This window comes from Oncorhynchus tshawytscha, linkage group LG10, assembly GCF_018296145.1.
Source record: "Oncorhynchus tshawytscha isolate Ot180627B linkage group LG10, Otsh_v2.0, whole genome shotgun sequence".
In the NCBI taxonomy this organism is placed as follows: domain Eukaryota; kingdom Metazoa; phylum Chordata; class Actinopteri; order Salmoniformes; family Salmonidae; genus Oncorhynchus; species Oncorhynchus tshawytscha.
Window position 1 is genome coordinate 43803229 of NC_056438.1, and position 72089 is coordinate 43875317.

Here is a 72089-nt window from a genome sequence, read left to right on the forward strand (position 1 = left end):
GTCATTTCTGAACCTCAACACACTAAATAGAATGAAGCCTAATGCACCATTAGCATTTCTCAAACAAAGTATGGATCCAAGGAAGTAACATGAACTTTGCCACAATGGACAGCTTGCCGACCAGTGAGAATTTAACAGTTCTCCAATTTCTGTCTGCTGTGGCTTACAATGTCATACCTTAAATTGTACCCCTTGTCTAAATTGATGGAACAAATACAAACTTCCGTCTGCAATATTTCATGCTCAGAGTAACAATAATATATTCTGCTGTTTTTTTTATTTTTTAAACTGCATATACTAATATGAGAACAGAGCATTAGAGAATAAATAACCACCAACAATCTGCAAGATGCTTGCGTTGATTAAGGACAACACTTGAGTATGTTATAGCCACAGATACATCCTAAAATGTTGCAATACCTGACATTTCTTTTTACCACTATAAAAAGTGGTCACCCTTTACCTTTGCCAGCCTTGCCTACAGTAATGTTGTACGTTGGCTCTCCTCCTTGACTCTTTGTCCTGATGTCCATTGTCCAGTCCCCTTCACTATGGAGGCTGTCTCTGATGACAGAGCACTTCTTTGAACCCAAGGCCATGCCGTTGGTGAAGAAGCTAGTCCTGTCCTTTCCAATGAGGACATCAATCTCTTGAGGCTGAAAAACAGTGGTAGTACACAAAGTTCATGCAGACATGTTACCTTTAGAAATGACATGTGCCACTAAAAGCTTCTATGGAATGGGGTGCTCATCTGGGTTTAAGTCATATTTTAAAAGGTGACGGTTTCTCCCGAAAAAGAGCACAACAGAAGTATTCTAATGCACAAGTGATCTTTTATTAATTTAAGAAAACTGCAAACCTCAACCTGTCTTAGTCAAATCTTGATTTTATTGGTGGTTGTGGTACCACTTATTAATAAAAGCACCCATTAGATTTTTTTACACCACCCTGGTCCTTTCATAAACACACAGCTGTAGTAATCACAGGTGTGTTCACCCTCATTGACGTTTAAAACGAGGGAGGAAGATTTGTTTTTCTTCACGAGCATGTCCATATTTCATGGCTCCCAGTCATATTCTAGTCATTCAGTTCAATGTCCTTTCATATACACACAGCTGTAGTAATCAAAACAGGTGTTTTGCACTGTGCATGTTTGCTTATGGTTTCAGTACTAAAATTGATTGTTAATTTATACAGTTTGAAGGGAAGTTGTCATAATTACTGTATGAATGAACCATTAGGTTTTGTATTGAAGTCAATTTTGAACCAGTGTTTTAATTATTAAAAACAGTGTTTTAATTATTTGGTGACATGAGAATATATTTTGTATAGTTTTAACGTTATGTTTTACTCTGAAATTCACTGATGGTCCTCCCCTTCTTGCTCTAGGGAGCCTCTGTTTTTAACAAATGACGAATTACCAGTTGGTTTGATTACACCTGAGGAATAATGTTCAAGTAGTACAGCATTTAGCTAATCTGATGTCAAAATGCAATAACTGGTTGCAAACTTATCTAGGTAGTTAGCAAGTTTACCCATTGTGGATGACATGGGGAGCAGCCATCTTGGTCCTGATTTGAGCAAAACGTTTAAGCATTCTTTCAGCTTAGAAAATAGCTAGCTACCAATTACATTTACTTATCCAGACAGTTAGATATTATAAAAAGTCGAAACGTATGCACAAATATTGGCTAGCGTCTCCAATTCGAAACATTAGGTAGCAAACTTGGCTATTAGCCAAATAACTTTACTACTAGTAGTAAGCAACTAACGTTAGCTAGCGGCCTCAACTGTTTATTCGTGTATACTAACGTTAGCTAACGTTGGCAAGACAAGTCTTAATTTACTACCTAACGAACTAACGATAGTTGGCTATTGGCTAAGCTAGCCTAGTAACGTTAGTGGGTCGAATATGGCTCTGACGTTAGCTAGCTTCAGACAACGACAATCATTCATTGTCTAACGTCGGCAAGCAGACTGCTAGTACATAACGCTACCTAACATTGATAGCAGCCAGCAAATATTGCATAATTGGCATTTGAGTAGTTGCCTGGTTATATTCACATCAGTTCAATATTATTGGCCAACAAATCACAGTGTACCAATTTGACGTTAGCAATAGCAAACTAGCTTGCTGACTTATCGACTTTGCTGGCCAAAAGGGGATATGCGGTGAAGCTAGCTAACGGTAGCTAGCTACTGTACTAGTTAACTGGCTAACATTAGGTAGCAAGCTCATTCTTTGCTAGGTCCGGCGAGGTTGTGATTATCCCTGGCAGCATTCATTCTGATTCAGACAAATATCCACTAGTGGCATTCATTGTTTATTTATTTATATATAAAAATTGGTTTCCCTTTCATTTCTTACCGTTATGTTGCTAAAAGTACCACCGGCATGTGCTGCCCAAACGTATTTGGCGTCAGTATACCCAACAATGGCGGAATCCTGACAGCTGCCGTCGGCCATCAGGTTATCCACGTAGCTTTGCCAAGACATTTTTGAATTTGTTAAAAATATACAGCTTCCTATTCACTCAAATATGTCGTTTCTAGGACAAGACCTTCACAGCCAATGTTGCACTGCTTACGGGTCAATTTAGTGTCTCCAACTATAGCTACCCCCACTTCAACGTTAACACACGTCTTGGCTCGGGCAGGAAAGAAAGCCAATGTAATCATGCAGCGCCTTGAGCGTAGTCAGTATCAGATCCCTCCGCACAATGTGCTCACTGGCACTATATACTTAAAGGGGCAAAATAATTTTAAAACATGTCCTCACGGTTTTGCATCGCTTTGGATTATAGTACTTATGTGATTTGTGTAATATTCTTCTCGAAACTATATTGTGAGATAAATTGAGAAATGAATAGACAGGGTGAGTGTCTGTGGAACATTACTGCAGTAAAGCAACACCTTTCACGATTTGAGGACCTCTGTATCTAGCCTTTTGGGGGCTCGTAGAAAGATGTTTTTAATTTCCTGCAATTCTACAAATTTTGCCATGGGGCATATAGAAATGTTGCAATTTTAAAGCAAGTTTTCTGCAATTGTATACATTTTACCATGGGGAGGAGATAACCATTTGAGTTACAGCTCATTTCCTGCAATCATACCCATTTTGGAATGACTTAAGGAGGAGAAAGGAGAAAGAGACAGAAGAGGTATCATAGATGGAGATCAGGGTGCCTTGTGAGGATCTGCTGACGAGTGGCTAATCTGCTTTTGCCATCGGTCCTATTGGCCAATGTGCAATCGCTGGACAATAATTTGGATGAACTAAAAGCATTTATATCCTACCAACGGAACATTAAAAACTGTAATATCTTATGTTTCACCGAGTCATGGCTGAACGAAGACATGAATAACATACAGCTGGTGGGTTATACACTGTATCTGCAGAATCGAACAGCAGCCTCTGGTAAGACAAAGGGTGGGGGTCTATGTATATTTGTAAACAACAGCTGGTGCATGATATCTAAGGAAGTCTCTAGGTTTTGCTTGCCTGAGGTAGAGTATCTCCCGAGTGGTGCAGCAGTCTAAGGCATTGCATGTCACTACAGTCCCTGGTTCGAATCCAGACTGTATCACATGCAGCTGTGATTGGGAGTCCCATAGGGTGGCGCACAATTGGCCCAGCGTCGTCCGGGAAGGCCGTCATTGTAAATAAGAATTTGTTCTGAACTGACTTGCCTGGTTAATTTTTTTTTAATCATCCCATGATAAACTGTAGACAAAACTATATACTTTTTCTTAAAACTGCATTGTTGGTTAAGGGCTTGAAAGTAAACGTTTCACTGTAGGCTCTACACGTGTTGTATCCGGCGCATGTGACAAGTAACATTTGATTTAATATGATATCTGAGTGAAAATGACTAATACAGCCAATGTTGGCCCCCTGGAGGTAAGGGACCCTGCATCCCAGGTCGGGATTTGTCCATGCCCATGATTAATACAGGTTTAGATGGCTGGCTAGACTAACTACTTGTCACACCCTGATCTCTTTCACCTGTCTTTGTGATTGTCTCTACCCTCCTCCAGGTGTCGCCCATCTTCCCCATTATTCCCTGTGTATTTATACCTGTGTTCTCTGATTGTCTCTTGCCAGTTTGTCATGTCAACCAGAGTTTTTTTGTCTCAGCACCTGCTTTTCCCAGTCTCTCTTTTTTTTTACTCTTGCCTGTTCTGACTCAACCTGCCTACCTGCCCCTGAGCCTGCCTGCACCTTTGCCCCACATCTGGATTAATGACCTCTGCCTACTCTGAGCCTGTCTGCCATCCAGTAGTACCATTCCCCCACCTCTGGTTTACTGACCCCTGCCTGATTTGACCTGTCTAGTGCCTACCCCTGTTGGATTATTATACCATTGTTACATTTAAGTTCTGGGTCTTACCTGCATACCTGAATAAATCACTGACAGTGTCACCAGAAAAGCACCATCACACCTCCTCCATGCTTCATGGTGGGAGCCACGCATGCGCAGATCACCTACTCTGCGTTGTTGGATGTCATTACAGCCTAAATTACATTATTTTTATCATCGCTATGCAAACAAGGCTGATTTCCAATTTCGCTGTTTAAGCATGTCACGTTGGTATGAATGACTCGGGAGACAGGCACAGGAATGCGTAATACGGTTTTTTATTAAGCCCAAATTACGGTGTGCCGTGTAAAGGCATGGGGATGAAGACCAAACAAACACGTAACAAAACACAGGGTAGAAACCCAAAACAAAACAGCGAGGAGTACCTCGAATAAATAATACACTCGCACAATGATTAACCCACGGTACGAGACCTACAAACATGACTCAGTTACACCAGCTCTGTCAGGAGGAATGGGCCAAAATTCACAGAACTTATTGTGGTAAGCTTGTGGAAGGCTTCCCAAAACATTTGACCCAAGTTAAACAATTGAAAGGCAATGCTACCAAATTCTAATTTAGTGTATATACACTTCTGACCCACTAGGAATGTGATGAAATAAATAAAAGCTGAAATAAATCATTCTCTCTACTATTATTTTGACATTTCATGTTTTTAAAATAAAGTGGTGATCCTATCTTACCTAAGGCAGGGAATGTTTACGAGGATTAAATGTCAGGAATTGTGAAAAACTGAGTTTAAATGCATTTGGCTAAGGTGTATGTAAACGTCCGACTTCAACTGTATATACAAATAGTAATCAGTGGGAATAGGGTGCGCAATGAAAATGTCAGAGGGATCCATGACCAAGCAAACACTTATGCCTGGAACCGACCCTGCCTATATTGCACAGTTGCTTTTTGCTACATTGTGTCACAATCGGATGGCACACCTGTATAAGATCTATAGAGAAGTGTGTACACATGTCATGAGGAACTTTAGCTTTTGATTGTTGAACCAGATAACATGATTTAACCAAATATGTTTGGTATCCATTAGTGGGAGTTAGAGGTTAGTTGCAGAACCTTTTCGACCCACCTTACCTTGGCGATACTATCTTCATTCTCGATTCTGCCAAACATGTGTTTTCTAAAATGTCTGTGTCCAGTTTCAGGTGGTGCGTTTGAATTTATAAATTGATCTGTTATTAAGATGGTTTTTTTTTGCTCCATGAAGTTATCCAACAATGTGTACGCCGCCATCTTGTCTATTGTCTATTTCTTCTCTCATTGATTAAGACAGGTGGGTCTAACCCATAGTGCCCCATGTTATGATGAAATACCTGTCTCGATCAATGAGAGAAGATTTGAAGTAGACAAGATGGTGGTGTACACATTGTTGGATTACATGGAACAAAACATTTATTTATTTTAATAACGGAGCATTTTCTAATTTCAAATGCACCACTGTGCTTTGGTGTATTCTGTTTCTTTTTATATAAAAAAACTCCCTAGTCCTTGCTGATGACAAGCATACCCATAACATTATGCAGTCATAAACATGAAAATATGAGTGGTACTCAGTGATGTGTTGTGTCGGATGTGCCCCAAACATAACGCTTTATATTAATTTTTTGCAGTATTAATTAAGTGCCTTGTTGCAAATAGGATAAATGTTTTGGAGTATTTTTATTCTGTACATGCTTCCTTCCTTTCACTCTGTCATTTAGGTGAGTATTGAAGAGTAACTACAATGTTGTTGATCCATCCTCAGTTTTCTCATTTCACAACCATTCAACGCTGTAACTGTTTTGAAATCACCATTGGCCTCAGTTTCGTTCCTCTGCGGCAACTGAGTTAAAAAGGACGCCTGTATCTTTGTAGTGACTGGGTGTATTGATAAACCATCCAAAGTCTAATTAATAACTTCACCATGCTCAAAGGGATATTCAGCATCAACATTTTATTTTACCAATTTGTGTCCTTCTTTGCAAGGCAATGAAAAACCTCCCTGGTCTTTATGGTTGAATCTGTGCTTGAAATAGACAATTGTATGTTTGGGGTACAGATATGGGTAGTCATAAAAAAAAAAATGTTAACCACTATTATTGAACACAGAATGAGTCCATGCAACTTATTATGTGATTTGTTAAGCACATTTTTATTCCTGAATTTATTTAGGCTTGCCATGACAAAGGGGTTGAAAACTTATTGACTTTTCAGTATTAATTTTTTTAAATATATATATTTTACCCAACTTATTGACATTTCAGTATTTAAAAAATTTTTAATATACATTTTACCCACTTTTTCTCCCCAATTTCGATCTTGTCTCATCGCTGCAACTCCCCAACGGGCTCGGGAGACGAAGGTCATGTCATGCGTCCTCCTTAACACCTGCCCACTTAACCCAGAAGCCAGCCAACACCAATGTGTCAGAGGAAACACCGTTCAACTGACGACTGAGGTCAGCCTACAGGCGCCCGGCCGCCACAAGGAGACGCTAGAGCATGATGATCCAAGTAAAGCACCCCGACTAAACCCTCCCCTAACCTGCCAATTGTGCGCCGGCTCTGTAGTGACGCCTCTAGCCTTTGACCGCTGCGCCACTTGGGAGGCCCAGACATTTCAGCTTTTAATTTTTATGAATTTTCTACAAACGAAATTCCACTACTCAATTTTAAATTGAGGCTGTAACACAACAAAATGTGGAAAAGTTAAGGGGTGTGAATACATTTTGAAGGCACTGTAGTCCTTAGTGATGTGGATACCGTGGGACTTGAAGCTCTCAACCTGCTCCTGTACAGCCCTGTTGATGTGAAGCTGATTGTGAAATCCACAATCAGCTCCTTTGTCTTGCTGACGTTGAGGGAGAGGTTGTTCTCCTAGCACCACACTTTTAGGTCTCTGAACTTCTCCCTATAGGCTGTCTCATCGGTGATCAGGCCTACCACCGTTGTTGGAGTCGTGCACGTCCACACAGTCCTGAGTGAACAGGGATTACTAGAGGGGACTAAGCACACACCACTGAGGGGGGACTAAGCAAACACCACACGCCCCTGTGTTGAAAGTAAGCGTGGAGGATGTGTTGTTGCCTACCCTCACCACTTAGGGGCGGCCCGTCAGGAAGTCCACGATCCAGTTGCAGAGGGAGTTGTTCAGTCCCTGGGTCCTTAGATTATTGATGCGCTTGGAGGGCACTATGGTGTTGAACGCTGAGCTTTAGTCAATGAACATCATTCTCACATAGGTATTCCTTTTGTCCAGGTGGGAAAGGGCAGTGTGGAGTGTAATAGAGATTGCATCATCTGTGGATCTGTTTGGGTGGTTTGCTAATTGGAGTGGGTCCAGGGTGTCTGGGAAGATGGTGTTGATGTGAGCCATGACCAGCCTTTCAAAGCATTTCATGGCTACAGATGTAAGTGCTACAGTACATGGCAGTAGTAATTTAGACAGGTTACCTTAGCGTTCTTGGGCACAGGAACTATGGTGGTTGAACATGGTTGAACATGTCAGTGAAGACTGGTCAGCGCATGCTCCAAGTACGTGTCCTGGCAATCTGTCTGGCCCTGCGGCCTTGTGAATGTTAATCTGTTTAAAGGTGTTACTCACATCGGCTGTGGAGATCGTGATCACACAGTCATCCGGAACAGCTGGTGCTCTCATGCATGGTTCAGCATTGCTTGCCTCGAAGCAACCATAGTACGCATTTGGCTCGTCTGGTAGGCTTGCATCAATGGGCAGTTCATGGCTGGTTTTCCCTTTGTATTCTGTGATCGTTTGCAAGACCTGCCACATCTGACGAGTATCAGAGCCGGTGTAGTAGGATTTGATCTTAGTTCTGTATTGACGCTTTGCCTGTTTGATGGCTCGTCAGAGGGCATAGCGGGAGTTCTTATAAGCGTCCGGATTAGTGTCCTGATCCTTGAATGCGGCAGCTCCAGTTTTTAGTGCAGATTTTCCTTGTAATCCATGGCTTCTGGTTGGGATATGTATGTACGGTAACTGTGGGGATGAATTCGTCGATGCACTTATTAATGAAGCCAGTGACTGATGTGGTAAACTCCTCAATGCCATTGGAAGAATCACAGAATATATTCCAGTCTGTGCTTGCAAAACGGTCCTGTAATTTAGCATCCGCTTCATCGAACCACTTCCATATTGAGCTGGTACTGGGTACTTCCAAGTTTTTCTTGTAACCAGGAATCAGGAGGATAGAGTTATGGTCAAATTTGCCAAATGGAGGGCAAGGGAGAGCTTTGTATGCGTCTCTGTCTATGGAATAAAGGTGATTTAGAGTTTTTTGCCTGTTGTTCCACAGCTCATTGAGTTTGGTTTTAGTGCCAGCATCGGTTTGTGGTGGTAAGTAAAACAGCTACGAAAAATACAGATGAAAACTCTCTTGGTAAATAGTATTGTCTACAGTTTATCATGAGGTATTGTAACTCAGGTGAGCAGAACCTAGAGACATCCTTAATATTAGAGATTGTGCACTATATGTTGTTATTAACATAGAGACACACAACACACCCCTGACTTTGCCTGACGCTGCCATGCTGTCCTGCCGATGTATAGAAAAAAAGCTAGATTTATATTTTCCATGTCCTTGTTCAGCCACGGCTCAGAGAAACATAGGATATTACAGTTCTTCAGATCTAGTTGATAGGATAGTCATGAATGGAGCTCGTCCATTTTATTCTCAAGTGATTGCACGTTCGCCAATAGAACCAAGGGTGGTAGATGTGCGTTATCAACTCGCCGACTTAGTTTCGTCAGTTATTCTGCACCCTCTATAACGCTGCCTCTTTCTTCTTCAAGTGTTGCAGATTTGGGCCTGGTCCAGGATGAGCAGAATGTCAATCGACTCAGACTCATTGAAGTAGAAATCCTCATCCAAATTGAGATTAGTGATCACTGTTCTGATGTCCAGAAGTTATTTTCAGTTATAGGAATGATGGAGGAAACATTATGTACAAGAACAGTTAAGATCAGTGCAAAAAAAACACAAAATAGGGCAAAAAAAACACAAAATAGCACAAAAAAAACACAAAATAGCACAATTGGTCAGCAATCCATAAAACGGCTGCTATTCCCTCCAGCGCCATTATATTATTATGTTTTGACTTTGTGGCTGTGTTATTTAATGTAAAGGGGGTCAAGTGGCCAATGTAGATATCGTAATTTCCTGGTTGCTTAAATTCTACACGCTTTATGTGACAAAACAATCACTGAATAGTGTATAGAATCATTGTACAATCTAAATCGCTATGAAATATATTTTTAATAACAAAAATATATTTTTTACAGCTGTTTGAAGCTGGTGGACCTAAACCGAAGGTAAAAGGCTCAGCGAGTCTCCAAATGTTATATGGAAATAGGATGCGGGGAGGGGGAGATTTGTTATGAATGCATCCTAGTGCTGTTGCAATTCATTTAAATGTCACTTATTTCAAGTTGCATCATTGAAAGATATGGTTTCTCAAGGCCTTCCCACACTGTTCATCAGATTATTAACAATTATTACATGTCACACTAGTATGACCAAATCAACATATACGTATATATATATTTTTTTTTTAAAGATATCCAATTGGTAGTTGTCCCATCGCTGCAACTCCCGTACGATCTTGGGAGAGGTGAAGGTCAAGAGTTATGCGTCCCCTGAAACACGATCCTGCCAAGCCGCACTGCTTCTTGACACACTGCTTGCTTAACCCAGAAGCCAGCCCCACCAATTTGTCAAACTCCATCCAACTGGCAATCGAAGTCATTTTGCAGGCGCCCAGCCCGGCACAAGGAGTCGCTAGAGCGCGATGGGACAAGGTAATCCCGGCTGGCCAAACCCTTTCCTAACCCAGATAACGCTGGGCCAATTTTGCGCCGCCTCATGGGTCTTCCGGTCATGGCCGGCTGTGACACAGCCTGGGATCGAACCCAGGACTGTAGTGACTCCTCGATGCAGTGCCTTACACCGCTGCACCACTCGGGAGGCCCGTAAATTAAAATCTTGATTGTTTACGATTTGCTTCAATTCTGTCTGTGTAACTGTTGTGAAATGGCTAGCTAGTTAGCTGTGCGCGCTAGTATCATTTCATTCGGGGTGTCATTCACTCTGAGACCTTGAAGTAGTTGTTTCCCTTGCTCTGCAAAGGCTATGACTTTTGTGGAGCGATAGGTAACGATCAAGAGGCTTTGTGAGAGGCAGTTGTTGATGTGTTCAGAGGGTCCCTGGTTTGAGCCCAGGTTGGACAAAGATAGGGATAGAAGTAACACTGTTACTTGCCCAGGATCACTTAGTTGGGCTCTGCCCAGCTGCTGGGGTTGCTGCGGAGAAGGAGGTCAAAGGGCGGTGAGTGTAACTGGTGTGAAATGGCTAGCTATTTAGCTGTGTGCGCTGACGTCATTGCTCTGAGACCTTGAAGTAGTTGTTACCCTTGCTCTGCAAGGGTTCCAGCTTTTGTGGAGCAATAAGTAACAATGCTTCGTGGGAGGCAGTTGTTGATGTGTGCAGAGGATCCCTGGTTCAAACCCAGGTTAGGGCAAGGAGAAGGATAGAAGCAAAACTGTTACATCGGCACATTCTGCTTTTGGCTTGCAAGGCTACATCAACTGGACATATCAAGCATGGCATCGAAAGAACAACAACATGCTGTTGCTGTGATGTTGGCGGTGTTTTGTCTCCAGAAACCAGCATGTCGTCATTGCCGGCCATGTTCCTATTGGTCAGTCACTGGGATCAGCTCGTAACACCAGCCACACTACACGATAAAGGATAAATAGAAGTTTGTCAGAGCCTACGATCACACGTAGTGGTACTCGTCAGACCTAGACCCTGTCACACTGACCGAGCCAAGACTTCCGACAATCGTATACGACCTAAGAATTCGCCCACGATGTGGAAATGTTATCTGGGACGGCAAAATCGTGGCTTAAGACGTCTAAAATCGTACAGTCTGTGTGGGCCTTTAAGTGTGAACTGTAATTTTTATTTAGCCTATACCAAAATTGAATACAAAACTGTACGCCACAATGAAAAGCATACACCTTTTTTTTATTCTCTGTATTATACAACATAATAGTCCCTCTTCCCTTTTTCAAGTGAACTGGAGAGACGCTTCCTGCATTCCTTTTGGTGTGGTGGTAAAGGTCTGCAGTGAGACCTCTGTCTAACCACACCACATTACTTTGCAAGATACCATATGGAAATGCAAGACAAACACAATGAGGAGAAGGAGGAGCATAAAACAAGTAATTTTCATAGTATGTTTTATGGACCGGCATATAATTATTTGGTGGGTATAGTAGTTCTGCATTTTGTTTGTCAAATGGTCCAATTTAGGTACCTTAGCAGTCGCCTCACTATAAAATATGTCAGAGACCAGGACAGAAATGAGAATGACAATCTTTTTTAAAACGAACAGGTTTGGGGGTCAATTCTGAATTGAGTTGCGAATTACTCTTAAATTCCAATTAAATTCTTGAATTTCAATTGAATTTCAATTAAAGGAAGTAGAATTGAATTTAATGAAATTCAAATGGGTTAATTATTCTTCACATCACCATAGAAATATTTATTTTGACATCATTAGAGCTTCAAAGCTACCGGTAATTTACGAAAAGTTACAAGAATCTTAGGTAATTAACATGTAATCTATGGCAATCTATTGTATCTTTGGTAATTTATACCTGAATAACTTTCATATATAGTATTAATTACATATGTGTCCACAATGTCCATGAGTTTCTAGTGGATAGATGATATGGATAAAGAGAAAATAGCCTAATTAATTGAAAAAGCATAGAATCAACAATGGCATTATTTTCAATTAACTCTGCAACTCTTCCGACTATTGACTTTTTTTCAAAACTGCCACCAGTTTAGGGCCAAAACATTTGCCAGAAGACATATTGACATAGTAAATGAATAAAAGTGTGTAAAAAAAAAAAGAAAAAAGATATTTCATACTAAAACCCTCATATTAAACACCAATGGTATTCAAGTTTATTGTTTATATTTAGGATAATGTTTTACAGCTTTGTCATTAAATTTTGTATTTAAAAACTATCGTATTTGATTATTTTATATGATAATCTAAAGTCCCCCCCAAAATTTGAACGTTACCAAAATTCTGGTAGTTTCCTGGCAAACTTCGAAAGTTTCCAGTAATATACCCTCCCTTTGCAACCCTTTTACCAATACCATGTAGCGTAAGGTTGAAAAAAACGAGTTTAAATAATTACAAACAACTCATGTTGTGGGTTGTTTATAGTAATTAATAATTATCTTAATGTTTTTTCATGTCAGAAATAAATTTAAAAAATCCCAGAATGCATCAGATCAAACACTGCAGCATTGAGATCCTTTTAAATGACTTATTGTAATTCCTAATTCTATGCACTTCCGTATGGAAAGGAACAGCAAACAAAGACATTACATGACAAGGAAAAAGACTGTTTGACAGATGAGTTATAATCAAAGTAATATGTGTAATGTTACAGTGCCTTCAGAAAGTATTCACACCCCTTAACTTTTATAGCTTGAATTTAAAATTGATTAAATTGAGATTTTTCCCCCACTGACCCAGTCACAATAACCCATAATGTGAAAGTGGAATTATGTTTTTAGACATTTTTACAAATTGTAAAAAAAATGTAAAGCTGTAATTTCTTGAGTCAATAAGTATTTAACCCCTTTGTTATAGCAAGCCTACATTCAGGGGTAGAAATGTGATTATAAAGTCACATAATAACTTGCATGGACTTACTGTGTGCAATAATAGTGTTTAACATGATTTTTGACTACCCCGTCCCTGTACCCCAGCCATACAATTATCTGTAAGGTACCTCTGTCGAGCAGTGAATGTCAAACACACATTCAACCACAAAGACCAGGGAGGTTTTCCAATGCCTCGCAAAGGGCACCTATTGGTAAATGGGTAAAAAATATAAAAAAGCAGACAATGAATATCCCTTTGAGCAAGGTGATGGTATTTATTACACTTTGGATGGTGTATCAATACATCCAGTCACTACAAAGATACAGGCATCCTTCCTAACTCAGTTGGCAGAGAGGAAGGAAACCGCTCAGAGATTTCACCATGAGGCCAATGGTTACTTTATAATAGTTCTAGAGTTTAATGGCTGTGATAGGAGAAAACTGAGGATGGATCAACAACATTGTAGCTACTCCACAATACTAACCTAATTGACAGAGGGAAAAGAAGGAAACCTGTACAGAATAAAAGTATTCCAAAACATACATCCTGTTTGCAACAAGGCACTAAAGTAATACTGCAAGAAAATGTGGCAAAGCAATTATATTTTTGTCCTGAATAGAAAGTGCTATGTTTGGGGCAAATTCAATACAACACACTACACACCTACCTGCAAGTTCCCGGGCATTTCTGGGGAGAATGGCCCTAGCCCTCACCCTCCGATCCAACAGGTCCCAGGCGTGCTCAATGGGATTGAGATCCGGGCTCTTCGCTGGCCATGGCAGAACACTAACATTCCTGTCTTGCAGGGAATCACGCACAGAACGAGCAGTATGGCTGGTGGCATTGTCATGCTGGAGGGTCATGTCAGGATGAGCCTGCAGGAAGTGTACCACATGAGGGAGGAGGATGTCTTCCCTGTAACGCACAGCGTTGAGATTGCTTGCAATGGCAACAAGCTCAGTCTGATGATGCTGTGACACACCACCCCAGACTATGACGGACCCTCCACCTCCAAATCGATCCTGCTCCAGAGTACAGGCCTCGGTGCAACGCTCATTCCTTCGACGATAAACGCGAATCCGACCATCACCCCTGGTGAGACAACCGCTACTCGTCAGTGAAGAGCACTTTTTGCCAGTCCTGTCTGGTCCAGCAACGGTGGGTTTGTGCCCATAGGCGACGTTGTTGCCGGTGATGTCTGGCGAGGACCTGCCTTACAACAGGCCTACAAGCCCTCGGTCCAGCCTCTCTCAGCCTATTGTGGACAGTCTGAGAACTGATGGAGGGATTGTGCGTTCCTGGTGTAACTCGGGCAGTTGTTGTTGCCATCCAGTACCTGTCACGCAGGTGTTATGTTCGGAGGTACAGATCCTGTGCAGGTGTTGTTACATGTGGTATGCCACTGCAAGGATGATCAGCTGTCCGTCCTGTCTCCTTGTAGTGCTGTCTTAGGCGTCTCACAGTACGGACATTGCAATATATTTCCCTGGACACATCTGCAGTCCTCATGTCTCCTTGCATCATGCCTAAGGCACGTTCACGCAGATGAGCAGGGACCCTGGGCATCTTTATTTTGGTGTTTTTCAGAGTCAGTAGAAAGGCCTCTTTAGTGTCCTAAGTTTTCATAACTGTGACCTTAATTGCCTACCGTCTGTAAGCTGTTCGTGTCTTAACGACCTTTCCACAGGTGCATGTTCATTAATTGTTTATGGTTCATTGAACAAGCATGGGAAACAGTGTTTAAACCCTTTACAATGAAGATCTGTGAAGTTATTTGGATTTTTACGAATGATTTTGAAAGACAAGGTCCTGAAAAGGGGACTTTTCTTTTTTGGCTGAGTTTATGTAAAATCTATGCAAACCTTTAAAATGCCCAAGTATACAAAACATGACACGTTTCTAGGACAATTGTAAAGAACATTCCCTTTGTGCAATATGGATGTAAATTGGGATTTGTGTATATAACTAAACTGCTAAATCCATCATATACATATTCTAAACCACATATTCCCTTTGATATGTAATGCTTTTATGTTCCTCTGGTGACAGAGAACACATTATCTATCTATGTAACTACCCAATGCAACACCAGAAATGTGTCAGCGATGTTACGCAGACTATGCAGGGTTACGCAGTGTTTTCTTTTTCAAATATGAGAACTGAATCATGAGTTTTTCAGTGGAGGCTGTTCATTAAGTGCCTAAAATGCTTTGATATAGCACTATGACCAATTTGTAAAGGATACGAGTTCAACCAAGTCTGGTGATCAGAGAATTGTAGTCATAAGACGTTGCATATTGCTGCTATGGCCCAAAGCAAAGAAAGTTACCATGAGCTAATTCAGCAAATAAGCATCTACAGATATACAATATTACAGCCCACCTGGAAAATTAGATCTCATGATGACATTAGAGCAGAAATAAATGAAAGTACATAATTTTGAAGAAGCTGGATAGGACCAATCCCATAATCTCAAACTACTAAAAGAAAAATCATCATGATGTGCTTTGAATGCCCCTCTATATTAAGGCAGTAAAACTATGAACAATGTCAAACCTAAATATATTTAGGCACAGGTTCTAACTTGCTAGATCCTAATGCAAACTACACTACATTACCAAAGGTATGTGGACACCTGCTCATTGAACATCTCATTACAAAATCATGGGCAATAATATGGAGTTGGTCCCCCCTTTGCTGCTTTAACAGTGTAACTAAGGAGCCTAGCCCAAAACACACAAAAAGCCCCATTAAAAACAACCATTATTACTCCTCCACCAAACTTCACACTTGGCACAATGCATTCGGGCAGGTAGTGTTCTCCTGGCATCCGCCAAACCCATATTAGTCCATCGGACTGCCAGATGGTAAAGCGTGATTCATCACGCCAGAGAACGATTTTCCTTTGCTCCAGATTCCAATGGCGGCTAGCTATACATCATTCCAGCCTACATTTGGCATCGCACATGGTGATCTTAGGCTTTTGTGCACTTGCAGTTGACCGGGTCAGCTCTAGCAGGGCAGAGATTTGATGGACTGACTTGTTGGAAAGGTAGCATTCTATGACGGTGCCATGTTGAAAGTCACTGAGCTCTTCAGTAAGGGCATTCTACTGCCAATGTTTGTCTATGGAGATTGCATGGCTGTTTTCTCGATTTTATACACCTGTCCGCAACAGTGTGGCTGAAATAGCCGAATCCACTAATTTGAAGGGGTGTCCACATACTTTTGCATATTTAGTGTGTTTTCGAGGGATTCACAGCCATCTATAGTTCATTGAACTGACTGAATACGTTAAGATTTGTATACATTGGCCACCAGGGGTCCAAAGATACAAAGACCACCAGGGGTCCATGGCAGAGTTTTAGTTTGGATTGTTCCTGCTCCCTTCAATAGTGTTCTTCACCAATCCCTTGATGGGAACGGATAGTAAGGGGTGCAGTCTCCCTTTCAAATAATAAAAGTGGTCGAAAAATAAACAAGACAAATAGTCTAAAAGTGTAGTAAATATATATATATCGTAAATATGGTTTTGCGTTCGCTTCCCACGATGCAGTGCAATTGTACGTAACCAAATATTTTCTATTATATTGACAAGACAGTCGAGTGACTGCTCTAACAATGGAAATACATGTCCATGAAGATGGAAGGCAGGCGAAAAGAAAGATATCTTGTGGGACCATTCTAGCTAATAAGAGGGCAAATACGCGTGTGAACAACAGTCACAATTCCGATATAAAGTTGTTTTTTCTAAGTTGCTGAAATCCCATGTGCGTCTACGTATATAAGTGCGTTCGTGACAATCAAACAATTGACCAAATTCGACACTTGTCATTGACTTCCTTACAACAATTTCTCATTGGTTGTCTTATTTTCGTGGACAGATTTTGGGCGGAGTAAACCCTCTCGCTTTGCCTCTTCCTCTCTGATATAACTGGCTAGCCATCTTCTTGACAAGAGTAAGGTAGGCGCTGTTTGGAATGTCAGTTCCATGAAGTGGGAAATAGTGACAGTGTATTCTTGGAAATGTGTTTCAATGACCTTTTAAACATGTGTTAGTATTGAATAATTTTAAATTCGCAAGTCAAGAGGGGAGAGTAGACTTGATCCGCATGATGTCTTACGTACTTGTCCCAACGTAGAGGAGTGTTGCAGCTAGCAAGCTAGCCAGCCAACGTTAGCACTTTGAGTGGAGTGGAGGGGTACGGGCCCGCCTCAGACTAAAGTAGCTCCTGCAGCTGGGGAGCTCTCTCTGCGACAGCGGCCATCTGACAACTACGGAGTCGGGACATTACTTACTGGGCAGGCCGGTTCTGACGGATCAAAGCTTTGGATCAGTTATTTAATTGCTAGCTAATTCTATTGGCAAACGCCGCATTGCTTGAATTGAGAGGGTCGGTCTTCAATGTTATGAACTCGTAAAATGCAACAGGAGAGGAGGTAGGATGACATACTCGTCTTGTTAATAGAATCACTGAAATCGATGCAAATACGCTGTTTCAGATAGCCATTTGTCAGCTGATACTAGCCCACTCGCGTTTGACGCAGGATATTTAGACTGGAGTTGTAAACGCAGGCTCTCAAAATGTCTAAAATGCCGGCTAAAAAGAAGAGCTGTTTTCAGATCACAAGTGTGACACAGGCTCAGGTGGCGGCCAGCAGTGCCACGGATGATACAGAGAGCCTGGACGACCCAGACGAATCACGGACTGAAGACGTGTCTTCGGAAATATTCGACATGTCCCGGGCTGACTACGAGCCGGAGGTATGTGATCGAAGTTCATCTGAGGAAACCCTAAACCATGTAGGGGAGCAAGAGGCACCTGGCGTTATACCTCAAGTTGGGCAGCTACCTGCAATGTCGGGTCCCCCAAATGAGGGTTTTGCTATACGAAAGGTGGGAGTGGCAGGCTCTCATGTTAGCCAGCAAACTCTGGGAACTGGTTCCTCAAGCTGCCTCCCTACTATCTCTCAGTCCAGGCTCGTGCAACAGCCTGCCCCAGTGACCAGTGGGGTGGCTACCAATGTGTCAGTGAGCACATCCCAGCCAGTAGTGACTAGTTCAACCCCTACTTCTACGATGTCGACAACAAGTTGCAGTTCACGATTCAGGGTCATCAAACTTGATCATGGTACTGGAGAGCCCTTCAGAAGGGGCCGATGGACTTGCACAGAATTCTATGAGAAAGACTCGGAGGGTAACACAGTGGTTAACAGGACTGCGGATAACATTAGGCATGCCAATGCGTTGGACCCCAGCGCCGACAGGGACAGCGGGCTGGGGTTGACAGGTGGTTCGGTGGTCGCACCGGCGACTCTCTCAGGCCAGGGCCTAGACTCTATAGTGGATGCTGCTGCACTTAGTGCCTCGCACATTCACCCAGTGGACACACTACTACTGCTGCAGCAGCAGCAGCAGCAGCAGCTCCACCACCAAAACTACAACATGGGGCAGCCTGGAACAGCCTCAGCCAACGCTTTCCCCACCAACAAACCCGTGGCTGTCTCAGTTCAGCAGCCAGCGCTGGGCACTATCCAACCCGCTGCCCCCCAGAACCTCCTTGTGGGGTTCAACTGCCTGCCTCAAACTGGCATCCACATACAGAAATCTCATAGCGTGCCCCCGGCAGCCCAGACCCAGCCGCTGGCTTACCCTCTCCAGCAGCAGCAACCCATTCTACAGAATCTTCCACTGGGACACCATCTATCCAACCAACCCCCAGGCCTGCCCCAGAACCAGGTGGACTACTACCAACACCACCAACCTGTCATGGAGGCAGTGGTGTCAGCTGGCCAGACCCTTTCCATGACCAGCCTCTCCGTGGGACAACCTATGGGTCAGGGCCCATCGCCGGTCATGACTCCCGCCGATGGGGTGCCGATGCAGGGCCAGGTAGGGGAGTTGGCAGCAGCGGAGGGAGGAGTCCCTTTACCCCTTAGTCAGCCAGCTCCAGGCTTGATGGGTGCAGGTATTGGAGGTGTTGGGGCCTCCATGCTGCTGGGCAGAGCCTCTACTCTGCAGCAGCCTGTGGGTCAGTATGCCCCCACAGGGATGCCTCAGCCCCTCGGGCTCCACTCCATGCACCCCAGTGCCCAAAACGTGCCTACCGCCGTCGTAGCCGTGACCACCAGCATCGCCGGCATGCCCACCACTGTGTCCAGTGCCTCCAACACTGCTGCAGCAGTCCCTGCCACCATGTCAAATCTGACTGCCTTCTTGTTGCCCGGGCAACAGGCCCGCAATGGCGGGGGGGTGCAGGACCTCTTGGCTGCTGGGTTTGACCAGGTGGAGGAGGGCAGTAGGAAGGTGGAGGGCCTCGCGGCGGCCCAGCCTCCCGCCATCGCTGAGAAAAACCTGATGAAGACCCCAGAGGGCCTGCATCAGGCTGACAACCCCTCTGTGAACAGCCTGTTTGGAATACCCATACAAATGGACTGGGACGAGGACAGGTAAGGCCCCACCACCATCGTTCACTCTGTTACAGTTCACCATAGAATGGAATAGCCTAGCTAGAAAGTCAACTAAATGCTGTCAGGCCACATACTATGGACTCTCCGGGGCAGAGCCATTCAGACACATGACTGGCCTAGCCTAAAATTGCCAAAGACTCCAGTCACCCAAACCATAGACTGTTCACTCTTTTACCGTCCGGCAAATGGACCAACAGGCTTTGAGACAGCTTCTACCCCCAAGCCATAAGACTGCTAAATAGTCAATTAATGTTACCCAAACTATCTGTACTGACTCTCCATCTTGCACTGCCTTTATGGACAGTCACTAGACTATGTATACACACTCGCACACACTACATTGACACTCCCACACAAAACCTGCACGCATTCAAATACACTACATACACCCACACACTCATACCGACAACACAAATGCACACATTACACACACTCACGCACTTTCATTTGCTGCTGCTACTCTGTTCTTTATTTTAGTCTTATCTATCCTGATGCCTAGTCACTTTACCTTGCCTTCATATCTGTCTCTAATACTTTACCTCTGCACATTGATCTGGTACTCCCTGTATACATATCCATTCTTGTGCATTTAATTGTATTCCTCGTGTCACTATTTTATTTTAATTGTTTTTAAACCGCGTCGCTGGGAAGGGCTCGTAGGCAAGCATTTGTACTACACCTGTTGTTAAAAATAAAATGTGATTTTATTAGCTATAGCGAAACAATAGCTCAATCTCCTTGGTTGAGGTATAAATAATTTTGGTACCGTTTCTCTCTGTATGCAGTACAATTGGCAGGTTTTTATATCAGTGTTGAATAACAACATTGCAGCTGTGGAGTGGTTTTATAAAGTGCAGGGGGTGTGGGAACTTTAAGTGTGTGTGTTCACATGGGGGAGCATCTGTTTGAAATTGTGGCAGCCAGCTCCCTGGACACAGTGCATTCGGAAAGTATTCAGACCCTTTGACTTTTTCCACAGTTTGTTACTTTACAGCCTTATTCAAAAATGTATTTTCATTTTTTCCCTCAATCAACACACAATACCCTATAATGACAAAGCGAAAAATAGTTTTTTTAACCGAAGTATTCAGACCTTTTACTTTGCTCACCTTTGGCAGCGATTACAGCCTCAAGTCTACTTGGGCATGACACTACAAGCTTGGTACACCTGTATTTGGTGAGTTTCTCCCATTCTTCTCTGCAGATCTTCTCAAGTTCTGTCAGGTTGGATGGGGACCGTCGCTGCACAGCGATCTTCACGTTTCTCCAAAGATGTTCAATCGGGTTCAAGTCCGGGCTCTGGCTGGACCACTCAAGGACTTTCAGAGACTTGTCCCGAATCCCCTCCTGCGTTGTCTTGGCTGTGTGCTTAGGTTTATTGTCCTGTTGGAAGGTGAACCTTCGCACAAGTCTGAGGTCCTGAACTCTCTGGAGCAGGTTTTCATCAAGGGTCTCTCAGTACTTTGCTCTGTTCATCTTTCCCTCGGTCCAGACTAGTCTCACTGCCGCTGAAAAACATTCCCACAGCATGATGTTGCCACCACCATGCTTCACCGTAGGGATGGTGCCATGTTTTATCCCCAGACGTGACACTTGGCATTAAGGCCAAATAATTCAATCTTGGTTTCATCAGACCAGAGAGTGTTGTTTCTCATGGTCAGAGTCCTTTGGGGGTCTTTTGGCAAACCCCAAGTGAGCTGTCATGTGCCTTTTTTACTGAGGAGTGGCTTCCGCCTGGCCACTCTACCATAAAGGCCTGATGGGTGGAGGGCTGCAGAGATAGTTGTTCTTCTGGAAGGTTCTCCCATCTCCACAGAGGAACTCTGGAGCTCTGTCAGAGTGACCATCGGGTTCTTGGTCACCTCCCTGACCAAGACCCTTCTCCCCCAATTTCTCTCTAGCTACAATGGTATCTTCAACCTAGCATCTCTTTTAGCTAGCTAGCTAGGTTGACTTGCTATAAAGTTTGAGAAACAAGTTGAGGAAGAAGTAATTAAACAACCTTCTTATTATCACCTAAAACTATATTTGGCATGAATGAGAAATTCATATTTTCTAATCTCCTAAAATACATGCGATCTCTGACGAGAGACCGGCTCTCCTTCCATCTTGCATTACAAACACTTGTCCGTTCAGTAGTGGGATAAGACTTCATGAAGCTGACGTAAGGCATAATGAAATATGTCACGATGTACATGGGTCAATTTTAGAGTTAAGAAATCAGCATTTTCAAAGTGCAGACCATCAAATCGGCATTTTTTTTAAACCCTTTTTGACCTGAATTTTTACATTTAACGTAAAGAGTGACTTTTTTTTTTTTGTCTGATCAGGGGCCTGCAACTAGGACTGACTCCTGATTTTCCCTCCCCCTTCTTTTTTTAATATTTTTTTTTTACCAACTGGTCAATTGGGTAGTCGATAGGCTGTTGGTCGACCTAGATTTCGCTAGTTGAGCAGTCACAAAAAAAATTGCGGTGCACACGATACCTGTCTGATTCGCACCTGTCTGAGTAGACTAATACATTGCGGAGGCTGTGGGGATGTCATTTTTGTGCTACTGAAGTTGTATGTTTATATTATGTTAGAACAATGGTGCAACTAATAAAAATATAATTTTATATCGTGCTTTCTCCTGCCTTTAGAGCGGTCGCTGTCCATGGTTCTGAAATGCCAGTGCGCTGTTGAATTGGTGCCTTTTCTATGTTGCTATGTGCATAATAGCGAAGTTAACCAGTATTTTGGTGTTGAGAACAATGCGGAGGAGGCGGCAGTAGAATTAGGAGACAGGAAAACAGCCCTTGCCTTAATTGTCGAAGAAAAGTGAGGAGAGGGATAAACCCCAACTTAATTAGGTCTAATCAATAGCCTAACTGTTAAATGTGCCTGACTTTAAGTCATCCATATACAGTTCCAGTCCAAAGTTTGGACACACCTACTCATTCAAGGGTTTTTCTTTATTTTTACTATTTTCTACATTGTAGAATAATAGTGAAGACATCTAAACTATGAAATAACATATATTGAATCATGTAGTAACAAAAAAGAGATGATTGAAAGTAGCCACCCTTTGCCTTGATGGCAGCTTTGCACACTCTTGGCATTCTCTCAAGCAGCTTCATGAGGAATGCTTTTACAACAGTCTTGGAAGGAGTTCCCACAAATGCTAAGCGCTTGTCTGTTTTTCCTTCACTCTGCGGTCCAACTCATCCCAAACCATCTCAATTGGGTTGAGGTCGGTGGATTGTTGGAGGCCAGGTCATCTGATGCAGCACTCTATCACTCTCCTTTTTGGTCAAATAGCCCTTACCAGCCTGGATGTGTGTTGGGTCATTGCCCTGTTGAAAAACAAATGATAGTCCCAATGAGCGCAAACCAGATGGGATGGCATACCACTGTAGAATGCTGTGGTAGCCATGCTGATTAAGTGTGCCTTCAATTCTAAATAAATCACTGACGGTGTTACCAGCAAAGCACCCTCACACCACCAACCAAAAATCTCACATTTTTGGTTGGTGTGTCTAATGTCCATTGCTTGTGTTTCATGGACAAGCAAGTCTCTTCTTATTGGTGTCCTGTAGTAGTGGTTTCTTTGCAATTTGACCATGAAGGCCTGATTCACGCAGTCTCTGAACAGTTGATGTTGCGATGTCTGTTAATTGAGCTCTGTGAAGCATTTTTTTGGGCTGCAATTTCTGAAGCTGGTAACTTTTTAATGAACTTATCCTCTGCAGCAGAAGTAACTCTGGGTCTTCCTTTCCTTTGGCGGTCCTCATGAGTCAGTTTCATCATAGCACTTGATGATTTTTGCGACTGCACTTTAAGAAACTTCCAAAGTTCCTGAAATGTTAAGAATTGACTGCCCTTCATGTCGTGAAGTAATGATGGACTTTTAACAAGGCACACCTGTAAATTGAAATGCTTTCGAGGTGACTACCTCATGAAGGTGGTTGAGAGAATGCCAAGAGTGTGCAAAGCTGTTATCAAGGGAAAGGGTGGCTACTTTGAAGAATCTCAAATATTATCATATCATTATTAAAAATGGCGTTGTCGTTAGTAGGGTCAGTATAGTAGCCTTGTATAACCACCACCGAGCTGTAGGCCTTAAGAGTGCATCCTGTTTAGTTGTTTAGTCTTAATACCGTAACTTACTTAGGCCTAAATGTCATATATACATACATACATACATACATACATACATACATACATACATACATACATTAGGCTACTGTATCAATATTATCACACAATACAAGTCATTCATGGTTTGAAATGTAATAAAGCATTTTACTTTTAAAATGAAATTATGAAGGGACCCTTGAATAATTAGCATGTTGGCAATTGCATTAACATATGCATGCTACTGTTTTTAGGCTGTAATAAAGGCTTTACAACGCAAATTGTTCAACTCTGGTAGTTTTACATTGTTCCAAACGGTCCCCAATTTTTTAAATATATTTTTTAAATAAAATTGTGTAATCTAACCTGTTTTGCACACAGCACTTGCTCCTTACCTTCCTCCTTTTTCTTTATCTCTAGTAGTTTCCACAAGTAAATCAAATGTATTCCACACATCTTACTTCCCATTTCCCTCCTGCACCCAGTAAATATTTCCCCGTTTTACTGAGTTTCTTTTTCACGTCCTCCGCATCCATTTTGCTGTCATGTGATGGGAGAGCAAGGGTTGAGGGAATAGGGAATGTTATTTTCTAAACAAAATTAGGGATTTTGGTAACAACTCCTCAGTCAGAAATGGCTTTAATTAAGTTGCAGCTTCAATAACACGGACTGCACGATAAACACTGATGTTCTGCAGTGGTTGCTGCAGCAGGGATGAGAGAGCGAGACAACCGGTGCACACGGGTTTAAAAAAATAAATAATTCACAGCGCAGGAAGTCCGACGCCGGCCAGACACAATCAAATCAATTGTGGTCAGACTCCCTCTAGTTATTTGTCTTAGATTAAATATTTAACAGTGCGCTTAAATGCTTTAAGCATCAGACAAGCTCAGTCCATATAGTGGATTTTATTTAAACACGTAGGGTGTGTCTACATATAGAAAAATGTTGGCCAATCAATTGGTTGAAAAACAGACTACTTTTGGTCACCAATATTTTTTTATATTTTTTTGGTCGGACAGCTTACATGCACCGACCGTATTCCTTCACAGAAAATGCATTAGTGCACCCCATTCGGCAGATAATAGCTTCATTTTCATCAGATGACAACAGAAGTGCAACGCTATTTGGCTGGTCTTTTTATTTCTTTTGATCATGGAAGGAATGCAGCCAGCTACATTTCACAATGTTTTGCTTGAAGTTAAACTGGTGTTTTACCTGAGAAACGTAGCTACACATCAGTCAGTGCTGTCTACTTATGAAAATGAATTCTCATCCGAGTGTAGAAGTGCAACTGAGCAGAAAATGAGTCTGATGCCAAGCAGAAATTACAATAAGAAGCATTTTAGATCTGCATTGACAAAACGCAGCAAGATATTTCTTAAGCATTTTGTAATCAATTTTTTTGTGGAATTCTGCATTAATGTGACCCTTTGCTTGTATATTGCCACATTTCATGTCATCAGAATTTGTATTTATTGTGGATCACCATTAGCTTAAGTTAGATATACACTACATGAGCAAAAATGTGTGGACACCTGCTTGTTGAACATCTCATTTGAAAATCATGGCCATTTTATTATAGTTGGTCCCCCTTTGCTGCTATAACAGCCTCCACTCTTCTGGTAAGGCTTTGAGACTTGCTTCCATTCAGCTATGAGCATTAGTGAGGTCAGGCACTGATGTTGGGCGATTAGGCCTGGCTCGCAGTCGGCACTCCAATTCATCCTAAAGGTGTTCGATGGGATTGAGGTCAGGGCTCTGTGCAGGCCAGTCAAGTTCTTTCACACTGATCTTGACAAACCATTTATGTATGGACCTTGTTTTGTGCATGGGGGCATACTGAAACATGAAAGGGTGTTCCTCAAACTGTTGCCACAAAGTTGGAAGCACAGAATAGTTTAGAATGTCATTGTATGCTGTAGGATTTCCCATTACTGGAACTAAGGGGCGTACCTCGAACCATGAAAAACAGCCACAGACCATTATACCTCCTCCACCAAACTTTACAGTTGGCACTATGTATTCAGGCAGGTGGCTTACTCACGTCAAACGCCGATTCGTCCGTCTACTGCCAGATGGTGAAGCATCACTCCAGAGAACGCATTTCCACTGCGCCGATGGCGGCGAGCTTTACACCACTCCAGCAGACGCTTGGCATTGAGCATGGGGATCTTAGGCTTGTGTGCGGCTGCTCGGCCATGGAAACCCATTTCATGAAGCTCCCGACACAGTTCTTGTGCTGACGTTGCTTCCAGAGGCAGTTTCAACTCGGTAGTGAGTGTTGCAACCGAGGACTTTGTGGCCGAGCCGTTGTTGCTCCTAGACATTTCCACTTCAAAATAACGGCGATAACAGTTGACCAGCGCAGATATAGCAGGGGAAAAATTTACAAATTTGGCTGTGCTCGATTTTATACACCATTCAGCAACGTGTGTGGCTGAAATAGCCGAATCCACTCATTTGAATGGGTGTCGACTTTCATAAGCAACAAAAATATAAACACAACTTGATGTGTTGGTTTCATGAGGTGAAATAAAAGATCCCAGACATTTTCCATATGCACAAAAAGCTTATTTCTCTCATGTGCACAAATTTGTTTATATCCCTGTTGGTGAGCATTTCTCCATTGCCAAGATAATCCATCCACCTGGCAGTTGTGGGCAAGTCAAGAAGCTGATTTAACAGCATGATCATTACACAGGTGCAACTTGTTCTGGGAACAAAGGCCATTCTAAAATATGCAGTTTTGTCACAACACCATGCCAGAGATGTCTCAAGTTCTGAGGGAGCGTGCAATTGGCATGCTGACTGCAGGAATGTCCACCAGAGCTGTAGCTAGATAAGTCCATTTCTCTACCATAAGCTGCCTCCAATGTTGTTTTTAGATAATTTGGTAGTGCTGCCAACCGGCCTCAACCGCAGACCACATGTTTGGAATCGTGTGGTCGAGCACTTTGCTGATGTTAACATTGTGAACAGAGTGCCCCATGGTGGCGGTGGGGTTATGATATGGGGAGGCATAAGCCATGGACAATGAACACAATTGCCTTTTATTGATGGCAATTTGAATGCATAGAGACACCGTGATGAGATTCTGAGGCCCATTGTTGTGCCATTCATCACCTCATTTCAGCATGATAATGCACGGCCACATGTTGCAATTCCTGGAAGCTGAAAATGTCCCAGTTCTTCCATGGCCTGCATACTCACCAGACATGTCATCCGTTGAGCATGTTTGGGATGCTCTGGATCGACGTATGACCTCGTGTTCCACTTCCCTCCAATATCCAGCAACTTCGCACAGCCATTGAAAAGGAGTGGGATGACATTCCACAGGCCACAATCAATAGCCTGATCAACTCTATGCTTAGGAGAGGTGTCATGCTGCATGAGGCAAATGGTTAGATAATCATTCGATCATTTGTTTTGGTACTGTCCATATGAAGATTGTTTTTGGTTGTAGGTCCAGGAATGGCTGAAGAATTGCAACATTTACGTGGCTCTAACTCTGCAGTTGGCACTGCTGGGTGATTTTTGAAAAGTCATAGACAATCGATCAATAACATTTTGCTAAAAGTATTATATTTTCTTTAATTTACAATCTATAGAAACTGAGAATTGGAAAGGTTCAGAACTTTTGTGTAACATCACAACACAGTTAAACTGGATGGTCTTTAGAAATGGATGGGAGGGGTAGAGGGAAGGATAGGAGTAAAAACAAACAAGATTGTTTGTAAAATGTATTTAGTAAGTATAAGCTAGAGGTAAAAGCCTACTGCTGCTGTTCATCAGTTTACTCCAATTAGGGGAGGGGTATTAGGGTTAGTGGAAAATAAAGGAAAATATATCTTAAGATTGTGTATAGTGCCTTCGGAAAGTATTCAGACCCCTTTTTCCATATTTTGTTACGTTACAGCCTTATTCTAAAATGGTTTAAATAAAAATCCTCAGCAATCTACACACAATACCACACAATGACAAAGTGAAACTAGGTTTTTAGAAACTTTTGCAAATTGATAAAAAAATATTTACCTTATTGACAAGTATTCAGACCCTTTGCTATGCGTCCTGTTTCCATTGATCATCCTTGATGTTTCTACAACTGGATTGGAGTCCACCTGTGATAAATGCATAACCCAAAATGATGTTCCAAAAACAGGTTTTAGGCATTTTTGCAAATTTGTATTAAATGAAGAACTATAACATTTACATAAGTATTCAGACCCATTACTCAGTACTTTGTTAAAGCACCCTTTGGCAGAGATTACAGCCTTGAGTTGTCTTGTGTATGACGCTACAAGCTTAGCACAACTGTTTTTGAGGAGTTCCTCCGGTTTTTCTCTGCAGTACCTCTCAAGCTTTATCAGGATGGAGAGTGTCACTGCACAGCTTTTTTTCAGGTATCTCCAGAGATGTTCAAGCCCAGGCTCTGGCTCGGCCACTCAAGGACATTCAGAGACTTGTCCTGAAGCCACTCCTGCCTTGTCTTGGCTGTTTTTATTAGGGTTGTTGTCCTGTTGCAAGGTCAACCACGGTTTGAGGTCCTGAGCAGTCTGGAGCAGATTTCCATGGTTTCTAAACCTGTTTTTGCTTTGTCATTATGGGGTATTGTGTGTAGATAAACATTTATTGAATACATTTTAGAGTGAGGCTGTAATGTAACAGTGAAAAAAGGGAAGGGGTCTAAATACTGTATGTTTTGATGGAGGCTACAATCCATCTGCAATATTAAAGCTGATCAACTTTGGGACTGTGAAGAGGCCTGGTGGCATGTCTTGTGGGGTATGCATGTGTTTTTGAGCTGTGGGCTAATAGTTTAAACAGACAGCTCGGTACATTCACCATGTCAATACTTCTCACAAATTATAAGTAGTGATGAAATCAATCTCATGTATATTGAGCCAGGAGAGAAACATATTATTGTTAGCTCTCATGTACATTTAAGGGCCAGCCATGCTGCCCTTTTCTGGGCCAATTGCAATTTTCCTAAGTCCCTCTTGGTGGCATCTGATAACACGACAGGACAGTAGTCCAGGTGTGACAACTAGAGCAGGTAGGAAAGCAGAGCAGAACTTTATTATGGACAGACCTTTCCCCATCTTAGCTACTGTTGCATCAATATGTTTGACCATGACAGTTTACAATCCACGGTTACTCCAAGGAGTTCAGTCTCTTAAACTTGCACAATTTCTACATTATTCATTACAATATTTACAGTAGATACAGGTTTTACTCAGAGCCAGTGGTAGGTCATTAGTAAAGATTTTAAAAAATGGGCCTAGACTGCTGCCCTGGGGAATGCCTGACTCTAACTGGATTATGTTGGAGAGGATTCCATTAATTCCTGTGGTAGGTTGACTGATATCCCTAGTCGGTTGACTGATTAATGTTACAGTTTTAAAGCTTTTTCCTGAGTGGACAGCTTGATGAAAGCCAGTTAATATTTGGTCACCTGTTGATATCAAGAATTTCACACACATCCTGATACTGACTGTTGGCACTTGGTCTATAGCAGCTTCCCACAAGAATGGGCTTTAGGTGGGGCAAGTGAACCTGTAGCCATATTACTTCAACAGCATTTGGCATGAAATCCTCAAAGCATTACAGGAATATGACTCTGAACATAAACAGCAACTCCTCCACCATTGGCATTCCTGTTTCTTCTGAAGATGTTGAAACCATGTATTGCTACCACTATCATCAAAGGTATTATCTAAGTGAGTTTCAGAGGTTTCAGAGAGAGTCAGTATATGAATGTTATCTTCTAGCAAGTTATCGATTTCATGAACCTTGTTTCCTAGGCTACATGTTAATGTGGGCTATTTTTAGCACTTGTTTTTATTGCTTTACTGGGAGGCTTATCAGAAGTAGACATGACACTGATATTTATGTTTGAGCTGATAGTGTAGGGTGAACTGCACCTAGTGGACTTCCAACTAGGTCAAACGGCCTCAGTGGTAATAGTATAACTCAGGCTCATGATTACTGCATAGAATAGCTGTAGGATGGTCCAAGGCATTCAGGGGAGTTGGAGGGACACAAATGAGGTTATTTACATTATGACTGCCGACACCCCTGGGACAATGTCACTGATAAGTCATTGTCTCGATGCAGCCTTTAAATGCTAGGACAGGAGCCAAAATGATTTGGATGGACTCTGTCATTCCTGTAAAGCATCTTCTGTTTCCAAAAGGTGTCAAAGTTAACTTTTTATAGATATGCCAACAGAGCTACAGTAGTCTTTTAGCCAGATGTGTAATGCCAGTGGCCTGCTGAGTCTTTCACAGCCGCGTCCCAGCGACGGTGCCGGGCCTGAAATAATTGATCACTTTTTTTTGGACAGCCTTGTATTGTCCTGTACTCATGCTCCAGTATAGCAAAGGGTTTTTGTCCCGGGAATCTAGCTGCCTGATGATATTCATGTAGTAGGACCCCCCCCCCCCCCCCCCTTAGGACAATGTTCTGGGAAGATGGGCCAGGAGTTGGTGCAATGCTTCTAGAAGGGGTTGCTGCCGGGTGTTTTCTCCCTGTCCAGAGACATTAGACATTGAAGTTGTTAGGTCCAATCCTACATCCTGATATTACAAAGAGTTCCCCCAAAATACAAAATTACATATTGGTTTCCTTACCCTGTAAACAGTCTATGGACAAGATATGACCGCAATCCATGTGTTGGTTTTGTTGTCCACTGTTTCATTTGTGGCACAAATTAAACGCAAGTCGATGGTACCTACAGTATGTTGGCATTTTCACGCTTCATGTCCAAATCATCCTGAAGTATCACATTTAATTGTGGAACTCTGTTTCTTCTAGCTGTGGATATGACTCTCAAATGCTAATTATAGGTACCATTGACTTGCATTGAATTTGTGCCACAAATGCTAAAAAGTTAGCATTTGAAACAGTGGCCAGGTAAACAACCAAAGCATAGGTTGGTGTTATACCTTGTTCATAAACTGCTTACATGTCATGGGAGGGGGAGAATTGATACTGTATAGTCATTGTTAGGATGGGATTGGCGTAGGGTGGGGGAGGGTGAGTCTCTTTTGGATTCCTCATGTCTTGTTGTTAGAAAGAAAGTTTGGTCCAAATCGTATGTTCGGTACTACATTTATTGAATATTATAAGAATCCTATGAATTAAAATGGCCAATTTTTTGGGGGGGGGGTGCAATCAATTAGCTTAATTTCTCAGAGATCAAATTGTTTCAACAAAATAATGTTGTAGTAATGCTTACCGGTTTCTAACTACAGAAACGCTTTCAGAACCATCTCAGATGGTGGGTGTCATGGCTTGCTGAAATGACATGGAACAACTCTAGTCTGACAAGTTACAGATACTAAACCTTGACTGAAAACAGTCCTTTAGTGTAGATATGCAGTTTAGACTAACGTTACACAGAATCTTAGTGCATATGTTAATCTACAGATTTGGTTGAGAGGTGTCGCTCACACTTCCTTTTCATACGCTAAAACTTTCAGTTCCTGAGCTGAGCGCTTGCCTGAGTTGGCAAGCGTGAGAGGAAATGGTAAAATGGCTTGAATCTGTTGGTGATTTCCATATACAGGTTTTAGAGACAAATATAGACCCGGCATCCTATGCAGCAGCGCAGGCATTTTGCGTTCGGTCACATATGGCCTTGAGGCCTAGTTTAGCCCTTTTTTACAAGCATACTTTTTAAAAAAAGTTTTATTTCACCTTTTATTTAACCAGGTAGGCCAGTTGAGAATAACTTCTCATTTACAACTGCGACCTGAACAAGATAAAGCGAAGCAGTGCGACCAAAAACAACACTGAGTTCCACAAACAAACGTACAGTCAATAACACAATAGAAAAATGTGTGCAAATGTAGAAGAGTAGGGAGGTTAGGCAATAAATAGGCCATAGAGGTGAAATAATTACAATTTAGCATTAACACTGGAGTGATAGATGTGCAGATGATGTGCAAGTCGAGATACTGGGGTGCAAAAGAGCAAGAGGGTAAGTAATAATATGGGGATGAGGTAGTTGGGTGTGTTATTTACAGATTGGCTGTGACTTGCCTTATAAGCTTTTTCAGAAAGTTGTTTAGTGTGTTTTTACAGCACATCCTTTTGCCGTTTGAAGGCTCTGGTTCTGCCCTTTGTTGATTCATGAGCCTAACTTGCTTTTTAAAGTTATTTAGTAGTGCGTTTGAATCGGCCACTTATTTAGTAGTGCGTTTGAATATAGGCCACTCAGTTTTTCAGTTTTGCGATTTCTAAGTTGCTGTGTTTAAAACTGCAATGATTCACGCCTTGCAACAAAGTAACTGCCTATATCTTCTTTTAGCTGTTGTGAGTGAAGCAAGCAGCTGCTTGTCCCAGGCTCATGAGAATTAAAACTCTCTCTCCAAATGATTCGAGTGGGGGTCTCATGATAGGGTTGCTGCTATCAGGCAGCGAAGTGGTCTTTCCACCGTGCCGCCATTCTACAGATAAGGCCCCGTCAACGTGGTGTGTCGGACGTCAGTCACTACACTATATCTGCCATATATTTCTCTCACTCTCTCTCTATCTGCCTGAAACATAATCGAAATTCGTCATTGTCACCCACCTCCCCTTGTCCGGAATCAAAACCGCACTGGCTGTCGAGACCTGCCTAACTTTGCGTCTGTTCCACCTCTGTGTCTTTCGTGCCATTGGGAACGTCCTCTGTTGCAGTGTCTAGAGCCAGGCCCCTTGACTGACTGCCCGGCATAGAAAGGCAAGGCAAACTGGCAGTTGTGACTGAGGTATTCCCAGAACTCTAGGAAGCCACAGAGTGAGTGGAGATCCACGGAGTCATATTTGATATAATGGTCCCAGATGAGTGTGTAGGGTAGTGATAGGCCTAGTACATAGCTCGTATCTCCCTTGGTAACATTTGGGTCTATAACATCCAGGCCTAACCAATTGTAGGTTTCCCATTCTCACAATATAGTTAGCAAATGTCATCAACGGTGTTGGTACAATTAGGTGTCTGACTTGTTGCTGTCGCAGTGACTACATCTGTTAATGCCTTACACGGAACCCAAACCGTGGGGTAGTAGGGGGGGTGTAGTAGAAGTGAAGGAGTGATTGACACTGAAATGTGCCAGTATGTGTTGGTGACAAGGAGGTGGGTGGGGATTCACTTTTTGAATAGAACAGTCGTGTTAAGGGAAGTCTTATGTATTTCCTGTGTGTCTCTGTGACAACAATCGGCCTAGGGTATCCTGCTGTTTCCTGTTTTGCTCACCAGAGAGTGAGGAGGGGTATGATCACATTCTTGACCATGGTTTCCGTTATGTAAATGACTGGACATTTGAGAAATTTACTGGACCTGTATGCTTTGGGTGCGTAACTTGATTTGGGTGTCTACCCACAGTGCTCAGAATAACAGAAATCACACGTAGATTATGGTAATTCATTTTAACAGTACATTGTAACTCGAGGATGCAACGATGTGTGTCCTCTCCGAATGACTTTGCAAACTGTGAAGATGTTAGATCAACTGTTCACATTTTACTTTTCCTCGGCCAACAAGAAGATTAACGAACAGCAAAATCACTAGCCTATGTGTTATAGGTTGGACACTATATAAACTATGTCAATCTACTATCCCCCCAATAGTACAAAAATAGTACACCTATTCTATTGGTCAGGTGGTTGAGAAAAATGGCCTATTCCAAATGGACTCTGGGACAGTTGTGGGACAATAGATCCCAAATTCATACAACCAGTATGCCTAGGCTACGTATATATTTTTTTTTTTTTTAAAGCAATGATGCTGATGTAACAGCTCAGAACATTTAGCTTACAATTTTGATGCTTTACAAAAATATACACTGGACATGAAACAATTTCAAAGATTTTACAGAGGTTCAAATAAGGAAATCAGTCAATTGAAGTGAATTCATTATGCTGTTATCTATGGATTTCACATTACTGGGACCTGGAACACGCTGTCGTACTCGTTGATCCAGAGCACCCCAAACATGTCTGAGTATACAGGCCTTTGAAGAACTGGGACATTTTCAGCTTCCATGAAGCTGAAAATCTTTGATGGCCGTGCATTATCATGCTGAAACATGAGGTGATGGCGGCGGATGAATAGCACGACAATGGGCATCACGATTTTGTCACGGGATGTCTCTGCATTTAAATTGCCATTGATTTAAAATGCAATTGTTTGTTTTTTGCAACTTATGCCTGCCCGTAACAGCCCCACCATGGGGCACTCTGTTCACAACATTGACATCAGCAAACCGCATGCCCATACAACGTCATACAGGGATTCATCCATGAAGCGCACACCTCTCCAGCATGCCAGTGGCCATTGAAGGTGAGCATTTGCCCACTGAAGATGGTTATGACACCGAACTGCAGTCAGGTCATAACCCTGGTGAGGAGGACGAACACGCAGATACGCTTCCCTGAGACGGTTTCTGTCAGTTTGTGCAGAAATTCTTTGGTTGTTCAAGCCCACAGTTGCATCAGCTGTCCAGGTGGCTGGTTTCGGACGATCCCGCAGGTGAAGAAGCGTGGAAGTCCTGGCCTGGAGTGTTTGTTCGTGGTCTGCGGTTTTGGTTTGAAGTACTGCCAAATTCTCTAAAATGACATTGGAGTTGGTTTATAGTAGAGAAATAAAAATGTAATTCTCTGGCAACAGCTCTGGGTACATTACTGTAAATGAGTAGCAATGTACAGGTAACTGACAAAATATAGGAAACAGTTAGGTAAATGATGGATGCTAAGTATATTGAAAGCAGGTGCTTCCACACCGGTGTGACTCCTGAGTTAATTAAGCAATTAACATCCCATCATGCAGAAGGCCATGAATAAAAATACCCAGTTGCCCTTTTATTTTTGCTACCATGGCTAGAAGAAGAGATCTCAGTGACTTAAAAAAAGGAGGGTCTCAGGAGCATATGGGGTTTAAAGTGTGTGTGCGTGTCTGTCACCAGATCTCGACCCAGTTAAACACTTATGGGAGATTCTGGAGCGGTGCCTGGGACAGCGTTTTCCACCACCATCAAACAAACACCAAATGATGGAATTTCTCCAGACACTTGTAGAATCTTGCCTGTCTCGGCGCACTGACGCTGTTCTGGCAGCTTGTAGTGGCCCAACGCCCTATCGAGAAACTTTATGTAGGCGTTTCCTTAATTTTGGCAGTTACCTGTACATGAAGGCATAAGTCTACATCCAGCTCCATACGCTTTACTTTGTTACCATTCAGCAGGCAAGGGGGCTCTTTTGGCTAAAACAGGTGAACAGAATTAGCCTACCACCGGTAATCTTTTGCACTGCTTTGAACTCCCTTTAACTGCTTGTGGTTTGTGTTTTAAGTCCCATCTGCCTTTTTTAATGCTATTCTAAAGAAAGGTGTATTGTTCTCCGCGGACCCACTCTGCCTTTCCCCGTCTTTAGGTTCTTCCTCAGTTATCAACTCTGCTCCAGGTACAGAGGCCCTCCATTGTTTGAAGAGGAAGGCATGTCAGCGCTTCGCTACCAATAATAGACTGGTTAAACAGTTCCTTCATGGGGAAGTACTGTTACTGTACGAAGTATTGTTACTGTACGTCAGTGCTATTTATGCACAGTATTTAGGTGAGCAGTGTTTAAGTGATCGTGTAACTGCCAACATAATGGAAACACTTGAGTAAATGAGGAACACAAAGTACAGTTGAAGTTGGAAGTTTACATACACCTTAGCCAAATACATTTAAACTCAGTCTTTCACAATTCCTGACATTTAATCCTAGCAAAAATTCCCTGTCTTAGGTCAGTTAGGATTACCACTTTATTTTGAGAATGTGAAATTTCAGAATAATAGTAGTGATTTATTTCAGCTTTTATTTCTTTCATCACATTCCCAGTGGGTCAGAAGTTTACATACACTCAGTAAGTATTTGGTAGCAATGCCTTTAAATTGTTTAACTTGGGTCAAACATTTCAGGTAGCCTTCCACAAGCTTCCCAGAATAAGTTGGGTGACAGAGCTGGTGTAATAGAGTCGGGTTTGTAGGCCTCCTTGCTCGCACATGGTTTTCAGTTCTGCCCACATTTTCTATAGGATTGAGGTCAGGGCTTTGTGATGGCACTCCAATACCTTGACTTTGTTGTCCTTAAGCCATTTTGCTGCAATTTTGGAAGTATGCTTGGGGTCATTGTCCATTTGGAAGACCCATTTGCGATCAAGCTTTAACTTCATGACTGATGTCTTGAGATGTTGCTTCAATATATCCACGTAATTTTCCAGCCATCTATTTTGGGACGTGCACCAGTCCCTCCTACAGCAAAGCACCCCCACAACATGATGCTGCCACCCCCATGCTTCACAGTTGGGGTGGTGTACTTCGGCTTGCAAGCCTCATCAGACCAGAGGACATTTCTCCAAAAAGAACTATCTTTGTCCCCATGTGCAGTTGCAAACCATAGTCTGGCTTTTTTCTATGGCGGTTTTGGAGCAGTGGCAAGTCTTCCTTGCTGAGCGTCTTTTCAGGTTATGTCGATATAGGACTCGTTTTACTGTGGATATAAACACTTTTTTTGTATCGGTTTCCTCCAGCACCTTCACAAGGTATTTTGCTGCTGTTCTGGGATTGATTTGCACTTTTCGCACCAAAGTATGTTCATCTCTTGGAGACCGAACATTTCTCCTTCTTGAGTGGTATGACGGCTATTGGTCTCATGGTGTTTATACTTGTGTATTATTGTTTGTACAGATGAACGTGGTACCTTCAGTGTTTGGAAATTGCTCCCAAGGATGAACCAAACTTGTGGAGGTCTACAATTTATTTCTTAGGTCTTGGCTGATTTTATTTTGATTTTCCCATGATGTCAAGCAGAGGCACTGAGTTTGAAGGTAGGCCTTGAAATACATCTACAGGTCCACGTCCAATTGACTCAAATTATGTCAATTAGCCTATCAGAAGCTTCTAAAGCCATGACATTTTCTGGAATTTTCCAAGCTGTTTAAAGGCACAGTCAACTTAGTGTATGTAAACGTCTGACCCACTGGAATTGTGGTGCAGTGAATTATAAGTGAAATAATCTCTGTAAACAATTGTTGGAAAAATTACTTGTCATGCACAAAGTAGATGTCCTAACCGACTTGCCAAAACTATAGTTTGTTGACAAGACATTTGTGGAGTGGTTGAAAAATGAGTTTTAATGACTCCAACCTAAGTGTATGCAAACTTCCGACTTCAACTGTAGTGTGTTTGTGTGGCCATATGTAGTGGGAGTGTAAGTACTGTATATGTGTGTGCGCCGAGTCCAGTGCAAAATAAGGCCAATGCGGGTAGTCATTATTTAGCAGTCATGTTTTGCATTCTTATGGCTTGGGGGTAGAAGCTGTTCAGGGTGCTGTTGGTTCCAGTCTTGCAGTACTGGTACCGCTTGCTGTGCTGTAGCAGAGAGGGCAGTCTATGGCTAGGGTGGCTGGAGTCTTCTAAAAATGTTGTGGGCAGTCCTCTGATACCGCCTGGTATAGTCACAATATCAAACAATTACTCCGATCAGAATTGGATCAGGCAGGGCAGTGCATGGTTGACATTGATTAACCTGTTGTAACACCCCATTCCGGGTCCTGGAGCGTAATCATCAACTGACCCTAATTAGCATGATGCAATGCAACGCACATAAATATTACTAGAAAATATTCCTATCCATGAAATCACAAGTGAAATATATTGAAACACAGCTTAGCCTTTTGTTAATCACCCTGTCGTCTCAGATTTTCAAAATATGCTTTACAGCCAAAGTAAGACAAGCATTTGTGTAAGTTTATCGATAGCCTAGCATAGCATTATGTCCAGCTAGCAGCAGGTAACTTGGTCACAAATCAGAAAAGCAATCAAATTAAATCATTTACCTTTGAGCTTCTGATGTTTTCACTCACGAGACTCCCAGTTAGATAGCAAATGTTCCTTTTTTCCAAAAATATTATTTTTGTAGGCGAAATAGCTCCATTTGTTCTTCACGTTTGGCTGAGAAATCGACCGGAAATTGCGGTCACCACAACGGCAAAAAATATTCCAAATGACCTCCATAATATCGACAGAAACATGGCAAACGTTGTTTAATCAATCCTCAAGGTGTTTTTCAAATATCTATTCGATAATATATCCATCGGGACAATTGGTTTTTCAGTAGGAGCGAAAGGAAAAATGGCTACCTCTGTATTTTACGTAAGAATCACTCAGAGCCATCAGGTGACCACTTACACAATGTAGCCGCTTACGCTTATTCTTCAACATAAAGTCGGACAATTACGTCTCAATGCTGTAGACACCTTGGGGAATACGTAGAAAAAGTAATCTGGTTGATAGCCCATTCACTGCTCAATAGGGACGCATCGGAACGCAGAGCTTTCAAAACATGAATCACTTTCGGATTGGATTTTTCTCAGGCTTTCGCCAGCAATATCAGTTCTGTTATACTCAGACAATATTTTTACAGTTTTGGAAACTTTAGAGTCTTTTCTATCCTAAGTTGTCAATTATATGCATATTCTAGCATCTTGTCTTGACAAAATATCCCATTTTACTTTTGGAACGTTATTTTTCCAAAAATGAAAATACTGCCCCCTTGTTACAAGAGGTTAAATTGCCTATATTCCTATTTGCTGTAGCCTATTTCAATAGATGTTTTATTTACATAAAGCAAGAGAACAATGTAGACCGAGCTAAGAGTCTCACCAAAGCAGTGCAAAATATCCTGTCAGAATAAAAATATATTTTTGAATGCAGGAATCTGGGCCTTTTTTTTAGGATTCTCTGCTGTCTTATTGTTTATAGAAGCCCATATGTATTATTTGTTACTGTAATCCGGAGACGGGTGTTTTTATGCAACATCCTTCTTTCTGTGTTCTCTTTTTGGACTCTCTGCATTTGGCAATCATCGCTCTGCTTCCACCGAGCATTTCACTAATTTCAAAACGGTCAATTTCTATGACGACACTGTTTCTCCCCCACCATTGTCATCAGAAGACTCTACAATGTCTGGTTTAATGAAAAATGTTTTTCCTAAATCGGGGATTTCCTCTTTTTGTCAGTCAGCATGGCACAATCATCCTCCAGAAAGTAGGCCATCACATTTTGCCACTTAGCTTTGTCGATAGAGCTAATAACTTCAAGGCAGCAATGTTGAGAACAGTAGGAAAACTGTCAGTTCTTCATATATTTCCAAAAAAGACGTGGTAGGCAGGATTATCCACACATACTTAGCAGCTCATGTTGTAGGCGGAAGCATGCTACATGGCAGACCAGTCCAAACTTATCTCTCGTCATGTCCAGCCCATTCATTCTCAGCCAATCATGGCTAGCGGGAGGATTTCTGTATTTTTCTGTGGCTTAATCAACTAGGCTAATTTTAAAAAAGAAAACATTTACAAATGGCTTACAAGTTTGTCATTAATGAAGCCAATGACTGTGGTAAACTCTTCAATGTTATCAGATAAATCCTGGAAAATATTCCTATCTGTGCTAGCGAAACAGTCCTGTAGATTAGCATCCGCTTCATCGGACCACTTCCGTATTGAGCGTCACTGGTACTTCCTGTTTGAGTTTTTGTTTGGAAGCAGGATGCAAAAGGGAGGGTGCGGGAGGGCCTTGTATGCCTTTCTGTGTGCGGAGTAAAAGTGATAGTTTTGTCGCCTCTAGTTGCACAGGTGAGAAGTTGGTTAAAATTAGGTAAAACAGGTTTCCGTTTCCCTGCGTTAAAATCACCAACCACGAGAAACGCTGCCTCTGGATGTGCATTTTCTTGTTTGCTTATGGCCTATACAGCTCTTTGATTGCGGTCTTAGTGCCAGCATCAGTTTGGTGGTAAATAGACAGCAAGGTATGACTAACTTTTCCCCTCCCCACTTGTCCTTTGGACCTTGTTGTTGAAGGCCCGGATGGCAGTAGACAAGAAGGATATAATTCATATAGATGTTAATGATTAATTTCGAGAGTCATGATTATTGACTCTCTCTCTGACAAACAACAAAAGAGATCTAGTAGTTTGTGTTTGTTAGAGGTCATCATTTGGGTCCACAACAAATTAAATTGTCATGAAGACCCAAATGTCTTTTAAATCACAAAACTGGGGCTCTTTCCTTTTCAAACCACTCTCTCTCTCCTAACATTAACGTGTTAGCTTCCAAACTTGTTTTCTGGGTTACATGGATGAAAAATACCATGGCTGGTCAGTGAAACATTTAGACTAACGTTAGCTACAGCAGCTTGTCTTCAATAGTACTGTCACTCCAACAACACTGGCTACAGCCTACCTTGAACAATGAAAAGAAGATGCAGGTAGTGAAGGCCTGATCGTTTATAAAGTTTAGCTAATGCATTGTGTTTAAGTAGCTTATGGGCAGGTGGGACGGCCAACATCCGGTAAATTTGAAAATACCAAATTAAAATATTTAACATTCTTGAAAATATGTGTTATACATCAAAATAAGAAGAGCCGCACACACAGGGTATTATACCCTGATGAAGACAGCTTGGCTGTCGAAACGTTGGACATTAAATGTTTGCATCTGAGCTCCTAGAGTGTGCAGCTCTCCTTTTATTTTCAAATTTTCCACTCCGCTAGCCAGCACCTCGCCTAATAGGTGTGCGTTTCTTTTTCTTCTAGATACATCAAAATAAAGCTTAACTTGTTAATCCAGCCGCTGTGTCAGATTTCAAAAAGGCTTTACGGCGAAAGCAAACCATGCGGTTCTGAGGACAGCGCCCCGCATACAAACACAAAATCATATTTCAACCAGGCAGGTGCGCCACAAAAGTCAGAAATAGCTAAAAATGAATGCCTTACCTTTGAAGATCTTCTTCTGTTGGCACTCCAAAATGTCCCAGAAACATCACAAATGGTCCTTTTGTTCGATATTGTCCCAAAAATGTCAATTTATTTGGCGTGTTTGATTCAGAAATACACCGGTTTCAACTCCCCCCAACATGCCTACAAAGTATCTAATAAGTTAATAATAAACTTGGTCCAAACATTTCAAACAACATTCCTAATCTAACCTCAGGTACCCTAAAACGTAAATAATTGCTCAAATTTAAGACGGAATAAATTGTTTATAATACCGGATAAAAAACAACGTGAAGCGCGCTCCAGTTCACGCGCACCAAATCAGTAGAGTCCACCTGGAGTGACACTTACAATGAATAGGACTATTTCTTCATTTCCCAAAAGAAAAACATTGAACAATTTCTAAAGACTGTTGACATCTAGTGGAAGCCATAGGAACTGCGACCAGGTTCCTAATAATAAGGGTATCCCATAGAAATCATTTTGAAAATACTATGACTTCAATTTTTTTTTTCCTGGATGGTTTGTCCTCAGGGTTTCGCCTGCCATATCAGTTATGTTATACTCAGACATTATTTTAACAATTGTAGAAACTTTTTGTGTTTTCTATCCAAATCTACCAATTGTATGCATATCCTAGCTTCTGGGCCTGAGAAACAGGCAGTTTACTTTGGGCTCGCTTTTCATCCGGAGGTGAAAATTACTGCCCCCTTCTCAACAGATGTTAACTTACACCCACTTACACCCCCCCCCCATCCAAGTAATTCTGAACTGCTAAAATCACTTCAATACTGTTAATATATTTTGATCACTTTTCATGTCATTTTGCCCAGCTAATAGACCTACCCACTGATCAAACAACATCGGAAGTAGTGTGAACCTCTTATGAGCAGTACTCATTAGCTCCGGCGTACAGTTACTTATACACAAAATCCGCCCCACTTGTATTCATAACTACATTGTTGATTGTAAATTACAACTCTGATAATTCTACATTACTAACTAGCTTCGTTATTTATTCTGTGTCTAAACCTGCCTGATTTAATTGATCTGTAGCATGTTATCTTGAAGGGGCGAAGTCTGTTGCGACATTCTAAGGTCAGGAAAGTTGGAGCTAGCGTTTTTGGCAAGCTAGCTATTGTCAAAAAACCTTGGGAAACTATTTCCTTAAGTAATAATACAATGATCTTTACAATAAAGAGTTTTAAAGTCTAGGCTGCTTAATTTGTCACACAACCTTCATTTAGCATATATTTATGTAAATAAAAGTCTAAATAAAGTTTGGCTACATTTTTACTGGCGCTTCATGTCCGCATCGGTTTGGACATAAGGCTGTAGACAATATGCATATCACCTGTACTTTGACATGTAGGCTTTTTTTTTATTTTTTTTTTTTAATATATGTGCATGAAAAATGTATTTGAATATTATATTACCTCTGATCCAATAATGATATGAATAATTGTTTGATATTGTGATCTTTGTGATATATACATTACCAGTCAAATGTTTGGACACCTACTCATTCAAGTTTTTATAACATTGTTACTATTTTCTACGTTGTAGAATAATAGTGAAAACATTCAACTATGAAATAACACCTATGGAATCATGTCGTAACCAAGACAGTGTTAAACAAATCTAAATATATTTGAGATTCTTCAAAGTAGCCACCCGTTGTCTTGATGACCGCTTTGCACACTCTTGGCATTTTCTCAACCAGCTTCATGAGGTAGACCTAGAATACATTTCAATTAGCAGGTGTGCCTTAAATTAATTAGTGTAATTTCTTTCCTTAATGCATTTGAGCCAATAGGTTGGGGTGGTATACAGAAGATAGCCCTATTTGGTAAAAGACCAAGTCCATATTATGGCAATAACAGGTCAAATAAGCAAAGAAATACAACAGTTCATCATTACTTTAACACAAGAAGGTCAGTCAATCTGGAAAATTTCAAGAACTTTGGAAGTTTCTTGAAGTGCAATCGCAAAAACCATCACGGGCTGTGATGAAACTGGCTCTCATGAGGACCACCACAGGAAATGAAGACCCAGAGTTACTTTGCTGCAGAGGATAAGTTCATTAGAATTACCAGCCTCAAAAAGTAGGCCAAATAAATGCTTCACAGAGTTCAAGTAACAGACACATCTCAACATCAACTGTTCAGAGGAGACTGTGTGAATCAGGCCTTCATGGTCGAATTGCTGTGAAGAAACCACTACTAAAGGACACCAATAAGAAGAAAAGACTTGCTTTGGCCAAGAAACACAAGCAATGGACATTAGACCGGTGGAATTCAGTCCGTTGGTCAGATGAGTGCAAATTTGAGATTTTTAGTTCCAACCTGTGTCTTTGTAAGACGCAGAGTGGGGAAACGGATTATCTCTGCATTTTCCCACCGTGAAGCATGGAGGAGGTGGTGTGACGATGTGTGGGTGCTTTGCTGGTGACACTGTCAGTGATTTTATTTTGAATTTAAGGCATACTTAACCAGCATGGCTACCACAGAGATCTGCAGAGATACGCCATCCCATCTGGTTTGCGCTTAGTGGGACTAAAATGTGTTTTTCTAAAGGCCTCCACAATCACCCAACCTCAACCCAATTGAGGTGGTTTGGGATCAGTTGGACTGCAGAGTGAAGGAAAAGCAGCCAAAGAGTACCCAGCATATGTTGGAACTTCCTCAAGACTGTTTTAAAAAGCATTCCAGGTAAAGCTGGTTGAGAGCATGCCAAGAGTGCAAAGCTGTCAAGACAAAGGGTGGCTACTTTGAAGAATCTCAAATATAAATACAGGCCTATCTTAAGCTAAATATGGAGCACACAATTAAATGCTTATCAAACTTAATTTAGCCAACAAATGTTTTAACAGAATAAAACAAACATTTTGAATATTTAAAGAATTGGTTTAAATAGGCCTACACTAATGATATACAATAGTAATAATAGTAATGAGGATAAAACAAATGTTTCTAAATATAAAAAAATTAATCCATGCAAGTTGCGCACAGCCTGCATTTGGCCGAACCGCCGTTCTTATCATAGTCCTCTGTGCCTATAAGTTTTAATATTAAGTCTCTTACTTTCAATTTGACCTCAATTTTCACAATCAACAGTAGCTTGGGGGTGGGCCATTTCCCTTCTCCTCATATGTCTCTCATCATTAAACAGTGTACTTGTGGCCTCAAAGGCCCCATATTCAGGACATAAGCAGTAATGTTAACCATCTGAGCTCACCCCCCTATCAAAAGCGGTTGGCAAAATATAATTTTCCTACTCTGTAGACCTCAACACTTAAATTGTTTTTACAGTTTTAGCCTCCGTTGCCTGAACTGCTTTCAAAAGATTTAAAGTAGGTGTTAAGCAAGTACAGTGTGTTTCGCTCTACAGGCACTTTGTTCTTTGAAACTTCCCAAAATAGTGTTTTTTTTGTTTTGTTTTTGTTTTTCAATTTTATTTGAAAATTTGTGCATTGCGTACTGTTCTGTTTGCTACCTTGAACTCAATTTAGTGAAAGGCTTTTAGGCCTTTCAGTCAGTCTCTATCCTCCTAACTAGTTAGCTTTGCACACAGGGTATTCTACCTCAAAGACATTTTGCAATACGAGCCTTGCTTTCTCTTGTCTGTCTTCTCTGATTCATCCCCTCAATCTCTTTTTCTCCCTGTTTTCTCTGACTTTTGTTGGCACAGGAACCCCTCCATTGCGTTCTACCAGGCCTTCCAGTCTGGCAGCAGGCTGCGGGCCCACAGTGATAGGTACTGGACTGGATGGGACAGGCCTGCCTGTGTGTGGTTATGGTGCAGTGCATTTGCAGCTCAGCAGCAGTAGTGAGCTTTCCTTTGTGGGTGTGCATGGCTGGAAACAGAGCATGGCAGCGGAGATGTGTTGGCCAGCCAAACCTCTCACTCCGCCAATAGGCCTACATTAATAGCTGCCTTCTCAGTAACACGAAGGCCCACTAAAGCCCATAAACAAACAGTTGTTCCCTGAACCTCCCCTCAACTGACTCACGCTGGTCAGTGTATGACATGGAACAGAGGGGTGCTATAAAGGGCAAGCCACTTTTAGTCATATGAAGTCATCAATAGGAATAGTCGGGTGATTAAATCGAACATGCCAAATCCAATACCTTTCCCTAACACTCCCACTTGCAAAGCATATGATTTGCCAGTCTATTATGACCTTTCACATACCACTTTCTGAGTGCTAGATTGAGTGTGCATTCAGGAGGCAGGACGTTCTTGAGAAGCCTCTCTACAAATGAAAAGGGAACCATGGAAAACTATATCTGACAGGAGAGCACCAGACGGGAAATGAAAGCGCGTTGTTAAAGCAACTCCTTGCTGACAGACACCACGGAGGAGAACTACACACAGGCAGTAATTTAATGCACCCGACCACCTCCAGCCAATTACACTGTGTGCCTGAAACCCACTCGCACTAAAGCATCGATTGATTGACTGACTGACTGACTGGCTGACTTCGAGAGCACTGACTGAGTGCTTTCTAACTGGGACGCTGCAGTAACAGCATGTACTTCTTCTGCCTGGAATAGTACATGCAGATTTCAGTTGTGCTGTGTTGTTTGGAGACTTTACTGTTACTGCAAGCAACTGGAATGTACTGCATATATCTAGTTGGTTTCCAGCACCACTGCGGGGTGGCAGGGGCGTTGCGCTTCACTTCCTGTTTTAGAGGTGCTGATTGTAAGGGCGTTCCGTGGGTACACACTTCCACGAGTGCCTGTTTCCATGGCAGAAAGGCAAACAGGCCAGGCTTTGTGCGCAAGTCATCTGTGGATCTCAATGTTGCCCCTGGTGCTCTGAGTTTGTATTTCATGTCAGTTATTCGACCTCATTTGGTAACCAATTGGGCTCTCTCAACATGATACCATAGAGATTGTTCAGATGTCTCTCAACATCATGCTCCACTGTTTCCCCCTGATGTTGTTGCACTGTAACAACGAGATGGATATCCAAATAGCCCGTTCTCTTGCATGAAGAAATGCTAGTGTGTTTGTGTATCCTTTTGCATCCTGTCATTCCTTCTAGTTACGAAATTAATCTGCTTGTAGTCACGCATGTTTGTGAAATGTCTTTCATGGTAGAAGCAAGTAGGTACATTCAAAGGTGTCACGGAAGTCAAGCCCACCTGCAGATACTGAACATGTGGACTGGCCTCGCTTTTGAGCTGTTTTTATCATATGCCAAGCTGAGCCAGAGGCCCCAACTGGGCTTCCCTCTCACTGAAGTTACTGATCCCAGTGATGGCATGAGGCAACAGTGGCCAGGGGCAAGGTATGACAACTATCCCAGGTTCCTACTCCGTTGCTCCCGCCTCAGTCCCTGTCAATGTAGGAGCACTTTGTGACTGTCCACTCTTTGGTGGCTAATGCATCTTTTGATTCACATTCCTCTCTTCTCTCTTGAACCCTTGAGTTTCGGGAATCGTCTCGGTCATTCTGTTTGTAACAACAAACCCTAATTCAAGCTCCATTAACTTCTTAAGGTATAGGGGGCAGAATTTTCACTTTTGGATAAATAGCGTGCCCAATTTCAACTTCCTGCTACTCATGCCAAGAATATAAGATATGCATATTATTAGTATATTTGGATAGAAAACACTCTGAAGTTTCTAAAACTGTTTGAATCATGTCTGTGAGTATAACAGAACTTATGTAGCAGGCAAAACCCTGAGGACTAACCATTCAGAATTTATTTTTTAGGTCTGTCTGTTCACTGAGTTCTCATTGGGAAACGATATTTCTTAGGAACTTGTTTTCAGTTCCTACCGCTTCCACTGGATGTCACCAGTCTTTGGAATTTGGTTGAGGTTATTCATTTGTGCAATGAAGAAGTACGGCAATCTAGGAACTGCGTAACACTGAGAGTTGCGCAAGACTTGAAAAGTAGCTTGGTTTTGTTGTCTTCCTGTATTGAACACTGATAGACCCGTCTTCAATTTGATTGATTTTTTTTTTTTTTTTTTACGTTTAAAAATACCTGAAGTTGTATTACAAAAGTAATTTGAAATATTTTGTAGTGACGTTGCGCAATTAGGAAGCTGTTTTTTTCTGGATCAAACGCGCCAAATAAATTGACATTTTGGATATATATGGACGGAATTAATCGAACAAAAGGACCAATTGTGATGTTCAAAAGAAGCTCATCAAAGGTAAGGCATGTTTTTATTTTATTTCTGCGTTTTGTGTAGCGCCTGCAGGGTTGAAATATGCTACCCTCTTTGTTTACGGTTGTGCTATCATCAGATAATAGCTTCTTATGCTTTCGCCGAAAAGCCTTTTAAAAATCTGACATGTTGGCTGGATTCACAACGAGTGTAGCTTTAATTTAGTATCTTACATGTGTGATTTTAATGAAAGTTTGATTTTTATTATTTGCATTTGCCGTGCTGCATTTTCCCTGATGCAAGCGTCAGGTCCAGTGATTGTACGAGCTAAACTTTATAGAGTTGCGCAAAATGGACGATTGCAGCTTTTTGTTTGATCTCAACCCAACCCTGAGCCCTCTGTTCGTCAGAGCCCACAGAGGCGGTTTTACACCGCTTACCTTTACCCAGGTAGAGCCGGAGAAGTACCTTTTATACTACGTACTGTACATGTTTTGAAGCCAGAAGCTTTAGCAGAGTTAGGCTTACGTGGCTTTAACGAGAAGTCTGTGGCTAAGAGAAGGTCACATGTTCAAAGGGGCTTGGGAAAACTGAAGCTTGTTACACCACCTGGCCACACATCATTTTGCCTTCAACCAAAAAAATTCACAACTCTCAGTAGTAATTTAGTTTGTTTGACAATTTGCGTACGACTTTTAGACACTCATGCTGCCATTCTGGTTTTGGTAGCTAGTTCTGTTATTTTTCTTGTCTGTTGAGGAGTGCAAGGATTATGCAATTGGTAGGATTTCACCAAACAAATTCTTAAAGTAGCTTAATTTGAGTGGGCAGTGGGCATTGCCCAGACTGATCTATGATAAGCTGGTTTGTGGCAGCTCTTACCTGTGCTGAATACCACCTGTTCTGGTCCAGCACCAGCTATTTTTGGCACCCCCTCCCCCCCACATGTCCTTTACACTGAATAGCACAGTTTCTTCTATTTACTGTGCCTATTGGCCAGAACTGTCCTCATGGTCACACGTCTAGTGTAAATTCAACTCTGCCACAGCTGTGTAGTTAGACTCTACCATCCTCCCCAAAATGGTGGGGGTTCCTACCATAGCCCTGCCAGTGGCTGGCTTTATCCAAACTCCTCTTTATCGAACATGGAAAAACTACACTAATGTACTCCATTCTATCGTTTTCCTGTTAACCAGGCCCTTGTTCTCTAGTGTTGGTCTTTTTTCAAGCAGTCTTTAATTAAAATGAATAAACACACTCCACTTCGGTCTGTCCGAGTGTCTGAATCCGGAATGCTGGTATTAAAGGTTTACACCCCAGTTAGGCAGTTTTAGTCTACAGTAGCTCGCTAGAGAGCCCAATGTTTTATTACTGGTTGTTTTTTTAATATTATTAATTCACTACTAGCCTAGTTGTCTAAGATGTTCTCGTCATTAAAGTGCAATAGGACCAGTGACCAAGTGTTTTGGTTTAGGAAAATGACTAGGCCTACTTCAAATTATTTAGGCTAGCCCATGCATTTGATTAAATAATTTGAACTGATTTGTTGTTTTGGTCTCATACTGACACAGGACTAGTCTGGAGGTATTTGGGCTTGGGGCCCACCACAAGATCTGTGCTTTTACAGAGGGAGAGAGCCGTTGGGTCAGACCCATTTGAAAACTAACAGCAGGCAGGAAACCTAATAGGAGGGACTGTGTGCACGCTAGGAACTGACCTAATTGAAACAAATTTGAGCAGTGTAGGGTGAGGTTTGTTTTTTGGCCTCTTTCGCTAAGGTTTTTCTGGGTATACATAACTCTTTGGCTGTTAGGATCTATTACTATTTGAAATCTTTCAAATACTTAGAGCGTTCGCTTTAGCCTGCCTGAAGGGCCAGGTGGTGGTGGGGGGGGGTTATACTTTTCAATACTTTTTCAATTGCAACAGGCAAGCTCAATCAACCACAGATATAGTATTTGAAAATATTGAATCCAGGTGTGGTGTAGGTCTGGTGTAGTGAGTGTGCGCTGAACTTGCCTCTTGCTTGTGTGTACATTGTGTTTTTATACGTTTTGGGGAAGTGTGCCTACTGCCTCCTTGCATGTGAAATGTTTTGTCTTACTCAGCCTTTGTTATCCATCATCCTCTTGTCAGCGAGACCAAAGTGTAGGTTTGTGGTACAAAAAGTCAGTGTACTGGCTGAAGGGCTGGGAGAACGTTACTCCCTGGAGGAGCCTGTTGATGGTAATCTGCTTGTGCTTCCGCTCCTCTTGGACAAGTACATTTGGATGGTGAAAGAACATAATGTCTTGTGCTTCGCCGTGTTCATCAACACTTATTTTGAGGGAACCTCGGAGCGTGTGTGTGAGCATTAGAGCCCGAGTAAACAAAAAAGAAGCACCTGTCCTGCACATCCTTCTGAAGTGTTAATCATGACATGGTGCAATTAGTTGACACACTGATTAGAATGGCACCAAATGTCAACCCATGCAATCGGTCTTTGCTGATAAAGGTAACCACATCCATATCTGGTGGTGAATACACATACACTTAGGTTGGAGTCATTAAAACTAGTTTTTCAACCACTCCACAAATGTATTGTTAACCAACTATAGTTTTGGCAGGTCGGTTAGGACATCTACTTTGTGCATGACATGTCATTTTTCCAACAATTGTTTACAGACAGATTATTTCACTTATAATTCTCTGTATTACAATTCCAGTGGGTCAGACGATTACATACGCTAAGGTGACACGGCCTGGAAAATTCCAGAAAATTATGTCCTGGTTTTAGAAGCTTCTGATAGGCCAATTGACATCATTTGAGTCAATTGGAGGTGTACCTGTGGATGTATTTCAAGGCCTACCTTCAAACTCAGTGCCTCTTTGCTTGACATCATGGGAAAATCGAAAGAAATCAGCCAAGACCTCAGAAAATGTGAAATCAAACTGTCCACTTAGGAAGCAACACTGATTGACAATATATTTCACATGCTGTTGTGCAAATGGAATAGACAACAGGTGGAAATTATAGGCAATTAGCAAGACACCCCCAATAAAGGAGTGGTTCAGCAGGTGGTGACCACTTCTCAGTTCCTATGCTTCCTGGCTGATGTTTTGGTCACTTTTGAATGCTGGCGGTGCTTTCACTCTAGTGGTAGCATGAGACGGAGTCTACAACCCACACAAGTGGCTCAGGTAGTGCAGCTCATCCAGGATGGCACATCAATGCAAGCTGTGGCAAGAAGATTTGCTGTCTGTCAGCGTAGTGTCAAGAGCATGGAGGCGCTACCAGGAGACAGGCCAGTACATCAGGAGACGTGGAGGAGGCCGTAGGAGGGCAACAACCCAGCAGCAGGACCGCTACCTCCGCCTTTGTGCAAGGAGGAGCACTGCCAGAGCTCTGCAAAATGACCTCCAGCAGGCCACAAATGTGCATGTCTGCTCAAACGGTCAGAAACAGACTCCATGAGGGTGGAAACAGACTCCATGAGCAAACACTAGCTGTTTGCTCAGTCTACATGGTCAGACGCAAGATGTTGGTGACAACGATGCTGCTTTTAAAGTGTTCTATAATTACTCTCTTAGTTTGTGTAGCTTACTATCTGCAAACAGCTAGTTTTGTCTTAACAAGTGAAAATAAATTGTTAGATGCTAATCGCTAGTTAGAGGGCTAGCTAGCTAAATGTAATCAGTCAGAGCAAACCTAGCTAACTAATACAGCCTGATATCAGTGCTGGTGTAGGTCTGGATCCGTATGTTTGTACAACGGTATCTTCTAAATCCGAGAGGAATAGTCGCAGCATAAATATGTTAGCTAGCTACACAAAGAAGTATCCTCTGGGAAATGCTGACCAACACTTTGGTTCCTACCCTGTCACATTTTAATTCCTCCCCCGTCACAATAATTCCTCCCTGGCTTATTCATTTATCATGTCAAACAACTGTATTCAAAGTGCTGCCCACTATATTCCAACTATTGAATTACAATAAACATATTTCCATGATTCCAACAGTATACCAATAAACTAGGCCTATATCATGCAGCCCTGCTTGGCACAGTGTGGAAATGATAAGTGTGGGAAATTCAGAAATGGATGTAAATGCTAGAAATGTATTTTTGGGTTGAATTGAACTGTATAAAACAGGGCTGTCCAACCCTGTTCCTGGAGAGCTACCCTCATGTAGGTTTTCCTTTCATCCCCAGTTGTAACTAACCGGATTCAGCTTATCAACCAGTTAATTATTAGAATCAGGTGTGCTAGATTAAGGTTGGAGAGAGAGCCTACAGGATGGTAGCTCTCCAGGAACAGGGTTAGACAGCCCTGGTATAAAACGATCAGAATGGAGAAAGACTCATTTTAAATCACTTAATTGTTGCCACCCTAGAGCATATTTTGAACTTTTATTATATATATAAAAAATATATATATATATTTAACATAATGCCATCATACTGTCAAGAATTTACAAAAATAGTATGCCATTTTAGCCATATCGCCCAGCCCTAGTGTGAAGTGCAATTGAAATTGCGTCATCTGTGGATCTATTAGGGTGGTATGTTAATTGGAGTGGGTCTTGGACGATGTTGTTGATGTGTGCCATGACCAGCTTTTAAAGCGCTTCATGATTACAGATGTGAGTTACTGGGCAATCGACGATTAAAGGTCACATTGCAGAATTATTACACCTGTTGAATGAATGAATGCATTTGACAGATTTTTAAAATGCATGCTTGCGTCAAACAATGCAATACAAAAAGTTGAGACTTATTTCCATTCTGGTCATAACTTCGATGGACAGGGTCACACGATGTGTTCAATGTAGTTTTGTCAGTTTCCGTTGCACATTCAACTTGTGAAAAGCACAGTATATACAGTGGGGTCTGGAATTATTGGATCCCTTTATAAAGATTAGCAAAAAATAGAAATACTGTTAAATACATTTTACAAATAATTTATACTAATACAATTGCTCAGAGAAAAATATTTAACAAATAATCTAAAAAAATGCTATTATTGGATCCCCGGTTTTCAATAGGCTACTCTATAGCACCCTCCCCTTGTGAGGCTAACGAGATTATTTGGAGAACACATTGGTGTGCGTGGCCAAAGACCTCTATTTTTGTCATATGACCATAATAATAAATAAAAGACAGACTGCTGCACAGTACAATCGACCTGGCCAAGGCTTTTGACTCTGTCAATCACCGTATTCTTATCGACAGACTCAGCCTTGGTTTCTCAAATGACTGCCTCGCCTGGTTCACCAACTACTTCTCAGAGTTAAGTGTGTCAAATCGGAGGGCCTGTTGTCCGGACCTCTGGCAGTCTCTATGGGGGTACCACAGGGTTCAATTCTCAGGCCAACTCTTTTCTCTGTATATAACAACGATGTCGCTCTTGATTCCCTGATTCCCTGATCCACCTCTACGCAGACGACACCATTATGTATACATCTGGCCCTTCTTTGGAGACTGTGTTAACTAACCTCCAGACGAGCTTCAATGCCATTACAACACTCCTTCCGTGGCCTCCAACTGCTCTTAAACACTAGTAAAACCAAATGCATGCTTTTCAACCGTTCGCTGCCCGCACCCGCTCGCCCGGCTAGCATCACTATTCTGGATGGTTCTGACTTAGAATATGTGGACAACTACAAATACCTAGGTGTCTGGCTAGACTGTAAACTCTCCTTCCAGAGTCATATTAAACATCTCCAATCCTAAATTAAATCTAGAATTGGCTTCCTATTTCACAACAAAACCTCCTTCACTCACGCCGCCAAACATACCCTCATAAAACTGACTATCCTACCGATCCTCGACTTCAGCGGTGTCATTTACAAAATAGCTTCCAATACTCTACTCAGCAAACTGGATGCAGTCTATCACAGTGCCATCCGTTTTGTCACCAAAGTCCCTTATACCACCCACCACTGCGACCTGTATGCTCTAGTCGGCTGGCCCTCGCTACATATTCGTCGCCAGACCCACTTGCGCTAGGTCACCTATAAGTCTATGCTAGGTAAAGCTCCGCCTTATCTCAGCTCACTGGCAACGATAACAACACCACCCGTAGCACGCGCTCCAGCAGGTATATCTCACTGGTCATCCCCAATGCCAACACCTCCTTTGGCCGCCTTTCCTTCCAGTTCTCTGCTGCCTATGACTGGAACAAATTGCAAAAATCGCTGAAGCTAGAGAATTATATTTCCCTCACTAACTTTAAACATCAGCTATTTGAGCAGCTAACCAATCGCTGCAGCTGTACATAGCCCATCTGTAAATAGCCCACCCAATCTACCTACCTAACTCATCCTCATATTGTTTTTATTTACTTTTCTGCTCTTTTGCACACCAGTATTTCTACTTGAACATCATCTGCTCATCTATCACTCCAGTGTTAATTTGCTAAATTGTAATTACTTCGCTACTATGGCCTATTTATTGCCTTACCACCTCATGCCATTTTCGCACACCTGTATATAGACTTTCTTTTTTTTCTATTTCAACTAGCTTACCTGGTTAAATAAAGGTGAAATAAAATTCAAAAATAATGATTGGTTAAATAATTCACCTGTGATTTGTCTTCATTCTAATATTCTCCTCTTCCTTTTTATAGTGCCTCTGGAGCCAGTGTTGTTGCCATTGATAATAAAATAGAACAAGCCATGGTAAGGGTTTTTATTGAATAATCATTTTTTATAGTATCATGTTTTAAACAGTGTTGATGAAATGGAACTAATGTATTGGTAAGGAATGAATCTCAACTCATTTGCTCAGGTGCCACTAATTCAAATAAGTTGCCATCTAGAGACTCCATCACCTAGTTTTCCTGCTCTGAGCTGGTCGCTGTGTTGATGACGAGGACTAGTTGTTTTCTGTTCTGTCCTCTTGTAATGACTGTTAGCATGTCCCTTGTTTTCTATCTCCTCAGGACCTGGTGAAAAGCCATCTGATGTATGCAGTGCGTGAGGAAGTGGAGGTGCTGAAGGAGCAGATTAAGGAGCTGTTTGAGAGGAACTCTATGCTGGAGCGGGAGAACGCCGTTCTGAAATCCCTGGCCAACAGCGACCAGCTGTCTCAGCTCTCTGTCCGGCCGGCCGACACAAACTCCTCTTGCAGCACGACTCCACAGCAAGGGGTAGGCCAAGGCCAGCCGCAACTACAACTACAGGCTCCACCACAAGCCCAGCTTCAAACACAGCCTCCGCTCCAGGCCCAGTCCCAGCAACTTCAAACCCAGCCTCAAGTGCTGCTTCAGCTCCAGTCCCAGCAACTACAGCCTTTGTCTCAACCCCAGCTCCAGCTTGACACCAGCCAGCCCCTGCCTTCGCAGCAACCGCAGCCCAACTTCAACTCCGTTTGAAGTGCACTCTCCCTCACCATCGCTCTCTGTGACAGGAGAGGGGAGAGAAAAACAAGTAGAAAACATCCTTCAATTCTAAATTGGCATACGAAGCAAAAAACAATATTGTCTTGTTCGCCACCAGCTTGACCACCACAACCAAGAGCAGTGCTTCAGTGTGTCTGTGTGTGTACTGTATGCCGGCTGTTCGGCCTTCCCAGTGTTAATGCAATCATCGTGAGAGTATGAGCGAGAGAAAGGGGGGCATTTCTTGTGGGGCGCCATGCTGGAGCTTTGACTGACCCCCCCCCACCCAGGGGCAACACACAGAGGAGAGGGGATACTCACGAGGACAAATCATCGTGTCCCAGATTATTATTATTTTTTTTTTCAGAGAATCGAGTCGGGAAGGGGTTTATTTTTAGCCTTGCAGATTCATGTTGTAAGTAAGTGGGAGAGATCTATTTTCGGAGCCGTGCCACCATTTCTTCTTCGGGCATAAGTCCAATCCATGCATCAGTCTCTAAAGTTCTACTGTTAACGTTTATTTATTACTGGGCTGCTATTTTCATAAAGGAACAATGTCTCACAAAAAAAAAAAACTGTAAAAAAAAATATATATATATAAAAATAAACTTTTTTTTATTACTTTTTTTTTGTCATTAGTGTTAAAAATAACTGGCCCTACATCCAATGGGCAGTTTATTGCATTAATCAGTCGAATATGTAGGCAATAATAAAGAAACTCTGACACGTCTAACACTAAATGGGCTGTTTTACGATGAAATTGTTTATCCGCATCAGTCAAGATCTAGTTTGAATGTACATTTTGTATAGAGAGTAAAGTATTATGAGCATAGCAAAGTTTGTACAGGTGAACACCAACTCTTGTGACAGAATCTGAACATGAATCTGCGGTAGGCTATTTTGACGACAACTTCCAATCCAATTCCTAGTTTCTTTGTCTCAAATTGACAGTTTATTGCCACACTTCCCCGCCCCTACCCTAATATCGTCTTGTGCATTTGATTCCGGGATGGGGGCAAAAAAATGCTGTGAAATCGTTCAAAACCTACTTTGTAACCAAAGATGCAAAGCTGTGTAATTCTATTATTTTTGCACACTTCTATGTATTTTGTTACTTTTTACTCCTTCACAACAAAATATTTTTGTTGCTGTTTAGCATGTTCTGCATGATCTGTAATCTTCAAACCACTTTCTTACCTCATTTTTATTCAGCACTCTTATTGTAAGATCTGTGAACAATGTAAATGGGGGGAAAAAGACATGGAGACAGAGCTAGGGTTTTGGTTGAGCAACACAAACTAGTGTTAGACACTAGCTGCAAAGAAATGAAGTGAGCCATGTTTTCATTTAAATGGTGTTTTGAATTTCATATGCCAATAGTTTTGTTACATTGCAAATTTGTATCTATTTAAATAAATGCAATCTTCCGATTCAAATTTTGTGAAAACCTGAGTACTTTTTTGTGAAATGACTACCCATTAGGAACCACAGGAGACTTGAAGTATTTTAAATTGTCACACTGTGTATTTTAAAGTCTTTCCATAAATGCCTAAAGGATGTACCATTCTAATTAGTTTGCTTCTAGCAAATGTCACACACATCCTCCCCTAAACCCTGCAACTAGGAGGAATTGACAGGTGTAAATCTAACTGGTAATAGCGCCATCTTGCCCTCTGATAGGCTAGGTGAGAGTTTCACCATATTGCTTATACCAATCAAATCATCTATGTGGCTGGAAGGTGTGTTTATGATTCTGAACGGTCAGATGGCTAACAACAATGACAAGAATCTGCCATGCTGGGAATCGTAGGTTGCTTGTATCTTGATACCATGTTTTAAATGATGTTTATGCTAAAATTAGCTAACTAGCTGACTGTAAAGATGCATTTAAAGGATATGTGTTCATTGTGCAAATGTATTTGTTTTAAACTTTTAGTAACTAAATATAGAATGCATATTAATAGTCTAAGCCAATCCTGTCTGTTTTGCCCCGTAGTTGTGCACTCATCAGTTTAGGGCGCAGGGTTTACAGAAGGATTTGGAGTTGGCTTAAAAAGTCTTTCCTACAAGACTGGTTTGCCAGCCTGTCGAGAGCAACTCATTCCTTACTGAACGATTTGGTGTGAAAATATGCCCAATCCCAAATCAGCCCCTGGCTCCTCTGCAATTACCTGTGACCTGTACAGAAGAAACCCTCAGTTGGAATTGTTGTAAGTGTTCTCAAATTTGTTTATTTTGCTGAAAACGTTTGTCCTCTCACTTCATGACTTGACTATTAGCCATGTCATAGCAGTTGGACTCTCCACACGGCTGACATTGTACCCTACTTATTAACATTTTATGAAGAGCTTGAATGAATTTTCAATTAATTTGTAATATTTTTAAATTCATCAAGTGTAGAGAACCTGTTATAACGTAGCCTATCAAGAAAACACAAGTATAGATTTCCACATTTTTATTTTTAAAAAAGTAATAACTTTTTTCAGGGAGTCCAGGTAGGGGAAGCAGCATCCCCTGGTCAAATCTTCATCTGCGTCTTTGTCCGTCGTCCTCTTGCTGCATCTCAGTTTTCTTGGCACGGGTCTTCGTCCTCTTGAAGTAACCTCGCAGCCTCTTCCAGAAGGACTTCTTGGCAGGTTTAGGTGCAGCGTCCTCAGCCAGCTCAGCTCTAACCTCCTGGAGTCTCCTCGGGCACGGCCTGGGTGATGTGTTGGACCAGGATGGGGGCATCCTCTGGGATGCTGGCGAGGGTCTGCTCCGAGGCACCGGAGCCCAGTGATTGGGCCGACCTGGCCCGGCACTTACCGGACACCTTTCTCACCATCTCAAGCGATGGTACCCTCTCGTGGTGGATAACAATGTCCTCGCACCATGGATAGACCGAGAAGGGCCAGGACTCAACGGTGCTGGTACTGGAGCATAGGTTGGTGTGGCTGCATTGTGATCCGTCCCTGCTGGTCACCCAAGCGGCTTTTGGGGTGGATGGGATGTCTATGGTTTGGCTCTCTGCAGATGAGAACCGAGGTATTGGGCTATGACAATACATGATCGCAAGCTGTAGTAGTAGGCTAATAGCAGGTTGTCCAGAAAATCATAAAACAGGTGTTTGAGTTATAAACGGCTGTTCGGACCTTTTCTAGCCTACCCCATGATGACCACATGATATGCCATGGTGATGCAATAAGCCATGCTGAGCCAAAGTAACAACAGGGCTATGGTCAAAAGTAGTGCACTATACAGGAAACAGGGTGCCATTTGGGACATACGGTCTTGTGTTTTTGGCATTTATGTTACATTCAAGACCAAAGAAACAACTGCTACATAATTTAAAAAAGAATATGGATGGGAGCCAAACAACCAATGCCCCCCTCTCTCTCTTTGATCCCGACCAAACTTTTGGAGGCATACTGCTCTCCTAAAATAAACTGGGTAGCAAATGTTAGGTGGCTAGCCTAGCACAACAGCATCCGTGAAGGTACTGACAGGATGGTGTTTTCTTAAGGAATATATTTTCTATTTTAAACACTGGGTATGCTCTGTAGCAGTGGTGTAGTGGAGGGTAAACGCCTACCGGGATTAAGTACATTCATTTCGGATGTATTCAACTGAATAATGACTTTGTAGTTAGTATTGAGCGATGCCTAATCACAAATTAAAAATTGACTTATTGCAAATAAAAGGCTGTGTGATGACATAGTGTAAATAAAAATAATGCTTTCAGGTTAATCCCCATGTACCGAATAAAACATACAAGTTAAATGGATTTCCATTGCATTTTCAACTCTACTGATGGTTTTGTCATAAACATTTTTTGCGTTATATAGCAAATGTGTCCAATCTGGTCTTGGCCTGTGCACTCTAGTCAGTGCCTTCCAGCCAACAGTTTACAGACAGAGCAGATAGTCTCCCGTCAGGGGAGTCATGCACCAAAAACATCTGAGGGGGCAGAACGTACGTGAGGGTGGCCCGAAGATGGGCTATGCCCCTGTCCGAAAGTTGGAAAATGTAGAATGACTTTAAACACCTGAAATAGCTTTTTCCTGCAATCTAGAGCCATAATCATTATGCTTAATTCTGCATGTCTAAGCATAACTGGTGGTTATTTTTTTAAAGAAACTAAATACGCTTATCTGCTAAAATCTGGGTAAAAGATTGAAATGAATGAGTCTTATTCAGTACATTTAGTATTTGCTTGCTTTTCTAAAGTCTACCAAATTTGCGAGCAGGCATAGTTAGACAAGCTAGCTACTCTAACTTGATTGGTAGGCTGAAATGGCTTGTTGGTAGCTAGTTATGAGTTTGGGAGATTGGGAATCTATCTGTGCTAGCTAAAGCCAAGTTCATAAAATTACTAGGTGGCTAGCAGTATTAGAGAAACAAAATGTTTTGTTTTACAACAAAAAAACAAAGGACAAATCTTTGGGCATGACGCCTCTGGCTACCTACGTTATATTATGTACAAAAGAGTAAGATAATTTTTTATTTTCAAATGGCAGCCAAGCATTGATCATCATGTCACCAGAATAAGACCCGAATAGGCTATTAATTGGAAAGAGCATCAGGCTCATCGCCGTGATCTTTCAACACACTCGTCATCATTTATTCAATCTGTAGCCTAATAAACTGCATGCTTTCCCAAGTTGTAGTGGGAGCAGGACTACCACTTTTTGTATTAAACAGCTAATTTCCTGCAAATCTACACATTTTGCCATGGGGTGGAGAAAAAATGTGCTGTTTTATAGATAATCTCATGCTCATTTTGCCATGAGGATGAGAGAACATTTTGCAGTTTTAAAGCTTTTTTCCTGCTATTCTACACATTTTGCCACTAGGCTGAGATACACATTTTCAGTTTTAAATCACATTTCTTGCAATTCTACAGTGTCGCCCCCCCCATAATCCGGCCCTGAGTGTGAGGACTATACATCATATCATCACGACTCTTTACTTCAATATGATGGTTATATCAATATAGCACAGCCATTTCCACTTATATTTCTTGCATAATTCATTTAACCAATACAAAAAGATGCCACCTTCTCTAGTGTACTTTGTTTTGTCGACATATTAGCTGTTTCCATCAGGCCTGTCGTGACATTTTCTATGCGACATGTACTTTACTTACATAAACTCAGCCAAAAAAGAAATGTCCCTTTTTCAGGACCCTGTCTTTCAAATATCATTCGTAAAAATCCAAATTACTTCACAGATCTTCATTGTAAAGGGTTTAAACACTGTTTCCCAAGCTTGTTCAATGAACCATAAAATGAATGAACATGCACCTGTGGAACGGTCGTTAAGACACAGCTTACAGACAGTAGGCATTTAAGGTCAGTTATGAAAACTTAGGACACTAAAGAGGCCTTTTTACTGACTCTAAAAAACAAAACAAAAAAAGATGCCCAGGGTCCCTGCTCATCTGCGTGAACGTGCCTTAGGCATGCTGTAAGGAGGCATGAGGACTGCAGATGTGGCCAGGGCAATAAATTGTAATGTCCGTACTGTGAGACGCTTAAGACAGCACTACAGGGAGACAGGACGGACAGCTGATCGTCCTCGCAGTGGCAGACCACATGTAACAACACCTACACAGGATCGGTACATCACACCTGCGGGACAGGTACAGGATGTTAACCGCCTGAGTTACACCAGGAACACACAATCCCTCCATCAGTGCTCAGACTGTCCAAAACAGGCTGAGAGGCTGGACTGTAGGCCTTGTTGTAAGGCAGGTCCTCACCAGACATCACCGGCAACAACGTCACCTATGGGTACAAACTCACCGTCACTGGACCAGACAAGACTGGCAAAAAGTGCTCTTCGTTGACGAGTTGCGGTTTTGTCTCACCAGGGGTGATGGTCGGATTTGCGTTTATCATTGAAGGAATGAGCGTTACACCGAGGCCTGTACTGTGGAGAAGGATTGATTTGGAGGTGGAGGGTCCGTCTTGGTCTGGGGATGTGTCAGCATCATCGGACTGAGCTCGTTGTCATTGCAGGCAATCTCAACGCTGTGCATTACAGGGAAGACATCCTCCTCCCTCATGTGGTACCCTTCCTGCAGGCTCATCCTGACATGACCCTCCAGAATGACAATGCCACCAGCCATACTGCTCGTTCTGTTCTTGATTTCCTGCAAGACAGGAATGTCAGTGTTCTGCCATGGCCAGCGAAGAGCCGTGATCTCAATCCCATTGAGCACGTCTGAGACCTGTTGGATCGGAGGGTGAGGGTTAGGACCAATCTCCGGGAACTTGCAGGTGCCTTGGTGGAAGTGGGGTAATATCTCACAACAAGAACTGCAAAATCTGGTGCAGTCCATGAGGAGAGAACTTGTTCAGTTTATGTCTGTTGTTGAATCTCGTTTTGTTCATACAAATATTTACACAAAGTTTGCTGAAAATAAACGCAGTTGACAGAGGATGTTTTTTTTTTGCAGAGTTTATAAAAGGTTGGAAGGAAACCTGGTTACAGTTCTCTACTTGGGTATGAAAAGGTAGCAAAAAAAATATGCCAGATACACCGAACAGCATTTCCTATAGGACAGCAGCCCACATTTATCAGAACCAAAAGAAATACAAATTTTACATAAATTCCATTATTTTATACCTGTGATGGGTGTTAAAGGTGAAGTGAACTGTGGTTAAGGATTGTATTGGGCAAAAATACTTTAGCACTTCATTTTTCAACATAAAAACTGTGGCTGGAAATGTAGTATATGCAAGTAAGTGTGTCAAGTTGTTGAAATGAGTTGAAAATGAGATGGAAACAATGAACTTCAGATTTTTAGTCAGTACATGAAAACTTAAAAGTAAATTGTCTACACTTCGTCATCACACACCCCTGATTTTTATCTGCAACAAGTCTGTTTGGTGGAAAAACTCCACATGTGGGAAAATGTGTATTTTCTTTATGTAGATTTTAGAATATTAGCATGAAAAATCAGTCGTGAATTTAATGGAAATCTAGCTAGAGGGAAACAAAGTCCCAAATTTCTTTATTTGAAACAAAACAAATAGTATTTAAAAAATGTCCCATCAATAAAAAAAAGAATTTAATAAAAGACACTAAACAAAACACTTTCCTTCTGGCACAAAGCAACATCCGTATTGAAAAACATTCTTCCAATGTCCTTCAGTACAACTCCCACAGCTGCACTCCTTGTGAGAAAAGGGATTTTCCTTTACGTCCAGACAAATGTTGAAGCTCCTGAAGACAACAGCTAAGTACACTGAACAAAAATGCAAACGCAACTTGTAAAGCATTGGTCACGTTTCATGAGCTGAAATAAGATCCCAGAAATGTTCCATTTTCACAAAATATTTCTCAAATTTTGTGCACAAATTTGTTTACATCCATGTTAGTGAGCATTTCTCCTTTGCCAAGATAATCCATCCTGACAGGTGTGACATATCAAGAATCGGATTAAACAGCATGATCATTACAAAGATGCACCTTGTGTTGGGGACAATTTTTTTTTTAAACTAAAATTTGCAGTCACAGAACACACCAAAAGATGTCTCAGGTTGAGGGAGCATGCAATTGGCATGCTGACTGCAGGAATGTCATCTATAGCTGTTGCCAGAGAACATAATGTTAATTTCGCTACCATAAGACGCCTCCAACGTAGTTTTAGAGAATTTGGCAGGACCTCCAATCGGCCTTACAACGTGTAACCAAGCCAGCTCAGGACCTCCACACCTGGCTTCTTCACCTGCGGGATTGTCCAAGACCAGCCACCCAGTGAAGCTGAGGAGTATTTGTCTGTAATAAAGCCATTTTGTGGGGAAAAACCTCATTCTGATTGGTTGGGCCTGGCTCCCCAGACTGCGCCCCTGCCCAGTCATGTGAAATCAAGATTAGGGCCTAATTTACTTATTTAAATTGACCGATTTTCTTATATGAACTGTAACTCAGTAAAATCTTTGAAATTGTTGCGTTTATATTTTTGTTCAGTATACATTGTTATGAATAATGATAGTGTCCTATCATGGTACAAAAAAATATATATTCCACAATAACTGCACCCGTATATAGTTCTCACATTTGAGGAGTAGTGCACTTTGTGTATCTCATTCTGCTGCTCCATGAGGAAAGTCACTCAGGAGAATCAGCTTAAGATCAGTGCAGGGACCTTTTGAATGGTTCCAGCAAATTAGATAAGTGTGGGTCAGAGTGCGTGTCTTTCTGAGTGGAACACAAAGGTTTCCTTCGAATCGTTGGATTAACCCACGGTGACGAATCGGCTGCCTTTGCTGGTCTGCGCAGTGGCGATGCGCTGGTCTTTCAGGATGCGGAATCGCTCATTCAAAGTCAGCGCCGTCTGCTGTGACAACAGTTTGGATAGAGAAAGATTGTCAGAAAACCAATAATTCACGTCACACAACTGGGTCATGTTGACTAGGCACAAAATGTATGCAATCTGAACATTTCAAATAACAAACGCTTGTCTACCTTTGCATTGCATGTTTTAAAACAGTTTCACATTTTGATAGAGCATGCCCTAATGAATAAGACCCTGTACTCACCAATTCACAGGGTGAAACCTTGATTTTGAACCACCTGGGGGAGTTATACTCTTGACTATTTAGTTCAAACACAGTTCTTAAAATGTATATGCTCATCAGGACAAGACCCGAGCCACTTGGGCTGCATTTACACAGGCAGGCTAATTCTGATGTTTTTCCACTAATCTGTCTTTTGACCAATCAGATCGACTCGTCAATAATTGGGCAAAAACTCAGAAATGGGCTGCCTGTGTAAACACAGCCACTGTGTGATTGTACACCTTTATCTTATTTTCACCTGTTTCCCCACGCTGTTGATGTCAAACTGCAGGGGGACTCCTTTAGGTGGTACTGGTTTCTTCTCCTCCTCCACCTTGACTGGGGACGGGCTGATGGGTGCCGAGGGGTGCAGGGACCAAGCACTGGGAGGCCTGGGGGAACAGAGAAGAAAATACATGGCGAGTGGTTGTTTATCTCAGCCCAGGAGTATTTCTTGACTATGTGTATTGTCCAGGCAAAACTCTGGCCCTTCATTATGATCAGGTCATATGTTAAGGAAAAACTACTGGTCCTGTGTACTCAGTCAGCCTCTGTTCTGAAAGTGGTCTGTGTGAGCTCATAATGGGACTCACTCAGGCTGCGTCATGGTGGCAGTTGGGTTGTCGATGGAAACGGTCAGGATCCCACTGCTGTTTGTTGACGTGCGCCATCTGGTGGACAGACAGGCAAACAGACAAACAGTGTAAGACAACCTGTGGATAACGACAAGCAAAGGTAACATTTGTGGTATTCAAGAATGAGGGTGCACCAAATTATACAGAGGAATGTGGTCTGTCAAGAGGTGACAGTCAGTGTGTTCATTCTCTCACACACAAACACACCCATCCACATTAGGGTTGCACGATATGGTCAAAAAGAAAGATTTCTGTACCAAATATTGTGATTTTACTTGCAATTATAGACCAGAGATACTTGCGACAAAGATTTTAGAATATTCTTCACTTTATCCTCTCTGATTAAGAACAAGCTGTTACACTCCACCACTGGTACCAGTCTATTTGAGCATTAGGAACTGCCTGCTTGAGTGACAGGGGGCGGGGCTTGTTGTGTGTGGGATTAAGCAATAAACAAAACCTTTTTTATAAAATGGTCATTACAGATAGCTAAGTGGCATTTCAAAAATAATCACAGCCTCTTGCAATATGGATATTCACAGCCCTAATCAACACACAAGTCAAATACTCACTGGTGAGATCGAACTGGAATAGGGGGTAGAGATGTTGGAGCTGGCTTCTGCACCTGGGCGTGAACCTGCAGTATGGACAAATGTACAAGTGAGACAACTTTTCATGCACTGGGTCTTTTCTAAAAAAAAGGCTGCCTACGATCAGACACCTACAGACAAATAGAGAGCATACCTTGAGGCCCCTGTGGAAGAGAAACGTGGCCTGGCGAGCTTCTCTCTGGGTTTGATGGACAGGGGGCAGAGGCCTACAAGGAGAACACAAGATGGAAGGTTGGTTGAGACAGGAATGGAGATTAAATTTTTTTTCCATGACATCCTTTGTTTGTGCAATGACATTGGAGAGCACTTGGAAATACTTAACAGGAGACAGTGATTCTCAGTGTCAGACTGAGCCAGTCCCAATTCGTTCCCTACCCTTTCACCTTGAAGTTAACCCTTCGATGTTTGCAGATTTTACAGGCCTGGATACGTATACGGTGTGTATACAGTATGGCGCAGGTTTTCCGTTAACCAGTAATAGCAGACTTTTGACCCCAACAAAAATAATAGAAGATGATAAATGAAATTGGCACCGGCCAACATAAAAGAAAAAATCCCATTGAGAATTAATGCTTTTTAGCCTAATCACTGATGGAAATATCAGTCTATGTACATTCATTTGACTGGTCATTTTTATTAGTTGATAGCTCAATTTGCATAATCTATTTATCACTTGTAGGACCTACAGCATACAGAGCCTTTGAGTGGAAAATCTGTCAGACAGCACAAGAGCTGCTGCATCTTGTGGCGCTTTTAAGACAACTAGGAACTCGGGGGGGAAATAGGTCAAATCATGACATTAGTGATCTTCTTCCCGAGTTGGATGACCGATCAAACCGATTTTGCCCAGTTGGAGCTCTTTTTCCCCAGTGGTCATGAGTCAGAGCTCAGAGTTGTTTTGAACGCAGCCTCAAACGAAGGCAGGGAGGCTTCATCAGCTTGGCACACAACACTTTGCAATGAACTGGAGGCAGTATGCATTTTGAAAACATATACTTAATTGTTTGAAACTTGAATGTTTTGATACATACTATGAGGCAATATCTTACCCTGCTTCAAAATGTAATCTCTGTGACATGAAACTGCTCACATCTGCAGTTCCCTTTTGAAAACAGTGTTTTCCCACTAATTGCATTATGGAACAAACATTCGCACGTAGCCTACTACTGCCTTGTGCGCATTGTCAGACTGATTGCTTTTTAAAGTTTATTTTTTAACTTTTTTTTATCCTAGGCCAAAAAGAAATGTATGCATTTCAGATCTATCGTCCCCCAACTGTCCATAGTCTGAGAAAGAAATAGCCCATTCCAAACAATAAGCTGTTAATCGTCTTGTTGGCTGAGGAAAAGTAAATGTGGACAGTTATTCTAACATGTTTAAATCAGAATTCGGTAAGAAGGACCGCACATTGTTGCATTCTCGACTTGCACGTTCTGTTAATATGAATTACCTTATTCTAAATATGATTGTCATTCTGAGCACAGCGGCTGGACGCTACAATCAGGTTGCGCACCCAATGCACATGGGTCTGGTACATTTCTAAAATGTTCGGTAAATTCAAATGTTGCCGGTCAAATGTCCGACGCCACATTTTTCGAATGGAAAACCTGATATGGCACTTCCACCACATTACTGAAATGATACAGATCTGCAAACATTGAAGGGTTAAGGTCAAGGGGAAGGGGTAAATAGCGAATTTGTACCGACTGACAGTGTGACGTGGTTATATTCCATGGAGGGGACTATTCCAGGAGTAAATTCTGCAATTGTAATTTTGTTACCGTCCCCGCAGCTGAACGGGTCTTGTCTGTGTCATCGTGTTGGGGCCTCTCTGTACGTCTGTCTGTCTGTACGGCCTCCTCTGGCCTTGCGTCTGTCTGAATTGGGCTGATTGGATAAAAGGCCACGATTGGTTGTTGAAGGGCCGCGGTTGGTTGTTGAAGGGCCGCGGTTGGTTGTTGAAGGGCCGCGGTTGGTTGTTGAAGGGCCGCGGTTGGTTGTTGAAGGGCCGTGACTTCTAAGAGGGAAAACGTAAATAGAGATGGTGAGCAGAGGAGCGAGGGCTCCTTTGGAAACTAACTCACTACTCCTCCTCCTCTTCGATCCCAACAAGGGTTGTTTGTGTTCATTAGGCATGAAACAGGAAAACGGTCCAAAACTGAGTGCAACATTTTGCCCTAATGAACATGTCCCAGATGTACGAGCCCTTAGTACCTGGTTGACAGTCGGTCGGTTGAGTGGACTGATTCCTTTCTGTACGGCTGCCGTCTTCCGGGCCGCCAGTCCAGTGATAACCCCTTGACCCCGGCTTTGACCAACCAGAGGGGGAATCTTCCGGCCTCTTCCAACACCCACTCTCATTACCCCCCTTCTTGCTACACCACCTCCTGGAAATGACATGTGGACAATCCAAATGTGATGTCTCGAACAGGTTCATTGGTATTATAAGTGGAGCTAAAGTCTGCCATTTCAAATATCACAGGAATGACTGTATGAAGTTATTCAACAATAGAAAACTAGCTGCATTAATGAGCACCACAAACAACGCTACTGTACACACCTCTTTGGGTCTGTCCTCCAACTCTCGCTCCAACTGGTTTCCCTTGTACAAAGCCCTTTCCTTTCTGTAATGGCCTGCGGTTCCCCGGGCCTGGCCTCCGTGCTTGTTGCTCTTTCTTGTTCAGACGAATGATATCATCTAGGGAAGTAAGACGAACAAAACAATATTAGAAATTGACTCGTCAGTGAGCTCTTTTTCTAGTCAATGTAAAATCTAAATGCCAAACATATGAATTAAAGTTTGACTGACTCCTGGAAGTCTGAACTGACTTTGTACATTATAGCTAACTGTAGCTACATTCATTACTCACACTGACGTTTGGATGGGCCAAATATATACATATAGCTTAATGTTCAACTCATAAGACCTACAAAATAGTAACTAGTTAACGTTACTGTAGCTAACGTTAGCTGGCTTGGTCGCATTGAATGAACGCAGCTAGCTAACAAAGTTGCCAGAGTAGTAAGAGCTTTTAGACTCTGAAATAGACAGTGGAATGTATATACATATATTTAGTTATATAACAATGTATATTATGACCTTATAACTGATTAGCTGGCTAGCTACTTTACATGCGAACATTAGCTATGGCTAGTTACAACAACCAAACCCGAGCTACTGGTAACCACCACATCAAGTGTCGCGAGCGGCCTTACCTAAAGACATGTCAACCTTATCAGGTCCCTCAGAAGTGCTCCCCCGTACAGCCGAAAAACCAACGTTACTCATACTGTAAAAATCTGGAGAATGTTATGGATAAAATTACAAACTGCGCTTCAACTGCAAACTATAGCAAGCTAGCTAGCCTAGCTATCTACGTGAAATTCAACTCCCTCTGCAAACGTCTAATACACGCGCACTAGACACGAATGGCATTTTGGGATGTGTAGTTTAGAGGCCAGTAGACCCAATAAACCTTCTGTTACAGAACAGAAAGAACACACAATGCACATATATATATATATAGTCTATAGTATATATATATCTATAGTATATATATATATAGTCAATTTTGGGGGTATCTGTACTTAACAATTTATATTTCTGACAACTTTTACTTTTACTCCACTACATTCCTAAAGAAAATAATGTACTTTCTACTCCATACATTTCCCTGACACCCAAAAGTACACGTTACATTTTGAATGCTTGGCAGGACAGGAAAATTGTCTAATTCACGCACTTCAAGACAAAATCCCTGGTCAACCCTACTGCATCTGATCTGGCGGACTCACTAAACACAAATGCCCCTTGCTAGCCGTAAAAAAAATATTTTAAAAATAACATTATTCTATCTGGTTTGCTTGATATAAGGAATTTCAAATTATTTATAATTTTACTTTTGATACTAAAGTATATTTTAGCAATTACATTTACTTTTGATACTTAAGTATATTTAAAACCAGGATTTTACTGGGTGACTTTCACTAAGTATGAAAATGGGTACTTTTCCCACCACTGTGTATATATATATATACACAGTTGAAATCAGAAGTTTACATACACCTTAGCCAAATACATTTAAACTCAGTTTTTCACAATTCCTGACATTTAAATACCAGTAAATATTCCCTGTTTTAGGTCAATTAACAGGTGTGCCTTGCTAAATGTTAATTTGTTGAATTTCTTTCCTTCTTAATGCGTTTGAGCCAATCAGTTGTGTTGTGACAAAGTAGAGGTGGTATACAGAAGATAGTCTTTTACCAAATAGGGCTAAGTCCACACTATGGCAAGAACAGCTCAAATAAGCAAAGAAAAACAACAGTTCATCATTTACTTTAAGACAAGAAGGTCAGTCAATTTGGAAAATGTAAAGAACTTTGAACATTTCTTCAAGTGCTGTCGCAAAAAACATGAAGACCGCCACAGGAAAGGAAGACCCAGAGTTGCCTCTGCTGCATGGAAATGTGAAAGGAATGTAGTAGAACACAATAGATCTGGTAAAAGTTAATACTAAGAAAAAAAACAATATTCTTTTGTATTGTTTTTGTACCATCATCTTTGAAATGCAAGAGAAGGGCCATAATGTATTATTCCAACCCAGGTGCAATGTAGATTTTGGCCAATAGATGGCATCAGTGTATGTGCAACGTTTTAGACTGTTCCAATGAACAATTTCATTTATTTTCAACATTTTGCCTCAATACTGCCCAAATGTGCCGAATTTGTTTATTAATAACTTTTCATGTTCAAAATTGTGCACTCTCCTCAAACAGTAGCATGGTATTTTTTCACTGTAATAGCTACTGTAAATTGGACAGTGCAGTTAGATTAACAAGAATTTAAGCTTTCTGACAATAGCAGATATGTCCTGGGAAATGTTCTTGTTACTTACAACCTCATGCTAATCGCATTAGCCTACTTTAACTCAACCGTCCCGTGGAAGGGACACCGATCCCGAAGACGTTTTAATTAACGCATTTTCTAGCTTGACCCCCTGAACCATCCATAGTTCAAATTCAAGTCTGGCAGCCAATGCGCTAGTTTGACAGCCACTTTACTAGATAGCAACTTGTATGACTGAATGATGGAGAATGCTAGTAAGGCAAATTCAATTTCAAGTCACTCATAGATGGCTCTCTGGATAAACCAAAGTAATTTGCATCCACTGCAAGGCTTCATTTGTTTATCACCGAAGTACATCGAGTCTTTGTTATCATTTACAAGCGAAACTATCACGCCTGCTCCCGCTCTTCCCCCCTGGCACGCGAGGGCGTCGGGCTGCTCTGCATTACCCACTCCTGCCACCATCATTGCACACACCTGCCTTCCCTCGTCACGCGCATCAGCAATTTATTGGACTCACCTGGACTCAATCACCTGTTTATTAACTCCCTTATATTTGTCAATTCCCCGGCTCTGTTCCCCCCTGCTGCATTAATTGACCGAAGTCTGTGTATTACCCGGTTCTGACACTGTTCTTGTCTTGTTTTCGTGTCTGTTACAATTAAATGTTGACTCCCGTACCTGCTTCTCTTCTCCAGCATCGGTCCTTACAGAAACATACGGTTGACACCGGCAATACTAGTAACGTTACTAGTAGTAATGGAGAACATCTTTCGGCAGGCTAGGGTGCGCGCAGGAGGCCTATGGACAAGTTGACTAGCAGCAAGCTAACTCAAGCAACAGCCAAGTGGATAGCTACAGCTTGGAGGCCTGTCTGCATTTTGGAGGACGAAGGCTTGAGGGATATCATTCGGATAGCATCGAATTACTCAAAGTATGAGTTATGTTCACGTGTCACAGTCGTTACAAGAATACACGAGCTGTATGAAAGTGAGAAGGCTACGAAAGCGGAGGAATTGAAACATACAACTGGCTGTTGCTCTCACCAGAGACCACTGGACTTAGGTCAGTAACAACAACTACATTGGGGTTACTCCCAGTGATGGAAAAAGTACCCAATTGTCATTACTTGAGTTAAAAGTAAAGATACCTTTTAATAGAAATTTACTCAAGTAAAAGTGAGTCCCCCAGTAAAATATTACTGGAGTAAAAGTGTTTGGGTTTTAAAAATACTTAAGTATCAATAGTAAAAGTGTAAATCATTTCAGATTCCTTATATAAAGCAAACCAGACAGCATAACTGTCTTTTTTAAAAATTTATGGCTAGCCAGGGGCATGTTCCAGCACTCAGACATCATTAACCTACGAAGCATGTGTTTAGTGAGTCGCCAGATCAGGGGCAATAGGGATGACCAGGGATGTTCTCTTAATGTGTGAATTAAGTGAGTGAATTAGGCAATTTTCCAGTCCTGCTAAGCATTCAAAATGTAACAAGTACTCTTGGGTGTCAGGGAAAATGTATGGAGTAAAAAATACATTTTCTTTAGGAATGTAGTGAAGTAAAATTACAGATACCCCCCAAAAATACTTAAGTAGTACTTTCAATTATTTTTACTTTACACCACTGGTTACTGTCCACCACATTAATGAAAACTGGAAACTGCATTCACACGCTCTACCCATAATGAAGACAGTAGAGGCACTATGCTGAAACGTGCGCTGAGTATTTCATGAATCTAGCAAAGCAGTGGAACGTTGAAAACGAAGTTACCACAGTATGCACAGACAGTGCACGGAACATGATTACAGCTGCGAGACGTCTGCCTTTTGAACACCTGTCTTGTACCGCGCACAGTCTCCAAAGGTCCATCAGTGTCCCTACAGAACAGCGGGTTCAACAATTCCCTAGCCAAATGCCTATAGAAAAAATTGGGCATTTCAAACACAGCCACCAAACGCTGCAAATCTAGGACAACAGAAAGTTGCAAATGGGCTAAAGAATAAGTGACTCGCAGAAGATGTCACAACAAGATGACATTCCACTCTGGAAATGGTAAATCATGTCCACAGAAACCAACAACCCCTGAGAGATGCTCTGGCCCAACAGAACTTACATCACCATGCCAACCACAGCTGAAATGGAGAAACTGCAGAAGCTGGAGGCACTTCTGGAGCCCTGCAGGTAATAGTCTTTATCTCACTATTAGTGTTATAATAATATTTGGTTTGTGTGTGTGTGAGAGAGATGGTATAAAATAAACGTAGACAGGGCTCTAACTCCTCTAGCTCCACGATGAGATGGGGTGCAGGCCAGGCAGAATGCTGTTAGCCAGCCTGCCAGCTTAGTGGAGTCTGCCACTAGCACAGTCAGTGTAGTCAGCTCAGCTATCCCCATTGAGACCGTGTCTGTGCCACGATCTAGGTTGGGCAAAACTAAATATGGCGGTGTTCGCCTCACTGGAATACAGACATCCTCCATTGCTGTCATTATTGAAAGAGATTGTGAGATCTCACATCTCAAAATAGAACTACTTAATGTTAGATCCCTCACTTCCAAGGCAGTTATCGTCAATTAACTAATCAAATTTCAATTTACAAAAAAATAAAATGACTGCGTTTTCATCTTTTGAGCTTCTAGTCATGAAATCTATGCAGCCTACTCAATCACTTTTTATAGCTACTCTTTACAGGCTTCTTGGGCCGTATACAGTGTTCCTCACTGAGTTCCCTGAATTCCTGTCGGACATTGAATTCATGGCAGATAATATACACATTTTTGGTGACTTTAATATTCACATAGTAAAGTCCACAGACTCATTTCAAAACTCTTTCGGAGCCATCATTGACTCAGTGGGTTTTGTCCAACATGTCTCCGGACCTACTCACTGCCATAGTCACACTTTGGACCTAGCTGGAATAAATATTGTGGAACTTAATGTTTTTCCTCATAATCCTGGACTATCGGACGACCAATTTTTTACATTTGCAATTGGTACAAATAATCTGTTTAGGCCCCAACCAAGGATCATCAAAAGCCGTGCTATAAATTCCCGGACCTAAATTTAACCTTTCATAATACCCTAGATGCAGTCGCACCCCTAATAACAAACATTTGTCATAAGAAATTAGCTCCCTGGTATACAGAAAATACCCGAGCAAGCTTCCAGAGAAATGTGTACCAAATTCACTAAAAGTGGCAGTCATAAAGCCTCTCTTGAAAAAGCCAAATCTTGGCCAAGAAAATATAAAAACTCTGGGCCCATATCGAATCTCCCATTCCTCAACATTTTTTGAAAAAGCTGTTGTGTAGCAACTCACTGCCTTCCTGAAGACAAACAATGTATACGAAACGTTTCTGACTGGTTTTAGACCCCATTATAGCACTGAGACTGCACTCATGAAGGTGGTAAAATATATTTTAATGGCGTCAGACCAAGACTCTGCATCTGTCCTCGTGCTCCTAAACCTTAGTGCTGCTTTTGACGCCATCGATCATGGC

The 72089-nt window shown here is 41.9% G+C and overlaps 3 protein-coding genes across 8 annotated transcripts in view; 1 reads left to right on the forward strand and 2 right to left on the reverse strand.

Annotated features, from left to right (window-relative positions):
- LOC112260209 (profilin-2) overlaps positions 1–2689 on the reverse strand; it is a 6159-nt gene extending 3470 nt beyond the window's left edge. Inside the window, exons 1-2 of one of the 2 annotated variants that reach the window (XM_024435139.2) lie at positions 2369–2689; positions 464–656 (exon numbers count right to left, since the gene is read on the reverse strand). In XM_024435139.2, the coding sequence (XP_024290907.1) occupies positions 464–656; positions 2369–2497 (322 nt within the window). In that variant the 5' untranslated portion in view covers positions 2498–2689. The remainder of the gene's footprint in view (positions 1–463; positions 657–2368) is intronic. The other variant, XM_024435140.1, reaches the window with a different exon arrangement.
- A 14096-nt stretch (positions 2690–16785) lies between these two features.
- LOC112260208 (TSC22 domain family protein 2) lies at positions 16786–55388 on the forward strand. 2 transcript variants are annotated; one of them, XM_024435136.2, is made up of 4 exons: positions 16786–19528; positions 44155–44220; positions 53200–53251; positions 53515–55388. In XM_024435136.2, the coding sequence occupies exons 1-4, from the start codon at positions 17664–17666 to the stop codon at positions 53944–53946; spliced, it is 2415 nt and encodes an 804-aa protein (XP_024290904.1). In that variant the 5' UTR covers positions 16786–17663; the 3' UTR covers positions 53947–55388. The 2 variants fall into 2 exon arrangements, with proteins under 2 accessions (XP_024290904.1, XP_024290905.1); XM_024435137.2 differs by lacking the exon at positions 44155–44220 and having other exon boundaries at positions 16789–19528.
- A 5528-nt stretch (positions 55389–60916) lies between these two features.
- Positions 60917–67167, reverse strand: LOC112260206 (UAP56-interacting factor). Of its 4 annotated transcripts, none has more exons than XM_024435135.2 (10): positions 66961–67167; positions 66305–66442; positions 65959–66131; positions 65526–65761; positions 63878–63950; positions 63706–63770; positions 63092–63169; positions 62758–62890; positions 62481–62514; positions 60917–62275 (listed from the first exon to the last, which is right to left on the reverse strand). In XM_024435135.2, exons 1-9 carry the CDS (start codon positions 67031–67033, stop codon positions 62485–62487), a joined length of 999 nt encoding a protein of 332 aa, XP_024290903.1. In that variant the 5' UTR covers positions 67034–67167; the 3' UTR covers positions 60917–62275; positions 62481–62484. The 4 variants fall into 4 exon arrangements, with proteins under 4 accessions (XP_024290903.1, XP_024290901.1, XP_024290900.1 ...); XM_024435134.2 differs by having other exon boundaries at positions 62160–62278; XM_024435133.2 differs by lacking the exon at positions 62481–62514.
- Between the last annotated feature and the right edge of the window lie 4922 nt (positions 67168–72089).

What these genes read in the sequence shown, in the direction of transcription:
- LOC112260208 (XM_024435136.2), top strand. Translation starts at nt 17,664, where the DNA reads ATGTCTAAAATGCCGGCTAAAAAGAAGAGCTGTTTTCAGATCACAAGT. An exon ending in ATGGACTGGGACGAGGACAG is followed by an intron (nt 19,529 to 44,154) that starts GTAAGGCCCCAC and finishes TTGTTGGCACAG; the next exon opens with GAACCCCTCCATTGCGTTCT. An exon ending in ATAAAATAGAACAAGCCATG is followed by an intron (nt 53,252 to 53,514) that starts GTAAGGGTTTTT and finishes CTATCTCCTCAG; the next exon opens with GACCTGGTGAAAAGCCATCT.
- LOC112260206 (XM_024435132.2), bottom strand. Translation starts at nt 67,033, where the DNA reads ATGAGTAACGTTGGTTTTTCGGCTGTACGGGGGAGCACTTCTGAGGGA. An exon ending in TGGAGGACAGACCCAAAGAG is followed by an intron (nt 66,132 to 66,304) that starts GTGTGTACAGTA and finishes TGTCATTTCCAG; the next exon opens with GAGGTGGTGTAGCAAGAAGG. An exon ending in TCAACAGCGTGGGGAAACAG is followed by an intron (nt 62,279 to 62,757) that starts GTGAAAATAAGA and finishes CTGTTGTCACAG; the next exon opens with CAGACGGCGCTGACTTTGAA.